This window comes from Festucalex cinctus, chromosome 6 (genome assembly GCF_051991245.1).
Source record: "Festucalex cinctus isolate MCC-2025b chromosome 6, RoL_Fcin_1.0, whole genome shotgun sequence".
In the NCBI taxonomy this organism is placed as follows: domain Eukaryota; kingdom Metazoa; phylum Chordata; class Actinopteri; order Syngnathiformes; family Syngnathidae; genus Festucalex; species Festucalex cinctus.
The window spans coordinates 13322591-13394679 of record NC_135416.1 but is presented as its reverse complement, the minus strand read 5'-3'; the positions used below and the strand labels follow the sequence as shown (position 1 = coordinate 13394679).

Below are 72089 nucleotides of genomic sequence, written 5' to 3'. Positions count from 1 at the left end.
AGGTCACTCGCCGTCTTCACAAGTCTTCTGGGAGCTCGGGGTGCTATTGTATGCCTGCGCACTTTCCAGGTGCTGAAAGCCTTGACGTCTTCGGAACACAGTCGAGAAGCGGCCATTGAAATTCTGGATAATGGCTGTGATGATTGGAATGGCTGGCTGGAGCCTGCTTTGCTCTGAATGCGGCATTTCCAACATTTTTTCTTCACGCTGACAAATATGTGCTGCCTGAGGAGATTGTGGATTGTTAAAATGCAAAATGCCTGACAATAATTTGGTCATTTTAAAGTGGGTTTTACTTTGTTTAATATGTGAGACTTTTGGAATGCATAATGATTCAGAAAGGCATTACTGGTGAATATTAAACCAAAATTCAGTTAGGCCCAAAAGTAGTTGGACAGTGACACAATTTTCATGATTTGGGCTCTTGGATTTAAATAGAAACAACTACAATGAAATTGAAGTGCAGACTTTAAGCTTTAATTCAAGAGGCTGAATAGAAATATATGATTAAGGATGTAGGAATTGTGGCTATTTTTATGCAAATGCTCCTTATACCAGAGAGTCAAAAGTAATTGGACACATAAACATAATGTAACGTGAAATGGCACTTTTCAATATTTTGTTGAAAATCCTTTGTAGGTAATGACTGCCTGAAGTCTGGAACCGAGTCTGGACCCCTGGGACCCCTGAAATCTGGACTGACTTCGTCATGTTTTTTTTTTTTGTTTTGTTTTTTTAGCAAAGTCAATTCTGGCCTTTCTATTTTTGGGGCTGATTAATGGTTTGCGCCTTGTGGTGAATCCTTTGTATTTACTCTCATGATGTCTTCTTTGTATGGTAGACTGATATACTGATACACCTACGGTACTTCTTGGAGAGTGTTCTTCACTTGAGTGGATGTTGTAAAGAGGTTTTTATTCACCATGGAAAGGTTTCTGTGATCATCCACTATACTGTTGTCTTCCATGGATGTCCAGGCTTTTTTGAGTTCATAAGCTCACCAGTGCATTTTGTTTTTCTCACAATGTACCAAACTGCTGATTTGGCCACTCTTAACATTTGTGCTTTCTCATTGTTTTTTTTTTTGTTTTGTTTTTGTCAGCCTCAGGATGGGTTGTTTCACCCCTATTGAGAGCTCCTTTGACAGCATGTTGTGTGTTCACAGCAACAGCCTGTCACGTTTGTGGGGGGGGGGGGGGGGGGGGGGGGGGGGGGGGGTCGGAGGCAGGACCCAAACGCAGGGGGCAACAAAAACAGGGCAAGGCAGGGATGCAAGAAGAAGAGAGGAAAAAAAAAAGTATTTAATTAAGAAAAAGATAAACAAGGTACTATGGCAAAATACAAATGAACAAGGTCAAAAACAAACTAGAGCAACGGAAACACAAGGGCAACAAGGCATGGCATGGCATGGGCAACATGGGATGGCTAGACAGCAACAATGACTCAACAAGACCTGAAACAAAGCATGGTAACTAAATACACATGGTAACGAGATAACAGCAGACACCTGGGCAAGATACTAGCAGCTTGGGTAGCTGATTGGTCAACACACTGGGAAGGGAGACACACTCAGGTGGGCGTGGTTAGACATAACGGGACAAGGGAAGAGACAAGGAATACATGGCAAATAACCAAAAACACCAAAAGAAAACAAAAACAGAACCAAAACATGACACAGCCTCCAAATGCAAACGTCACACCTCGAATCAACTCCAGACCTTTAAACTACGTATTTGATGACAGGTTAATGAGGGAAAGGCCCATGTTTTTATTTATTTTTTTATTTTTTGCAGCCTTTTGAGTCAATTGTCCAATTACCTTTGGTACCCTGGAAACCCCTGCTCCAATTTGGATGTCAATACTCTCAAATTAAAGCAGAGAGTCTGCACTTTAATTCTATATTGATTATATGATTGGATATGTTTTTGTCAAGCTAAAATAACAAAACTTGGGCCCAAATGTATATAAATCAACTAACTCAACCAGGAGAACATTCCAACTGTCAATCCATGTATTTGTTTTTAATAGTTGTAAATTAATCTACAATCAGGTGCAGCTTCAAGAACATTGAGTTGCTCTAATGACTAATGGAATCACTGAGAACACTTTAGGCATCATCAAAACACAATTTATTCAGGTATGATTGCACAAGATGCTACCCAGATGCTGACACTTAGCTGTGTATATTTACACGGTATGAACAGCAAAATAGTTTGCTGTAAAAAGTAATGGCAGAAAATTTCTGTTTTGAACAAAGTCCCATCTGGACGAATAATAGTTTGGGGAGGGAAAACAAAAACTATTCATGCTCACATTCAGACTGATTTCTTGGACATTTGTCGCACACACCAGGAACTTAAAAAGATTGGCGACCGATACTTGTGATCAGTTTTGAGTGCCAGTGACAGCGAGAACAGCGTTCTGAGACATTCTCTATTGCTCCAATGCCGGCCCATCGCGCTTACAGCTAGCTTGGAATCGCCATATGTTAAACATGACAAGTGCATTACACAAGATTTATTTATTGGGCTTTTATTATGTGAGTACTGATTACATTAGTTGGAAGTAGTCTTTCGTGAGCCAAGCAACCTATTTCTCATTCCAAAACTCTCACGTGTAAGCAGCAAACAAAAATTTAGGAAAGAAACAGAAAACAGAAAATTTTGCGAATGTGACAGGCCATGACACTATTGAGGCTAAGTTTAATCTTTATATAGTGGTATACAGTTTAATCATATCATATAGTGGTGACCTTATTTAAAATTTTGCTTTAAGATTGCCTGCACAGTCAATAAAGTATTACAGTAACAAATGTAAAGTAATTGTTTGCAGCGACATTTCTTTTGAAACGCTCATAACTGCAAAAATGATTCAATCATGAAAAAGGTCATATTCAGTTTCAATCAAATCTTATCTGTATTTCATTCTCACTTTGTTGCTGCTAATACGTGAAAATCTAGCTTGTTACTTTACTGACAAGTTCCCTCATTTGAGTTCCTGCTTTGATTGCACTGTAATTGCTTTAAATGCCTCTGCTTTATTGTGAAAGATTGCGAGCTTAATTGTGAAACAGGAGTGAATAATAATATCTAAGTAATCTGGAATGGTGTGCGTGGCAAGGCCATATTGAGCTATAACAAGGCATCATTTTAGTAATTTGATGATGACTTGCTTGGAGTAGCGTACAAATAAACTTTAATTGTGTTCTGGTTGAAACATGATTGCAACACATGTATTGTGATCAGTGTGTTTCAAGGCAGAGGACTACCAGAGGATCATAAAATGTTATGTGTGGACTTTTCCTCTTTTTTAAGATCCCTATTAGATGGATTAATGATTAGCCCAAGAGTAATTTTCTGTCATTACTTGGGAGTGACAGCAAACCATTAACCTGTCTGCTGCCCTGCACTGAATCTGCTACTGGCTAATTGTGTCTTTGAGTGCACTTAAACATCCAAATATTGCCCAACAAAAAGAAAAAGGATAAGAATAAGAAATAAAATAACATTGGAAATGTATACAATATAGTCAAAAGACACTTCTGTTTTTTCCCCCCAGTGGCGCAAACGTGTTACAGTCAGCAATGGATTTTATGACAGATGTGCATGAGAGTGCTGTAATAACACAGCATTGGCCTTTGGATTCGACATATTGGTTTTCTCTTGAGTAGCTGTACATTATTGATGGGAATGTCAGTAGCCAAAATGATCAAAAAGTTGTATTGTTTTACAATATTTCTTTCATTGAGAAATGCCCCCCCCCCCCCCCTCTCTCTCTCTCTCTCGCTCTCTCTCTCTCAACCCAAATATTGCTCACTGTGTGTTCTGTCTGATGATCGAAGTTGGACTGTAATGATTTGCTTCCTGCTGAGCTCCTGGCACTGTGAAGGCTCTCACTGTGTCTCAACAAAAGGCTTGAATGTCAGATAAACACACTGAGACCTCAAATAAACTGAGGATGACATTTCTCTTTGTTTAAGTGTTGGCCACACTAACGGTCCATCTCCACCAGCATCACTTTGGCGGGTTTGTATTTATTTATTCCACTAATCCAGTGGACCAGGGGGAGTGTGAGAGGCATTAGCAGCTGTGTACAGCACTTCCAGGTTGCGTGTGCGCGTGTATAATTTCTGCCAGACATGTCCACACAGATGTTGTGCCAGGCTGCAAATGGTTTAGTACAAGCCTCAACTAAATGGTTACAGGTGGGCAAAGCGTTCATTGCCTACATGTTACTTTTCCCGTTTAAGTGTTGGGAAACATCACATCACACATTTGTATCATTCATGTACATGAGACTCCAAATGATGTTGCCAAATTAACATGAGCATTGATGATTTAATAAACACTACCAGTATGTACCTGCTTTCCTCACTCAAAAACAACACTTCAAGTCAAATTCAAAATGTGGCATGCACTTGGATGTTGTACAGCAGAGCAGTGAGGCAATGAAGCTGATTGGCTTCATTTCGACTTAATTCGTGAAGCATGAAACTACCGCAGTTTGCGGTTCATTTAATCTCTGTGGGAGAACGTTCTCAGATCCAAATGTTCTGAGTCCTGTTTCTCCTTACGCATCAACAGACACAAATTACCAGAGGATACCCTTCATCCCACAACGCAACCGAGCTCATTGATGTCATGGCTCTCGCCAAGGCAGACACTCAGAAAATTATGCTGGAACAAAAAGCCATGCAATCATGAGTCTGGTGAGAATGTCACGATGTGGGGGTGATGGAGGTAGGACCCAAATGCAGGGGGCAACAAAAAACAGGGCAAGGCAGGGATGCAAGTAAAAAAAGGGGATTTAATTAACAAAAAATGTAAACAAGGGACTATGGGAAAAATTAACAAGATCAAAAACAAACACAAGGCATGGCATGGAAAACAGGGACATGAACATGAACAGGCACAATGACTCCACTAGAACCGAACGGAAAACAGGTGACTAAATACACACAGGCTAATTGACAATGACTAGACACAGCTGGGCAAGACACAAGTGGCAAGGGAAGCTGATTGGTGGATACACTGGGAAGGGAAGACACACTCAGGTGGACGTGGTTTGACATAACGGGACAAGGGAAGAGACAAGGAACACATGACAAACAACCAAAAACACCAAAAGAAAACAAAATCCCACCCCCCACAAAACCAAAACATGACAGAGAACTTCTATTCATAAATCTGTCTACAGGAGAGAAAATGGACGTGTCCATAACACAATCTAGGGAGACCATATTTTGATTTCCAAAAAGAAGACACTGGGCCCCGCCTCCAAATGATACCGAAATCTCACTTAAAGATGCCATACATTATAACTATTTTATCGTAAGACCCCCCTTCATGGGTAGAAAATAAAATTTTTATTTTTTTTTAATAAGGGCAAGGAAGACATCAAACCCATATTGTGACCATGTCTCAGTTTTGCAAGCGCAGAGCGCTACCAGTGAGCTAAAATTATTGGCCGCCGATTCAGCTTTGGACCTAATTTTGAACTCTTTAGAAGTATATACATTTTAAATATATAACATTAATAACAGACACACGCAACCTGGCTCCCCCCACATCTCTACCGACTGACTTGGGAGCGGGCTGTGGTCTACCAGTCGTGGTAACAACACGGTGCACTCTTCCTCCCATTTGTCCAGCGATGCAAACAGGACATTTTCATGAATTCGTTCGAGGCAAAAGACCCCAAAATATTACAAAACAAACAAACAAATAAATAAATAAAAAAAAGATGCCCACACAGGGTGTAAAAAAGTGATTTTTCAGAAGTTGCATGTTGTGTTGTGCACTCGTGACCCTTCAGCTTGTCCTCGTTAAGGGTCGCCGCAGTTGGTCACTCTTTTTTTTTTTTTTCTGGCACAGTTTTTACACTTGGATGCCCTTCCTCACACAACCCATCCGTCTTTTACATGGGCAGTGGCTTTTATTGGAGCGCTGAGTTGGAATTTAACATGAGCCGAGTCTACATACAATAAAAGGCAGCGCCTCCAAATATATTCATGAATAAGAGTAAAGAAAATGTTTTAAATTAAATACATTACCGTTATCATATTTGTACTCTGTCACCAGTATGCACTGTAATGTAGATTTCAACTGACAAAAGACTCTGTCTTTTTAAAGTAATACAAAGAATTTATATTTATTATATTAAGGAATACAGATAAACTTCACTTTAATGACAAATGACCGTAATGCGGCAATACCTGCAGACCTGGCATGACATTCAACATCAGGGTTTCCGCTATAAATGTAAAATGAAACAAAAATTATGCTTTTTCAAATTTGCATCATATTTGTCTGTTTTGTTTTGTTTTTCATCCAAATACATTCAAGAAATATTCTCCAACATGACGAGGCTTCTTTTCATCTGATTAATACTACATAGCAACCTTGAGAGCTTCATTTAGTTGATGATTTACATTCATTGTTAATCCATCACACTGATGGAGTGCTGGGAGTCCAAATAGAGGCCATATGACGTTTTATGCACGCACCAAAAAAGTTAGGATGCTCTCATAGGGTGTCATCGTCTGATTAATCATGTAATAAATTCTTGAGACATGAATTAAAGTGTGCTAAGTGAAAGGGCAGCATAGGTAATGGATGACGAGTGGGTTTGGCTGAGTACTCCACAGTCCAAAAATAGGCATGTTAAGTTAATCGTTAATTCTCAGGCACCAGGTTAGTGGTGGAGTAGCTTTTGTTGGCCACCAACTGATAGTCAGTCAGTCAGCTTGGCAGCAAACAGTCGTGCGATGAAAGATTCCTGTGGAAGTCCAACAGGACGCAGCGTGGCGTTGATGCCAGAGAAAGCAGGGTGGAAAACTTGGCAAGATAAGGAGGAGCAATCTCCGTGTTGGCAGTGGTGGAAGTTACGGAAGGCATGTTCAACATAAATACAGTGCGACTTCTAAATCACAGCTACAGTTGTTTGCGGTACGGCAAATCTGGGCTATGCAGTACATATAAAAATTAGAGTGTCTATGTTAGCATCCTTTTTTCTTTCTTTTCTTTTCTTTTTTTTTTTTTTAATGAATGCAGGTTGCATTAGTTGCCCAGGTCGAGCAATAACGGTAGGATAATGGTGTTGTAAAGTTCTGTGTGGGAACTTCCACTGGTTCTTGTATCTTAATGCTCACGATATTATACTAACAGTAATAACCAGACGGCTGCATTTTCTCAGTTGAACTGTTTACTGGATGCCAGAAAGATCGAGTACACAGCTGCGGAGCCCTCTTCTATTAGTATGCGGAAGAGGAACTGATCTATTCAGAATCGTCCCTGCACTTATACTGTCTAGGCCGCCCGCCCACATGGGCGAACGGCTCAGCCTCCCCATGTGAGAATTTGTGGCCTGATGGTCTTAACTGGTTTTTACTGGATACGTATGTCAGAATGCAGACAGATAGAAAGGCGCCAAGCAAGGACAAATAGCAGCGACATAACGGCCTAGCTCAAGTCATCTATCTAGCCATGAAGAGCCCTAATCTAACAGTGTCATTGACCTGTTTAATCAGAATTTATTCTATATTTGATTTTCAGAAAAAAATGGAGTGTCCCGTTAAAAAAAAAGTCACAGTAGCCAGCTATTTTCTCATCGCTTTCTTGTAAAAACAACACCTCTTTGACCCTGAGCTATTTTCTAACATTTTTGACTCAGAAAGTAAATTACATGTCAATAACGTCAAAAAGTAGCTAATAGGAAAAGTTATTCTTATATTTACAAGAAAGCAATTTGAAATTAGCTTGCCACTGTACTTTGCGACCACGATGCACAAAAATTATTTTCACCTGACGCAAACTTACTGTTTTTGTAACACTGATGGCAGACAAACAAACTGCACTGACCTTCTTACTTTCAGATGAGGACACCACTCACAACATTATGTCGTTGTGCTCCAAATATGTAAAAGAGATTAACCTCTTGACTGCCCTCGGCTATGCATGTGGGAAAATTCCTTCCTACATCCCTTGCAGCTTTGGCTTTCAGGCTGCGGGACCAAGAAGGCGGACACGTCTTTCGGTTCAATCAGCCTAAAAATAGGGAGACAACCGCCTGCTGCTTTACCACCCAGGGATGTGTGGGGATTAATGATGTGAACACTCACTGAATGGAGGCTGCTATTTACCAAGCCTGCTGCCAACTTGATCTGACCTGGAGATGACCTCAAGATCCCTCGCTTTCTAATCGCAGCCATTTTGTAATTAGGTGACTTTAAAAGCTTTTCTGATACAACAGTGTTGTTCACAACAGTGTTGTGGGCAGATTAATATGCAAAATGCATTCATAGTGTCTGTTGAATAAATGCAGGTTTATTTTCAGCAGCATTGTCCCCTTAACGTGTGATTAATGGGACAGCATTTTGACTGACCCTCATCATCATAAAACATGATTGCGGACTTGTTTTTAGTAGTAGGATTCATTGATGTCATCCTAAATGAATGTGTGATCTCATTAGAGCAGTACAACCTATTAAGATTTTGTATTTTACACATAAAACTACAATAAGAAATACAATAAGTAGTAAGCTACCTTGTTAAACAGAAACTCTCCCTCCATTTTCTATACCGCCTATCGTCATTATGACGCCAACATTGAACTAGCATTGAGCTCAACTCCATATGAAACAGTTTCAGGCTTCCTTGTTTGCAACAACACAGTCTGCTGCTATTGGACCACATACAACAAGTGCTTCCTGAAATTAGGAAAAACAAACACAATTTTGCACAGGTTACTCAGGGCACGCACAAGCACACAGCTGATCTCATCTGCTGTTAAATGTTAACTAACATGCTTTTGATGCCACCAGTGCTCATGGAAGCACTATTGACTTTTGCCTTGTGGGGAGACTCACACTATGAGACATTTTATCTTTTATTTTATTTCATTTTATTTTGCCTTATGTTGTTCTTAACATTGTAGTTGCATGTTTTTAACTGTTGTTGTAAGGTGAGCTTGAGTGTCCATTATTATTATTATTATTAGGAATGGGCGGGTACCGATACCAGGTATCGGTATCGGGCCGATACCAGCCTTTTTTCAAGTACTCGAGTACTCGTGACGCAGACGAGTACAAGCAACCGATGGCAGAGGGGGAATACGTTAAGTGAGTCCTCCTTGCCTGTAAGTGGCGCTAGCTTGCAGCAGTTTTTCACCAAAACTTCACCGGTTTGGAAATACTTCAAAATTGTGAATCTTAAACTAAAAGAGCATTTTTGTGTTTTATTTTGAGTGTTAAGACTATTGAAGAGTGACTGTGCTGTTTTTTTTTTTTGTCAAAATTAAAGGAAATATCCATCCATCCATCCATTTTCTTGACCGCTTATTCCTCACAAGGGTCGCGGGGGCTGCTGGCGCCTATCTCAGCTGGCTCTGGGCAGTAGGCGGGGGACACCCTGGACTGGTTGCCAACCAATCGCAGGGCATAAAGGAAATATATTTGTTTAAAAATATCTTTTAGTGATTTTTTTTATTTGTCAAAATGTACTACTGGTATCGGCAGTTGGTATCTGTATCGGTGAGTGCTGAGGGTCAGAGTATCGGTATCGGTCTGAAAAAAAGTGGTATCGAACATCCCTAATTATTATTATTATTATTATTATTATTATTATTATTATTATTATTATTATTATTATTATTGTTATTATTATTATTATTATTTATTATTATTATTTATTTGTATTCACCTTCTAACAATAACAAACCTGAGAGTGGCTGACCTATCACTGTATTGTCTCTTCATGATAATCTGCCACCAAGATAACGGTTTCGCATGTTTGTCTGTTTGTGGAAATAGGTCAAGATGTTTTTGCGGAACGCTTTCAACAAACAGTGATTGTTTGAAATCTCTCTATTAAAAACCTGCGTTACTGCAAATTGAAACATTTCAAATCTTTTGAGAACTTTTCACTAGTTTGTCAAACTCGATAAAAGGTTGAAGGGCAAAATATGAAACTCTGCAGAGCAGAGTTTGCAGGTGGCAAACATTTACATAATTTACTGTAGGTTGCACAATATGGGAAAGCCTGAGCATGGATACACGGGGCACCTATAGACTATTTAGAGACACACTGAACAAGATAAACATTGAAAAATTCAAAGCAAAAAGTTATTATACTTATATTTTATTTTGATAGAAAAGTTGTGATAATGTCATGACAAAATCTGATGAGTAAAAAGAACAGTCTTAAAAATGCACATTTTATGGGGAATAACAAATTACATAATTAATTATTGGATGGGTCCCTGCCGCTCATGAATTTGTGTGTACTTGTAATATTTCCCATTCACCATTAAGTACATTGCAACATGTAGACTTAATTCTTGGGCTATTTCGACTTTAAGTCTTATTTTGTTTACAGAGTGTCCATAAAACTGCTTCAAAAGATAGAAATGACTTTGTGATATCATCCCTCTGCTCATGGGAGTTCATCCCCACAATCTTCCACAGCTGTAACGTTGTGCCTGCAGATATTCCTGCAGCTATTCCCCCTGAGGAAACGGATGCTCCATATCAAAAGACAATATGTGTGAGGAAAAAATGTATGGCAAAATAGTCTAAATCACTCGGTCACTTGCCACAATGTTGGGTATACTTGTACAGAAGCTAAATGTATTAAAAAAAGAAAAAAGTGATTGATTTTCATGTTGTTATTATTGAATTGTTTTTGATATTACTAAATATTGCCGTGTTTTCAAACACTGTGTTACTTTAAAATATAATTAGGATTCAATAATACAGTTTCGGTACACTATAGGACCAATTACACTGCATATCATTAGGTTAAAAATAAAAAATAAACAACTGCAGTGTACTTATATGTCTGTCATTATTCCTCCTGGATTATTTTCAGACACAATAGAGCAAGATGAAAAAGTCACAAAAGTCTGCTCACGATTGAGTTCCTGTCTTTATAGCACAGCGAAACCCACACATCTAATGGTGGACCATTGCACAGCGCTGAATGCAGTATGCTTGCCTTTTGCTTTTCTTCTGTACAATGTCACTTGAAAGTCAGTCTCTTGCTCATCATTCTTCTCTATGGACAACCGAAGGCCGTTCCATACTGTCAACACAAATTGCGCATAACTGGCAGTTTCCGAGGTAATAACACTTTGCTCTCATTACCTATGCAGGAGTTCATTTTAGCTGAAGGAGACCGTGTGATTGACAACACCTTCAGAAGTTCTTCAAGAAGGTATTGCCTTATTGAAGCACAGGGAGAGACGTTCACAATGATGCCTTCTTCAAGGATACGTTGACAAGTACGAGGCGAATGCAACCTGTGCCATGAAAAGTTTTGTTTGCATACTTTCCTTAAGTTAGTGTTTAAGATCAAGATCAAGATAACCCAAGTACTTTTTCCACAAAGGACCATGTAGAGTTGAATAATTGTTCTTTCCTTGAATAAAATCACCATTTAAAAAAAAGAAACTGCATTATATGTTTCCTTATAGGTGATCTTTGTCACATATTTACATTTGTTGGATTAGGAAACTATGCAAAAATAAAAATACATTGAGAGGAGGGCATTTTTTTTTTAATGGCACTGTACAAGATAAAGTGGCACATTTGAAACAAATGAACTCTGCAGTTATATTTAAGAAAAAAAATCTGAGACACGGGATCTGACTTGTGTGCACAAATAGATATTAAAAACGTAATGCATCAAAACAACAAGAAGCTCATTAGTGCACAACAAATCAGACCTTGTTTGGTTGATGAAACAGATGAAAAAAAAAAGACTAATGAAGTATTTCTGGATATGACGCTAAACATCGTGACCTTGCATGTGAAAGATTGTTGACAGCAGCTGCTCATCGGCGTGATTTGCTCCTTGATATTCATTCGTGATACCCAACTGAAGGTGATAGTCTAAAAATACATTTTGATTTGCAACACATCCACAGATCTCATACAAAAATCCTTTCAGATTTCATACAAAAGCTTTTGTGTTTTGCTCAGATTGTGGGGAGCAGCAGTTTCTGCGGTCATCAGCGTACACTTTGAAAAGATCGAGGTCACCGATGGCATACAATAAAATGGCCTTCATTGTGAAGCCACACACAAAGAGAAAAACAGGAATCTGTATCTAGAAAACTGTTGACAACGTAAAATCAATGGACTGAATCATAGCACGTTGATGACCTATGGTGAATATATCATATTTGTTATTCAAGAGTGTTTGCGTGTGTGTTGGGGGCGTGATAGTCCCATTTCTTTTTTTTTCCCTAATCTAAGGTTAGATATATCTTCCATGTTCTGAATGCACTGACTACACAGTAATAAAAATAAATTCACCCATTCACATCTTTATTCAGATATTTTGGGGATATACTATTTGAATAAAACAAAACTGTACAGCTTGCCCTTGAGAAAAGACAATAATAAAGTCATTGTTGTTGAAAACATCCTTCTGACTTATCATTTTTGTAAAGGAAAGGTATCAGATGTGATTATTTTGTGCAGGTGTGCCTAATGTTGTGACCAGTAGTGTAGATAAAAAGGAAGAGCCAGATTCTCTTTCACTTATATGGATATGAGGTGGATGCATTTTATGCCCCCGCAGCATAGATCTTTCTGGAATATCAATCAATTCCTGCCCATCACTTATTTAAACTTCACCTGCAGCATCAGGCATGCCGCAGAAAGGCAATGCGCTGCCAAAACACAAGGTTAGTGTTACAGAATAAGATACGCATAGTTGGAATCATTACACCTCCAGAGGGCTGAAAAATATTGAACAATGAGAAGTGCTCAGGGGGAAAACCCAAAATTGAGTTCTATGCGCAGATTGAGAGAGTTGCCATTGTCAAGGTCAATGTTAAAACAAAAGTTAGTTTCAGCTCTTATTAAGTTTGAACACTGACTCCAGAAAGGTGTCAATTCTAGTCTTATTGGATCTCAGTGCAGCATTTGATACTGTTGATCATAATATCCCATTGAACAGGGTGGAAACTTGGGTTAAATGGCTAAGTGGTCCAGGGTCTAACTTGGAATAAAGGAGTTGAGTTTTGAATCTGATTGAAAGCCCATGGCATGCGGGGTCCCTCAAGGGTCAATCCTTGGACTCCTTTTGTTCAGCCTTTACTGCATATGCTAGCCTTACACTCTACAAAGAGAATTGCATTGTTGCTGACCAAATCCAGAAAACAGGTGAGCCATGATTGGTCGTTATCTACTTCCTCAGCACAGGTGATGTCATATTCATTCGACAGCAACTACAAAAATTACTTTTTTAAGGTATTAACTTATTTGCTCATATTTTAAAAGTTTTAAATGTCCCAATGACGCAATTATACGTTTTTTGTTGTTGTTTTGTATTATGCTAGAGCATACTGAAGGCAGCCTCTAAACTGCAGAGAACAGGTGAAGCAATAGGAGTAATTACAAAAACGGCCACCAGTTGGCAGCAGAGTATAAGAGATCAACCATGTTGAAACAAGCTGATTTCCCCACAGTTCTAAACAGGTTTGTAAATAATGATGAAACTTAGCTATATTCTAATGCTAATTGCTGCAAAACGGAAATAGTTCGAAATATATTTTCTTTTCTAATGAAAGAAGGAACTCTAATCTTTCATTCGGTCGGTTACATGTTTTTATAGCAATACAACACAATATTCTGAGGGCCTTGCAAAACCCAGTAAAATAGCCGGGAGCGAAGGGGGTTGCTTCAGTGAAAATGGTTGGGAATGAATTAGTTAATTGTACATTTAAAAAAAATAAAAAATCAAATCAATCGCTAATTCAGCCCAGAGTGAAGGGTTTGAATGCTCCAAGCAGACCAGAAGCTTATTGATACTTTTATCCCAGTAGACTTATTATAAAGTTCTTTTGACTGGACTCTCTCAAAAGAGCATCAAACAGCTTCAGCTTGGATTCTGAGCAGAATAAATAAATCAAAACATATCACAGTATTCTAGTCCAAATTGCGTTAGCCGGCTCACAGTCAACTGTAGCATAGACTTCTGCAACTGGTCTATCAATTATTGAATGGATTCATTAAGGTGTGAATGCCTTCAAGAAATACTAATTGAATATAAACCCAGTAGGGTGCTGAGGTCTGCAGACACCGGTCAAATAGTTGAGTCAAAGTTCAAAGCAGCATTTAGCTGTTATGTCCGTCTGAGTCATAAAATCTGTTTACGCAGACATGGAAATCTCTTGCGGAAATGTTAAATTCTGATCTATTTACATGGGATGCTCGAGAAGAAAAAAAATGTTGTGGCATTTTAAATGGTTCAATGCATCAAGGTATGAACACGCAACACTTCCTCGGAACATCTCATTATTCAGAGGGAGCACTGCGGAAATTGAAAGTTTATTATTTTCAGTGTGACTGTTTTGCTCCACCGGGTATATGTAATTATACAAAGTGCTATTTCATTAACATTTCTGGTGAATAAATGAAATGGACTCCTCCACGTGTCCATTGAGGCTGGAACCGTGCCTGCTGGAATTTCAATGAATGACCTGCTGTATTCTATTTTTAGCACCACTCTCTTGGGTAGCTTCGTCATTGCTGCTTAAGTGTAACGGGCACGCATGCAACACTCACACAGTCACGCATACATCAAAGGAGGAGACGTGCGGCTGTGAAAGAAAGGAAATGAACCGCTGAAGTATCATGAAGCACAACATTAGGGTTATGTAAATTGACCTGGGGCCACAAATTTCCTTGTGGGGGGTGGTGGGGGGCATTCCATAATAGTTTGGAATGCTGCATTATTTTCAAATTAAGTAAGAAACATCATGTTTACAAAGTCATCTAATACCATATATTCAGGAACATTTAGAAATAAATTAAGAGCTGCTTGTAAATAAATAAAGATTGTCATGATCTGCATTTGGATTGTTGTATTGTTTTGAATACATTTAGTTTTGTTTCACGTTCTGCTTTTTCAATAAGTACGTTTTGTCCCTTTTTGTTGAGTCTGTGGGCTGGCACATGTATTTTATTTTCTGCAAAGCGTGGCTGACTGTTCCCTTTTTCAGTTCTCTGACAATTTTGAGGTAATTACCGATTATGATTTCCCTCCTGATATATTTAAGTGAAAAAAGACACAGATTGGAAGCGCATCTGACATCTGAAATACACCCATTAGCTGCCAAAGAAGAACAGCAGAATAAAAATAAAAGATTTTGCTTTACTTAGCTTCAGTTATCACTTAAGATGAGCAAACATGTTCCACCACTGGCTTTAGGGTGGACTTTCACTACATAAACTACAGGTGACCAGTAACAAATGCAAAGTCCATTGCATACCAAAGATGAGCAGAAAGCTTGCATTAGGCAAACTGAGGGGAAGGAAAAAGCAGTGATTGGACCACACTTAAGACCCACGCAGTTGGGGAGTGTGATTTTTTTTTTCTCCCTCAAGCGGGCTAATGGCAGCCATTGATTGTGACCATTGAGTTGACATTTCATTTTCTCTTGTCTCTCATCTCTGACATAACAGTACTGTAATTTTCCATCGAGGCCCATGGAGATAGCAGAGAGTGGCTACAATAATGCCATAATGGTTGTCAGACAAGGAGTAAAACTTTTTGGGAGTGAAATAAATGGATTGAAATACAGACTAGTAGTCAAAATGTTATCTAGAACTTAATTCTTTCTTTGTCATAAAGAATTTAACCAGACTGGACCAAAATTCATACAAACAAATCAACTGTAGTTGTGATGGAAATAGCGATGATGCAGTACACGTTTTACACTTAAATTCCTGAAAACAATACCAACCTCCCTCGTATGAACTTTGATGCAACCTCACAATATTTGTATTTAACCTGCAAACACTGTTTTCAATAATATCCAAATCAGTAACTGTTTGAACCTTCTGTTCAACATCAAAACAAGCTGACATACTGTAGACGTGTGAAAGGAATTTATCATTTTCCTCACTTCTATTTACTGAATGCTGTACACGGAGCACTTGTTGTCTGGTGTTGTGAGCCACACACAAACATACAACAAAGCGTATGTGGCGTGAGAAAGGCAACACAGGGTCCCAGTGTTTCGGAGAGGACACCCGGAGTACACAGAGCATGTCTCTCGAGACTTGCCTCAGTAAACTCAGCCGGTGGCGCATAATTACTGCAAGTGAGATTCACACAGTGTCAAGCATAGGCCAACACATGGATCATGTGGAGCCTTCTTGGGTAAATCCAGCTTTGGGTCATTTTTACCATTACTTGGGTCTAGTGCTGTCACTATCAAACATTTTTAGAATCGATTAATCTATCAATTACTCAGTCGATTAATCGACTAATCAGATTCATTTTAAATTTGCATTAAACTGTATTATAACAAACCCCCCACCCCATCCCCAGTGATTCATGTTTATTTCGTACTTAATTTTCGTATAAATATTTTTAAAAATGGGGGGGTTGATGTACTATGTTACTGGTTTCCAAAGTAAAGACAGATGTAAGCAAATGTCTTATTTTGATTAAACACAGAATATCATCAGTCTTCTTTCATGAAGAACTACAGAAATCAATGAACAGTTACTGTTGATATGCTGAAGTCAGAGCATTTTTACAATTTTAAATAAAAAAAAAGTCTCTATATGAAAATAGTTGTTGATTAACTCATTCAAACCCAAAAACATATAAATACGTTTGTTTTTTTTTGTTTTTTAAATACTTTGTCCTTCACTCCCCAAAAAATATTTATCTGTTTTTTTTTGTTTTTTGTTTTTAATGTTTTTCTTTTAGTGCTAGAGCATACAGAGGCTTTGATGCAGCTTCTGACCTGAAAAGGTCCCTTAAAGCAATGGTAGTTACTACAAAAACGGCCAGCAGGTGGCAACAGAGTATAAGAGATCAGTCAGGGCCATGTTGCAACAAGCTCTTTTCTTTTTCCCAGGCAACAGGTTTGTGAAAAATGATGAAATTATATTCTAATGCTAATTGCTGCAAAATGGAAACTGATACAAATATACTTTTTTTTCCTGATGAAAGAAGAGACTCAAATCTTTCTTTTGGTAGGTTCCATGATTTTACAGCATTTGAACACAATATTCTGTGGGACTTGCAAAATCAGTCAAAATCCAGTAAAACAGCCAAGAGCGAAGGGGTAATTGCTTCAGTGAAAATGGCTTGGAATGAATGAGTTAATTTGATAATAGATTACTTGTCGATTAATTGAGTAATTTTGATAGCTCTACTTGGGTCCACGTGTGGAGAACGGGCACTATCTGTGAACGCATGAATACTCTGCACTCGAGAATTTTATTTTATTTCAAATTTTGCATTTACTTACCCCGGGTCATATTCTAAAAATGGCTGACCTGCCTCAGCACTCTCAGGCCCCTCAGGACAGCTAATCAAAAACTGTCAGTCATTCCAAAGTCAGAGTTTGCAATAACATCAGGAATATATTTCTTTCTCTTGTTTGACAGCTCCGAGGCTGTCATCTGTCATTTCCCGAAAACGACATTGAGGTCATTTTGACTTCAATCAGCCTGCCTGTAGATACATTTGTAGCTCACGTAGTGTTGCAGGGGATGTAATAGCAATATGAACATACTGCATACAGCATGATGGCATGATATACTGCATGGAAGTCGGCGTAGGAGAATACTGTTTGGTTGTTTACAACCTTAACTTTTCTTCCAAGTTTCTTTCTTTTTTCTTTTCTTATTTAGTGACCTGTTTCTGGGGGGTAGCCTGTTTCCACCTTAAACAAGTTGGGATTCACTCAATCCCTGCTGCAGTGTGTTATAGAAAATTACATAGCCAATTTTTGTGCACCAGGCATGGGATCAATTCTCTCTCAATGCCCTGTTCAGAATTGCCTGTGAGTGCAGGATGTAGTCTGCTTTTCAGTCAATTGAGAAAGATTCCAGCTCTCAAAAAACCCTGAGCAGGACAAGGGGTAAGAAATCTATGGTTTGTTTGAAGGTACAATTCTAGGATTATAACTTTTGAACAAAAAATATTACATTCTCCCTTTTGATCCGTTAAATCTTCAGTCCAACTGTTTTTCTATTAAACATCATATAAAGCATTCACTAATATGTTGTGAGAAAAATAGAAAGTATGTGCTCTAAACATGTGGTGGTTATTTTAACAAATTTGATTTAAAACGGAACTGCACCCTGTGCAAAGTGAGCGGCATAAGCCAAAGATAACAGGCAGCTTTAATCCTGTGTAAATAGTGTCTAAACCTCCCAACCTCAATTTGTTTGTCTGTAAGCCGCTCTTTTCAACAGCCACAATGTGCCTTTTGCACCGTCATGATACTAATCTCGCCTAAAGCCATGCTTCATTCAAACATTTCTCGCTCACACTGGGAAATTGTACAACCAAATCAAATCAAAACAAACCTTATTTATAGGAAGACCAAAGAGCAGGGCATGCTAACCTGAGAGAGAACCTCTGTTTTGACCCGCTTGAACTGGAGGAAATTCTTTGCCATCGATGATTTAATATAAAAAAATACGGTTAATAGGGGTATGAATGGGACACGTGGGAGCTTCGTATCATCTGTGAAACTGTGGAAGCTGATGTTGTGCCTCATGGCGACGTCCCCAAGGGGAAGCTATAGAGATGAAATAAGTACTAACCGTAAAATTGAACCTTGGAAAACCCCACATTGGAGAAGTGTCAATTTAGGAGAGTGAAGACTACTGCTAATGGTAAAAAAAAAAAAAAAAAAACACAATGTATGTTATTCTTTAAAGACGGTAATAAATGACCATTGTAAGGTTCAACTCCAGTCCTTCAGTGAACGGTAGATGACATTACAAATAGACAAATAAAGAAACAGTCATGCTATTGATGAATGAAATAAATTGAAGAAACACCACTAAATTAAATCAAGTTAATTCCACCTATAAACTATTAAAGGTGGTGGGCAGAGCTTTTTAATATCCATAGTTTAGACATAAAATACAATATAAATGTTAGTTATACTTATCACTCAACGGAAAGTCATAAATCTAAGGCTTCAAGCATAATAATAATAATAATAATAATAATAATAATAACAATAATAATAATAGTAATAATAATAATAACTAGACTAAATGCAATTTCTGGAGAAATTGCGTGGGAATGCTGAAAGCTCAATGCTAAGATTTAAATGCATGTGGAATGCTTATGAAGTAAATGGAGAGATAAATTATGAAATTCTAACCTCCTGGTTACTGGACAATACCAACTGTGCCACCGAGCAGTATCGGACACCTGGTAATGATAAGTTATATGTATGGAAGTGGGCGTGGAAAGTGATACTTAGAAAAAGTTCAATGTCTGTCCCATTGAAAATGAATGGGGAAAAATTGATACGCAATGTTAAATTGTGCAAATACTGTACGCAATGTGGAATCAGACAATATATTCCCCGGGAGGCGTAACTTTTTGAAGCTAGTTGAAATTTGAACAGCGTAAATTGGAAGTATTATGTGGGAGTTGTTACGTGGCAAAAAAGTGTGGAGAATAAAAATCACAATAACATATGTGGGAATGCTTCAGCATTCCCACAATAATAATGCATTTTCTTCAATAAAAAAATCGAGTCCTGACAGTCGATTGGGTGTAAAACTTGCATATTCCCTTAAATGAAATATCGTGTACTGTAGACATTCTCTGTGTTTCCCAATATAAATTTCAAGGTACATCTCACCTGTGAAGCTGTTGGCACTGTTGTGATCAGCGAGGCAAATCTCAGCCCACGTCTTGATAACCGAGAACCTCCTTTTGTGCGAGTTCTATTTTTACACTGCAGGTCTGTGAGTTGAAATTTATCAGATTCCCATGTGGCTCAGGATAAGTAAATAGAATCAAGTCAGGTCTCTTTCAAAGACTGCACCCACCATGCAACAATAGGTCAGTTTTTTTAAACTTTGGTTAACTTCAAAATTTGTTGTGGAAATATATATTATTATCCCCACTTTGCATTCCATAAAAAAAAAAATAAGATGACATGTTTTAGCTGAAAAATAACATATATATAACCTACCATCCATCTTTCTTGTCCTTTCTCCACTCTTTTGGGCATCAGGGGAAATTGCAAAGGAAAGAGGAAAGGGATTATGACTAAGATGGCATTATTTACTGGAAGCAAAAATGGTAATGGTGCACACAAATTGCCAAGAAATAAATGGCAATGCAATGACCCTAAGAAATAATCCAAGCTATTTCTTTGATTTACGTTACGGCACCGAAAATACTGAAATAGTCATTTTCCTGAGTGTTGCCCCAGATAAAAATAAAAATAAAAATATGCTGTTGATTGAGCCACAGACAAGTAGTTTCCACAGACACAAACCTCGGAATGTCAGAGTTACATCTTAGAGGACCGAAGCAAGTCTCTTCAATAATGTAACAATTTTCTGAAGAGACTTTTGTGCCAGTCTTTCTTTACCTGGAGAGAGACAACAAAATACAGTTTAAGCCTTAGTGCAACAATTTCCACGCTGATACATATAGCAGTGTACACAGCATTCAACGTCGCATTTCGAAAAGAGGTGAAAAGGTACAAGCTGTAAATACTTGACTATGTAAAGAGGGCAATTAACCTGTGAGCAAAACTTTCATCTCATAGTAAAGAGGCGTACATTCACAGTCGACATAAAAAGACTGCACACCCTTTTCAAATGCGAGGGTTTTGTGAAAAAAAAAAAAATCTCATTATTGTGACTTGTAACATGTACAATTTAATTGAGATTATTGTTTTATTCTTCCCGAGAGAGGACAAAACGAGATGAATATATAATGTTGTTGCACAAGTGTACACACCCCCTAGCAACAGGTATCTAGCTGTGTTTGTGATTGACCAATTACATTCAAACTCATGTTAATTTGGAGTCAGCACACACCTGCCACCAATTTAAGTGCATCTGATTAACCATAAATAAATGTCAGCTGCTGCAGAGGGCTTTTTTTTTTCTTTTTTGCTTTCTAGTCAAAGCTTGTAGGTTATTTTTGAAAGAAAAAACACCTTTTAGAATTCTGTCTAAAATGTTCATCCTCAGTTTCATCATATACTGTAGACTTTTTATGTCCAATGTGGTCCTGAGAGAGAAAGGAATACAATAACTGCAAAGAAAACCTGTTTTTCTTTGAACACATTGTTGCTTCATAAAAAGAAGAAAAAAATCTTTAAATATTCAACACTATCGGAAGCGAGCAGCGAGACCATTTGACCTTTCGAAACAACCGAGCCTTTTTTAAGGTTCAGGTATGAAGTAATATCAAAGTACAATATGACCGGTGGCAAACAGAATCCCAGTCTCTCTGCTAAGGCGTGATAAGTAGGCACAGTCACAGTCTATATTAAAGATTACCATATTGAGAGAGTGCGAAGAGGAAAAAAAAAAAGAAGAATTGGAGTGTGTGCTTCTGCACTTTAGGGTAAGGTGGGCAAAGGCTACTGGAATTGAATTTAAATCAAGCGCCGACTACAAAAATAGAAAGAAACAGACCTCAAACATTGACTGAACTTGATGTGTCTTTTAAGACCGCCGCACATACGTGGCTGAAACAGACTGAACTATCACGCAGTGTGCAGGGTGTGGCAACTAGTTGCCGAGTGTCGGCCACTAGTTTTGCTGCGATTCACAATATCAATCAAAAATGCACATGAGCTTTCACCAAAATAACAAATCAATCTTTTTTTCAGCGTTATGATTGTGCGTGAGGCCCTTTTGTTCCTCAAATTGGGAAATGACTACATTTAGTATAATTTCCTCAGGCATGTAACTAGTGAAGTATAAATTGTTCATTCAGAAATATGATTAAAAATTATCTTACTCTTTCACATATTGTTCACAGCACAATGTGACAGAAAATTCCAGGCATCTTTTTTATAGAGGTCAAAAGCCTCTCAGCTAAGTAGAAAGCAGCGAAAGACAAACTTGTGTATCATCCACACTTTGCTTTAATAATCATTCATAGGTGGCATTAAAGACTTCACAATGCAGGATGTTTGAAATGGTGCTATAGTGCATGATCATGATGAATCCTTAAAATAAATATGTTATTGCTTTCAGTTTTTTTTTTTGGTCCATTGGCAGGCCTGATACTGTATTAAATATCCATCCACAGCAGTACGTGTGAGCAATTCCTCTGCCATTGGTGACCAATTACAGTAAATGCGGCATAGATATCTAAGACAGCGATGCAATCAGTGATTATGGCACATTAAGGAGTGAGGAGTGATAGCCGGAAAATCAGCATTCTGTAACAGTTGGCTGACTGACTTAATTATGAGTCATTCATAGTCACTACAGATGTGATCACAATTGGATGACTGGAACACATGTACTGCGGTTAGCTTACCATTTTTCGATTCTTTTTTTTATTTTTTTTATTTTATTTATTTTTTTTTTAACTGGGCCTAGCTTGGTAATACACTGACCACTGTGTTCTTAAAAAAAAAAAAAAAAAAGCAAGCAGTAATTTGTTTGTACCTGGGGTGCCCACACATGACGGCAGAAAAACTCATTTCCAGGAATAACCACCACTGATTTTTTTTTTTTTGGTATCCTTTTATTGGTGGGAAGTGTTAAATAAATAAATAAATAAATAAATAAATAAATAAATAAATAAATAAATATGTCCATCAGCGGCATGCAGAGATCTTTGGAGGGTCAGGTGCTCAAATATGAGAAGTAGGCACATGGATTTTTAATTACACTATATTATTATGGAAACAATATAAATATAAAGTGCTCATTTGTGGCCATTCAATACAAGTTTTACAGCTCTCTACTGAATAGTTGGGTAAGCAAATCCAGTGCTTCTTTTATGGAAATGGTTAGGTAGAGGTAGAGGCCGGCGCCGAAGACAGTTGGACAGGGATATCGTAGTCAGACTGCATTTTTGTTTGGCCTGGGAATGGGCTCGAAAGACATGTTCAAAAACCTTACAGTACATTGTAGATTAATGATGAGAACAGAATGCTAAATGCCACTTGCCATTAAGGACACCGGTTAGTACTGTTTCTAGTAAAGATGGATGCCATTTGCTTACCTAGATGTCAAATGAAACACACATTTGAAAATCTTGATGAGAAGTTGGTCCACCTCACTACAGTAAGTATTAAAATTAATATACTTAGAACTAGGGATGTCACGATAAGGGCAATATCGTGATATCGTGATATTAAAACTGCCACAATATCGCCGTCGTCATGGTCACTATATTTAAAAGGAACACATCTGTTAAAAAAAAGTCAGGTTAATTTCCATTTATGTAATTTTAGCACCCTGTAGTGGCTAGTTTATTAGTGTAATTTGATTTTATTAGGGATGTTTTGGCCTTCTATGTTTAAAATCTATGCTAATTGTCAGATGAAGGGGAACCCAATTTGCTTGTGAAGCGATCAATGTGTGCTTGCATTAGCAAGTATGTGCCTGAATATTGTTATTAGAGATTGGAGGTGGTTTATATGCATTGCTGTTATGTAAAAAACACAATATTTTTGTTTTTGTTTTTTTTGTTGTTTTTTTTAGTAGGAGCTCTCTTATTTACAATATTACGATCTTTTTTGAATATCGCCAAAGCCCCCGCAATATTGTAATAATTATCGTATCGTGACCTTCATATCGTGATAGTATCGTATCGTGATGCTTGGATATCGTTACATTCGTACTTATAACACTCCTGATCTCTACTTACTCTATTTAGCCATTCTCTTATAAGGGAACATGAATTTCTTAAGTGCCCAACCTCCACCGAGTAAAACACAATGACAGTGAAGCAAATCAAGATAATGTAATGCCGAGTGGAAAAAAAGAAAAGCAAATTAGTGAAACATTGTTGCCAGCAAAATTAGGGAACACCTGATCAACATTTTAGCCCTTTTTTCATTCAGTCATTCCTCAACTTAAAGAGCTACTTTACTTATTTAGCTATTTTTGGCAGTCAAACATTAATATTTTGCCTATAATAAATATGATATTTTCATTATTTTTATGTACCATTAGTACCTTTAAAAATACATTTTGCAACTTGCTGTCGACTGAAAATGACATCACAAGTGCTCAGGTAACCAATCACAGCTCAGCTTGTGAATGTCACATGACCAAACCTAGAAAACAGCTGAGCTGTGATTGGCTACCTGAGCCCTTGTGATGTCATTTTCAGTCGACAGCAAGTTGCAAAATGTGTTTTTAAAGGTACGAATTGTACGTGAAAAATAATGAACGTATCAAATTAATTATGGATAAAATATTAACCTTTTTTTGCTATAATGGACTAAATAAGTAGTAGTATCCCTTTAAAGAGTCCAGAACATGGGGCCTGCATCAATAATTCCCAAATATGGAACTGTGTTCCATACATATTGTATTTACAAAGCAGTAAGCACAAATTGTGAGTAGAAAATAAAGAAAGCTTTGTTTTGATTTTTTCCAACAATAACTAATTAGGTAGGTAAGTAATAATATCAGCCTGAGTTTAGCGCCCTGAATTTGACTTTATGATAGAGTTTATAAGCTATATGAGCTAAACTTTTGATCTGAAAGGCTGGATCACAAAGTCAGTCGTCTCACTGTGGTTGTCAGTGTTGCTTTTTGCAATAATGAAATAAGCTGAAACTGTCCTATTGCTGTTATGATTTAGAACACAGTGGCCAGCACTGCTGATCCTGGACTGATTAAATTGACTCGGCAAAAGTTAGCGGCTGAAATATGTTTGTACAAAAACTATTGCCTCAAACCCTAGAAGTGATAAATCAATATAATTGTTGGATATAAATCAATATAATTTCCGCGGACAAATTTTTTAAATTTAGATTGAAAATGTAGGTCAGTGCTATTGATGGTGTTTAGGCGTGCAGAGAAGGCCTGGACGGCCCCTGATATCATTGGAATGAATAATGACAACACATAACTGGACTGAGAACTTTAATGTGTTTTCTTTTCTTACAGTTCTTATCTTGAAGAGAAACACTTGTGTATTCACACGCCACTGAAAAGGTCGTCCAATGGCATGAAAAAGTCAATGGAATACATTGACTAGATTCCAGACCACCATATGACTATTTGTAATGCATCACTTTTGAATGTCTGAATCATAATACATTAACAGAACCATTCATTCACATAAAACCTCCCCTTGAGATTGGTTACCTTCTTTTGCTTATACTAATGGCTGCTTAATCTCACTCCTGTAATTACATCACATTTATGTAGCCAGCAAAGACCACTTGTAAAAAAAATCCAATTATGGAGCAACATTTGCATAAAATATACAACAAAACTGTAGCTCGTTGGGTACAGTAAATCTACCGCAAAGCTCATTGACCTACATTTGGTCAGCAGTCAGTTTTTCAAATACTCACCGGCAGCCACATTAGATAAACATGCACAGTCTAATGAGATTCAATAAAAGAGAACAGCTCGTGTCCTCATGAGGGTCACGGGCAAGCTGGAGCCTATCCGATTTGATTCTCGTCTAGAAGTGAAGCACACCCTGGAGTCATCCACAGCCAATCGCTAATGGAAAATTAAAAATTTGCATCAATGAACAAATAAACAACACTATGAATTCTTAAGGCCCAGGACAGATTAGATTGACATTAATGCACATAATGGTGAGACAGAAATCGGATTCAAGTAAAAATCAAACATACTGGAAGTAGTGCAATAGGAGGAATGCAACCAAATGAAGAGATTAGCGTTCCCAGCTGTACTGTCCCAAGTTGTATGGGCACATCACTCAAACTCAAAATCCCCTTTTTAAATGCATAATACAAACAGTATGTGTGTTATTGTAGGACTTTTCAAAATATTGGAAAACTATGACCATAATGGCTGGCAACCAGTTCAGGGTGTCCCCCGCCGACTGCCCCGAGCCAGCTGAGATAGGCGCCAGCAACACCCCCCTGCGACCCTTGTGAGGAATAAGCGGTCAAGAAAATGGATGGATGGCTGGATGGATGGATGGCTGGATGGATGGATGGATGGATGGATGGATGGATGGATGGATGGGTGGATGGATGGATGGATGGATGGATGGATGGATGGATGGATGGATGGATGGATGGATGGATGGATGGATGGATGGATGGATAGATGGATGGGTGGATGGAAAGATGGATGGATGGATGGATGGATGGATGGATGGATGGATGGATGGAAAGATGGATGGATGGATGGATGGATGGATGGATGGATGGATGGATGGATGGAAAGATGGATGGATGGATGGATGGATGGATGGATGGATGGATGGATGGATGGATGGATGGGTGGAGGGATGGATGGATGGATGGATGGATGGATGGGTGGATGGAAAGATGGATGGATGGATGGATGGATGGATGGATGGATGGATGGATGGATGGATGGATGGAAAGATGGATGGATGGATGGATGGATGGATGGATGGATGGATGGATGGATGGATGGATATTACCATAATGGTCCAAGTTTTGTTTTTTTTTTTGTTTTTTTTTCACGAGCCTGCCCATCCGCTTGCACACTATGCACAGTTTGCCTTTGGGCATGTTCTCTAAATTTAAGTGAAATATTCAGCTTTCACTTGCAGCAACTTCTACAACTGGCCAAATGATCCAATATGCTTATATATAGGAAGCAAATGTATAGAAAACTTGCCGCATTTAATAAAAGTCCTTGTTTAACATAATACACAAATATAACGAATATTAGGTGCCGTTGTGCACCATCCACACCAGCAAGGCAAAAAGCTTTCAATTTGCATTTTCAATTAGTCATTGAGGCAGCCTTGACGTGAGGAGATTTTGAGCGGTGTGAAATAATTTCTGAGTGCGCGCGTGCGTGTGCGTGAGTGCGTGTGACGTGGGTGGAGCTGCAGGTTCGGACCTGCTCTGGCTGACTCCGGGAGCCAGTTTGATGGTCCGAATGATGCCACCAGTGCACGCCGCTGCACAGCCAAGAAGACATGCGCAGATTTGGAGGCTCTTGTATTTATTTGTGTTGCCTCTTGAACTCGAACCTCGCTCCTGAGCGTGTTCCCTATGCGGACCTGCATGTCGCTGATGCATTTTACGCACGATTTAACTGCCGCAGATGACGACTAACTGACTTGAAAGTTATATTTACGTGTCTTCAGTATGACAGATTCAAAGTTAAGGAACGACAGCATCCGGGGGATCTATTTCACGGAAGCTCTCAATGGCTCTGCATTGGATCTATTGTTTCTAAACGACAGCACCGCGGCATGTTGGAACTTTACATTGGAGTCCGGATCCGTGTGGCTCGGGCTTTTTCTCGCCTTATTTATTGTGGTGGCGATCGCGGGCAACATTTTGGTCATCCTGTCCGTGCTGTGCAACAGCCACTTGCAGACGGTGACCAACTTCTTTATAGTCAACTTGGCCATGGCGGACCTGCTGCTGAGCATCGTGGTGCTGCCCTTCTCCGCCTCTCTGGAGGTTCTGGGCTGCTGGGTGTTCGGCCGGGTGTTTTGCAACATCTGGGCGGCGGTGGACGTGCTGTGCTGCACCGCCTCCATCCTCAGCTTGTGCATCATCTCCGTGGACCGCTACATCGGCGTCAAACACTGCCTCAAGTACCCGAGCATCATGACCGAGAGGAGGGCGGGCGTCATCCTGGTTCTGGTGTGGGTGTCGTCCATCATCATCTCCGTTGGGCCGCTGCTGGGTTGGAAAGAACCGCCGCCGGTGGACGAGAGCGTTTGCATGATCACCGAGGAGCCCGGATACGCGCTCTTCTCCTCCCTCTTCTCCTTCTACCTGCCGCTCTTGGTCATCCTCATCATGTACTTTCGGGTCTACGTGGTGGCCCGCAGGACTACCAGAAGCCTGGAGGCGGGCGTCAAGCGGGAACGGGACAAGTCGGTGGAGGTGGTGCTGAGGATCCACTGCCGCAGCGTGCTGGAGGATGCGCGCACGGTCAGCTCCAAGAGCAACAAGCTGCACCCGTTCAGGAGCTCGCTCTCCGTGCGCCTCATGAAGTTCTCCAGGGAGAAAAAGGCGGCCAAAACACTCGCCATCGTCGTGGGCATGTTTATCCTGTGTTGGCTGCCTTTTTTCTTCTTTTTGCCTATCGGTAAGTAGGCTTAATATAACGTAAAGTGCATAATGTGTTTTCGTCCTAAAGTGTTAAAACGAAAGAAATACTCAACAGGCTATTTGGATTCTCTTTGGGTTTCTTTAGCTCGTATAATTCAGCAAAAAAAATATAAAAAAAATTAAATAACTTTTTTTTTATCCAAAAGCAACATTAACACACACAAAAACAGCAATAGCATGTTTTTTTCTTCAATGTATCTGTCTAAGTATTCAAAAAGTGCAATTAATACCTTATATAAAAGTACTTTTTTATAATACAATAACTTGTGAAAATACTTGAAAATACAAAATAGGCTATTCATTATATTTACACTACAGTGTATATTTCAAACAAATCAAACCCCTCAAAAAATGTTTTTTTTCTCCAGAATTTAGGTTGAATGTGCATAAAAATAAAATAAATAAAACAAAAACAAAAACAGCAATAGCATGTTTTTTCTTCAATGTATCTGTCTAAGTATTAAAAAAGTTCTATTAATACCTTACATAAAAGTACTTTTTATAATACAATAACTTGTGAAAATACTTGAAAACAGGCTATTCATTATATTTACACTACAGTAGACATTTCAAACAAATCAAACCCCTCAAAAAATGTTTTTTTTTCTCCAGAATTTAGGTTGAATGTGCATAAAAATAAAATAAATAAAACAAAAACAAAAACAGCAATAGCATGTTTTTTCTTCAATGTATCTGTCTAAGTATTAAAAAAGTTCAATTAATACCTTACATAAAAGTACTTTTTATAATACAATAACTTGTGAAAATACTTGAAAACAGGCTATTCATTATATTTACACTACAGTGTATATTTCAAACAAATCAAACCCGTCAAAAAATGTTTTTTTTTCTCCAGAATTTAGGTTGAATGTGCATAAAAATAAAATAAATAAAACAAAAACAAAAACAGCAATAGCATGTTTTTTCTTCAATGTATCTGTCTAAGTATTAAAAAAGTTCAATTAATACCTTACATAAAAGTACTTTTTATAATACAATAACTTGTGAAAATACTTGAAAACAGGCTATTCATTATATTTACACTACAGTAGACATTTCAAACAAATCAAACCCCTCAAAAAATGTTTTTCCAGAATTTAGGTTGAATGTGCATAAAAATAAAAAGTACAAATCGGCCATGTGAAGAAAATAACGTGAAAAAGATTAAATGCAAAATAAATTATATAAAATAGGCCTACAAATACAGGCAAAGTTTGGCACACAAATACAAAACAAACAGAACAAAACATAGTTAAATAACAGAAATGCTCAACACAAACATATGTAATAAATTGCCTACACTTACCAGATCATTTACATGTTGAAAATTTCTATGACAACTGAATTATTTGGCTTATACGTCACAACTCAAAATGGCGGTCAACTCAGTGAAAGGAAGCTTTAGAATTCAAATCAGATATTCCAGTTTGCAATGCGTGACACGTTCTTGTCACTATTATATTTAAATACAAATGTGTAGTTGTCATTAATAATCTATTAACATTAGCTTTTTGACTGACATATTATTATAGTTTCTATGGTTTATGAAAGAATACATCTTAATACCTAATTTTCCCGTAACAGTGAACTGTTCTGTTAGCATTATATCATCTTAGCAACAACATAATATGTAGACAATACTACTACTACTACTACTACTAATAATAATAATAATAATAATAATAATAATAATAATAATGATAATATATGGTTCAAGTAAAACGCTTTCCACAAAAGTTGAATTAAAATTCAACCTTCATGTTTAAAAAAAAAAAATATTTAAAATTGAATGCAAATCGAATGAAAGTTAAATACAACTGAACTGTACGCAGGCAGCTTTGGTGCACGACTAGAGAGAGCTCTCATATCACTACCACATGTTGAGAACCACTGAACTATAAAGATATAGTGGGAACTGTCAATGAAAGCACCTTCACGGATATGTTGGCTTTTCAGTCTCGGAGTTATTTTGTACCCATGACGACGTATATATTGCCACTTGTTACAAGTTTAATTCATTCTGTGATTATGCTTTTAATTCACTTTGTCTGTGTATCATATGCCAATATATATATATATATATATATATATATAAAGCGCACGGTTAGTGTGCATGTGAGTGCCTGGGTGTGAGTTGTGGCCGACAGCAGCTTCTTGCAAATGTTTTCATTTTGTATATGAAATCACTGAATTGCTCCAATGTTTTCAGTGAAAAAATATGGAGTAATGACTTGGAAAACTTGCAGCAGGTGTGAGCCTACAGTATGTACTGTAAGTCTACTGCATTTGCACCCCCTTAACCAATTTCAGTCACCCAGTATGAGCTTTATTGACACTTTACGGACACCATACTTTAGCTTGTTCTCGACCAAATTAAAGTGAGTCATAAGTGGGGTGATGTAATATGTCACACCCCGTTTGCTCGTGGCATCATAAAAATATAAATAGTTTGAGGAGGAAAAGAATGACTGGTCCAGACCTCAAAGACGGAATCATGATGGACTTTTTATTAAAGAGAATAATCCAAAGATACAGTACATAGAGTGGGAGTATAGTAGTTTAGTGATCCTGATACTGGATGTGAAAAGATATGAATTTTAGAATTGTGGCTACATCTTGACTATTGACTCATTATACCTTCTCCTCTACTGACCTCCCTCCCCTCGACTTGATGTTTATGTGGACTCCTTCCAGTCTGTTTCTCAAACCATGTTTGTTAGTTTCTCTCTCCAAATGGGCTGTAGTTGTGAATGTGGCTGTGAATTGTGGTGGGTCTTGAAAAGTCAGTCTGTAAATGAATGGAAAAGGATGTGAGGGATATTATAGTTTGTGCTTGGAATGACAGAAATGGAAGACTGCTCCCTTATTGTACAATCTTGACTAGTGCCAGAAAAAAAAAAAAAAAATCTTTTTCTGACCTTCAAGGTACAATCCGCACTAATACATCACAAGGCTTGGCATGAATACTCATTTTTTTTTTTTATATATATACTTCCAGGGTCAAAAATGTGCCGGAATGTTTGCAGGCTGTAAAAGTTAAAAGAGTAAAAACAGCATGACTTGTTGGAGATGCAGTACATATTTTTGTGCACAAAAAAATAAAATAAAATAGAAAAGATCATCAGTGTTTTTACTGCTTTATATTGGGAAGAAGAACCACAGCATTGCTATCTGTTGATTGGTCCACAGAAAATCACTTCCTTACTGAAACAACAGGAGTGGGTAGGAAATATTCTATTTATTAAGTTATGTGATTTATTTGTCATATAAGAGGCTATTCAAAGACAATTTTTGTTTATGGATGCCATGATATTTACAGGTGTTACATTTACAGTTGACACTACAATCATGCATTAATTTTCACTGGTGAGTTGGAGCCTCTTCCATCTAATTTTGGGCAAAAGGAGCATATAATAACCCTCTTAAAATAATTGCCACAGTCTTTTTTTTTTTTTTTCCAAAAAATTATTATTTGCAGAAATAATCTCCACATGATGCAAATATTTCATTGTTTTGTGTTTTCTGAAAAATCTGAAAAACCCACTTATAGGCGATCATTTTAAGAAGATGTCGATATATAGACAAATAACCCTCCACACTCACATCGTCACTGAGTGGGAGCTGAACCCACGTGTTCTGCACCGAAGTCAGCCAAGTGTACCGCTACACTATCAGTGGCAACAACCACCACAACGATGATAAATAACCTTTTTGACAGTGCCAAACAAAACCCCTTGTACTGGATATCATCAAATCACTTTATTGCACAGAAAAGTTTGAAAAGTACTGCAAAGTAGTATTAGAACACCTCATGAGAGGTGTCCTGGCTGGTCGATATAAGTAATTCATAGAAGTTATCAGCGATTCCCAACTATTGTGAGCTCATTGTGTGTGCTGTGGGAAATGATCTACTTAATTGGTCCAGTGTATCGTGCCAGGCAGAACAATTAAATACTCTTCCACTAGATGGCAAATGGCACATAGAGTAATTAACGTGTATCCACTTTGTGTGACATATTAGTTTGGTGGTGTGCCTTGAGATTTTCCCAATGTCTTATATGCAATGTTAATTAATGGATGCAAACATTTTGAATGCGATCATTTTTATTTATATCAAGAAACAACATAGATGATTGAGGATTCGCATGTATTGCATCATATTATTTTTGATGTAGGTAACCTGTAGTGACCTGTGTTGTGTTAAAATGGTCAACGCTGATTAATTTGCGTTTGGAAATGTTTTAATCAAGACTAATAGTGTTTGCAGTCAATGCAAGCACTATTAGTCTTGATTAAATGCCATTTTGTGTTAGGGTTTTTTTTTTTTTGGTAAGTTTGATCTTAAAGTACTTCCCCCACACCAATTCTCACAGCTGCTGAATTCTTGTGAAAGTCAGCATGCTTTGTAAGTTGAGCCGAACTTCTGGTTTTAAAGATCAGGTTCACACAGGTTCAGGTAAGTTTAGGGAAATTAATTCCAAAGGGAATTGCACTTGCACTTGAAACACCTGTTTCTGTCAATCAGGCTCCTTATTTGGGAAGATGCAGACAGAGTGCTTTGACCAATCAAAAATTTGAAAAGCATTTGCCTATTATTCAGTATTTCTTTGTTGCAGACATCATGAAAAATAGCCATTCATTTCATAGAAAATGAAAGATTGTGTGGAAAATGTGATGCATGGCTCTGGCTCAGGAGGTGAGTGTATGTAAAATAGTCTGGATGTGACTTTCATCAAAGCATAATGCTGGTTTCTCATCAGCGGTCACATCGGGGGTTCTCAGAAACAAACACAAAACACGGCTTACGGCTTCTCAAGCCATCGACTGACAATGTTGAAGTGGCTTGCTTTTGTCTCATCTGAGGTGCACTTGGATTAGATCATTTTTGTCAAAAAATGTTTGATTCAGTTGTTGAAGTTCAATAATGAACCAGGTTATTGAGTTGATGCCTCCATTAAGCAATGGTAAATAATTCATATATAATGATTTTAAATATTAATTGCAAATTATAGTTGACGTTTTACTGTTGTATTTAGTGTTTATGAATTCAACTGTACAATGCTGACTCCTAATATATTCAAGCATTGACTTTATTTAACATTGAATTGACTTCATTGCCAGGACCGTTTCGAGCTTCATGGGGGCCCTATTCTGTTTGGGGGGCCCCTAGTTTGCCAAACTACAATGAAGAGACTCCTAACCCTTTAGATGGCCTCCTAAGATACTTTATGAGCAAAACGGACTACAGTTAAAATTAAACATCTTAAATTGAGAGTCCTCTTTCCAGAATATTATTTAAAAATTAATCTGTTTTTATATTAAAAAATGTGATGTACGGTGATTGCACCCAATTACAAATTTGTCACTTTTAAGCATTTTAAACAATAATTTACATATTATACTAGTTGAACTAGTAAGAGGCTAGCGAGTTGGCTAGCAAAACAAATAAACAAACTTGCAAAAAAAATAACATAAAATGGAGTTTCACCTCGAACTATCCATCACCAACAAGTTCCTTAGCTTTCTCCTTTGACCATTTTTTATCTTCAGTTTTCTTTTTCTTCCGTTTTTCCGCACCTTTTTGATGACATTACGGTGTCTGTTTTATTTAGTCGTACTCTCGCGAACGGTAAGGATCGATGGGTAGCTGTCAATCATTCTCACACAACGACATTACTGATGTAGCGTCACAAACTGACCCAAAAACACCAGCCACTGCTTAACATCACAGTTTATTTTATTTTTGCCCTATGTTTGTTTTTTTAATCAAAAATGGGATGTAATAAACAAATATTACAGACAGAATAAAAACAGGACATTTTAAATCTTCCTCAGACTACACATAGAGCTTGGGGGCCCCCTGGTGGCTTGGGGGCCCTAGGCAGCCGCCTACTTCGCCTATAGCCAAAAATGGCTATGTTCATTGCACTTGACATAAATTCTCTTAAAAAAAATAAATAAATCATAAAATGCAAAATATAATAACTTAATATTCTATAATAATATTGATGCTTGCTGTTTGCACATTTATGAATGAAATACATTTGACATCCACCACCTGTGTCCATGTAGCTCGGTGTTTGTCTACCTGAGCCCCAATCATGTTCACTAAAACTGCGTTAGACACGTTGTCTACCCTGCGCCGGCACTTTAAGCATTATCTAAACAGGCAAAGCTTTAAATCGACATTCTGCCACCTAATTGTCACTCAGACACAACCTATTCTGTGTCAGCCAGCTTGGCAGAGACGGGTCTGAAATATTGGCAAACACGTCTAGGGCGCCTTGTGCTCAACATGAAAATCAGGATCCACTGGCATCTGTGCCCCACCGCAGATTCGCTTGTCTCCAAAAATAGATCGAGCTTCCACTATCAATTTTCCATTGACATACATGTTTCTCTTCTACCCAGGCTCCTTCTTTCCAGCGATGAAGCCATCAGAGACCGTATTCAAGGTGGTCTTTTGGCTGGGCTACTTCAACAGCTGCATCAACCCCATGATCTACCCCTGCTCCAGCAAAGAGTTCCAGCGGGCTTTCACCCGCCTCCTCAGGTGTCGCTGTCGCCACAGGCGACGGGCTCTGCGTCGCTTCTATGACCAGAAGTGGCGCTCGGCCGTCAGGGGAATGGCGCTGGAACAAAGAGGAGAGCACGAGTCTGGCTACACCACGCACAGCTCTTGTGGCAGCTCTTTGTTAAGTAAGCCTGGTGGGAGTTTCAAGAGATGGAACTTGTTCCCACCGCTGCAGAAGTCCTCCTTTCAGCTCAAAGAAACAGTGAACAACCTGTCAAATAAAATCAAGGGAGGCGCGGGGCGAGGCAGCGCACCTGCAGTGGTCGATGCAGTTTCGATGGGGATTTACAACGTCTGTGAACAAAGCAGTTACCACATCTATGACTTGGCTGAGTGTTACGGCCTGAAGGAGACGGACATTTAATGGACCACAAGAGGACTCTGTTCTCAAGAACAACACCATTTGATCATTCCAATTCAGAACCGACATTATAAACAACACAGAATAAGATTCAATACAACAGTTGTATGATAAATCTGGCTTTACAGAAACAATTCTTGTTGTGCAAGCGGTGCAAATGACAGATGGAACTGTTGATGGTTTTAGAAATGACGACATGATCCCAGCACAAAATACAACCCAAAACGTTATTTATTTCCATCCTTCACAACCATGATAGATTCAACACATTGTTTCAGTTTCTCTTGGTTTACACATGTTTCAATTTCACATTTTTATCATCATCTTGATGTTGGTTTATGTTGACAATGCATAGTAAGCTAGGGCAGTTGCTGGGAATTAAATGCTGCAAAATATTTCTTACAACTGTTGGAGTAACTGCAAGTTACACAATTACTTGGCCATTATAAATGTAAATTCTAGTCCACAGTGCTCCTGTGAAAGGAAATGAAACTGCATATTTTTCCCAATGCTGTTTGTTGTTTTTTGTGAAGATTAAATGGAAAACAAATAATAATGTTGTTGTTGATTTTTCCCGTTTCCCTGTTACCAAATTTAACGTGGTATCCATGCAGTATGTCATATTACTTATAAGTCTTTGTTGAAATGTCAATTGCAGACTTGCACCATCCAGCAGATGACACTATTGTTCCACTTCATTTCACATCACAGCAACAATGTGAAAGTCATCAAGAATTATTTTTGATTGGGTGTAATTAAGGTAACACATACACACACCGCACCCAATAGAGCGTATCAAACCAAAAACGTCGACCCTTGTCAAACTTATTTGAGGAAATGAGTGGTTGCTTTTTCTGTTTCACTGCTATTTTCATGCCGACACAGTGATGGCCGTGCATATTTTATAGAGCTGTTTTGGAGTCACTTTCTTGTCTATGTTTGTCTACAAAAAAAAGTTAAGGCAAAAACACATGCCATAAGTAAGGAAAACATATCTAAGTACTGGTAATTCCATTTATCTACATTCCTTGCAGCGAAATTATAGCAAGCTGTAAATGCATCAATTCACCAAATTGGTGCTCTCAGAAATAAACTTAAACGTCTGTCTTTTTTTCCACCTAAAATTTAAATTAACTACTCAAAATGTGTAACGGTCCACCTCAGGCAACTTTATTTTGTCATTGTACTGAAATATCATTTAAATAACAGAACTGAAAGAAACATGACTAAGTTTTTAAGCATAGAATTCGTAAATACATGAAATACAGCCGTATGGCATTTATGCTAAAAGAATGCACACTAAATCCATTACAGTGATACAATTTTGATAACAACAGAAATTAAACAATAGCAAATTAATTGCAGGTCTCTGGATTTGTTTCTTGTTTTTGCATAACCATTAATAGAAAAATTAGATTTAAAAAAAAAAAAAAAAGCCTACCAGACAGTAAAATATAGTTTTCCCCAGTTTGGAGTTAAAAAGTGGTTTTCCTTTCAATTGAATTCAATTCAAAATTGTTATTTCATTCTTTAAAAAAGAAATGAAAGGAGTCAGAAAGAAGTCAAACTTATGATATCTGCCCCTGATCAAAATAAATAAATAATCCATCCATCCATCCATTTTCTTGACCGCTTATTATAAATAAATAAATAATAATAATAATAATAATAATAATAATAATAATAATAATAATACGAATAATAATAATAATAATAATAATAATAATAATAATAATAATAATAATAATAATAAATGACAGTAAGCAGTCAAGATGTTTTCATGGTAACAATTAAACAAAATGATTCAACAGCATGACCTTGTGCTATATATATATATATATATATATATATATATATATATATATATATATATATATATATATATTTCCAGTAATTGAGCTTTAATAAATTTTTTTAAAATACAAATGGACTGAGATTATTTAGTTTTATAATCCAGATTGCTCCACAAATTGACACCTTGAGTTGAAATACATCTTTCTTTTTGTTTTGTTCTGTATTTAGGTTTGGAAAAAATAACTGTTCCTCTTAATTTGTACTCACTTTCCATTTTTTATTTTATTTTGATTTACATGTTGATTGGTAAAATTCGATGATGGGTTTTACACATTATTGTAAGGCGGTTAAACTCAATCAATTCATAGATTTTGATTTTTAAAAATGCCACAAGAGTACATACAGCAAGTGATCAAGACTTTGTTAAGGTCGGTACACCCAAGTTCAGTCATGAAAACTCAAATGGCTCCGCTCTCATTCATCGGCTCTAACGCACTACAAAAATCATTTTATGATTTATCTGCGCAGTCATTTATTTCCTTCCTGGTGTGTGATAGCTCCATCCCAGGTGATATTCCAGGTCGGCATACCTTACAGCCCATGAACATGAGGAATGCCTTACGAAAGGAGCGATTAAAGAAACCATACAGGAATGGATTTAGTGCTGAGTTGATATATCCCAGCCATAAAAAGATGTCCCAGATGACCACTTCTGTGCTGTAATCAATAAAAGGGTCCACGATGTTGACAGTAAAAAATGGCATCCAGAAGATGAGGAAGACTCCCATGATGATGCCCAAGATTTTTGCTGCCTTTCGCTCTCTCTTCATGGCGTTGCGGTGCTTTTTCTTTTTGCTGGAGTCTTTTCCCACCCCGGCGGCCATCTGGCTTTCCATGGCGCTGATCTGCCTTGCCTGCCGTCTGGCTGCTTTGAAAATCTTCCAGTAGGCGATCAGCATGATAGCCATGGGCAGGTAGAAGGCTATCAAGGAAGCCATGACGGCGTAGACGCGATTGACTAAGAACACACATACGTCTTGAGGGAGCAGGACGTCAACACCGGCGATATGGAGGCCTAACATGATTGGACCGAAGGAAATGAGCATGGGAACGGCCCAGCAGATGACAATGAGGAAAGCCACTCGACTGTGAGACATTTTCAAAGAATAAACGAGCGGGTTGCAGACGGCATAGTAGCGGTCAAAGGCGATGCAACTCAGATGGAATATGGAAGCAGTGCAGAGCATGACATCGAGGCTGGAGTGAAGTTGACAAAAGAGCGAGCCAAAGTACCAGCACCCTTCGACAGTCCGAATCATACTGTAAGGCATTACGACCAGGCCCACCAGGCTGTCGGCCACAGCGAGGGACATGACGAAGGAGTTTGTGGGCGACTGCAGCTGTTTAAAGTAGGAAATGGACAAGACCACCAAAAGGTTGCCCACCACTGTGCAGATGATGCCAATGAAGAAGAAACTGTAGAGGATAAAACGAAACGTTTGGCTCCTCAAGATGGCGCAGGAGTCCTGATCCATCTCTAGTGTTGTGTTAGCTGCGTCTTCAAAGTTACTCTTGTTCATCTTCTTGTTCAACCTGCCAAAACATGCAGACTATCATTGACATGGATGGATGGATGGATGGATGGATGGGTGGGTGGGTGGATGGATGGATGGATGGATGGATGGATGGATGGATGGATGGATGGATGGATGGATGGATGGATGGATGGATGGATGGATGGATGGATGCATGGATGGATGGATGGATGGATGGATGGATGGATGGATGGATGGATGGATGGATGGATGGATGGATGGATGGACCAAAAGTGCCCAAGAAGTCACCTTTACTTTATCGTTTCCATGATATTGATGTGACTGATACACAAGTCAATTGGGTGTCACCTATGCACATAAAGTACTGAGGCTAGTTTAAAAAATGAAGAATGTGTATGCGTCACTTATTACATATACTGTAGTAATTTTATGACTAATCTTAATATGCTGTCGTAACACCATTCACGCATTGTTGAAGTATTTACGTGAATAATTATTTGCCTTAGTTGTTGTAGACTGAAGACATTTGGGCTTCAGATTGAAAGATGAATATGAGACAAAAGTTCAGAATTCACACTTGTATTTCTGTCAGGGTTTGTGGGAGATTGTGGACCCAAGTGGAGGGAGGCAAAGAAACGCGTGGCAGGGGTGCTCTTAAACATATGTTAATTTAACGCATAAACAAACAAAGTACAACAAAACACAAACCAAGGCTGGGAACTAAACTTACTAGTTTCAAACTAAACAGGCAGACCTCAGAATTGCAGGGGAACAAGGTGTGACGCGACAACAACAAAGACTCTACAAAAGCAGGGAACTAAATACACATACTAACGAGATAACAAGAGACACCTGGACAGGACACAAGTGGCTTGGGGAGCTGATTGGACAAACACAAGGGAACGGGAAAACGAGCACAGGTGGACATAAGACATTGACAGAACTAGAGACACAAGGAAAACATTACTAAGAAAAACCCAAACTTAAAACCCAGACCCAAACAATTTCATGGGATTCACTTAAACAACTCAGGACAGACTATACAGTAAATTATGTCAAGTACATTTTAATCTAAACTGAGTCTATTTGGTCGCACTCTAAATAGACTAAAATTTGCACTGGAAGAGAGTAAAATAAATAAATGAATTAAAAAAAAGTTACCCAAGGGTTGAGGAACAAATTCACGACCTTCTTCTTGGGAAACTGCCACTCTACCACCTGAGCTATGCCACTCCTACTGTTTGCTTATATCCAAGAGAGTTTACTCTACAGAATTTACTGCGTAGTTTTTGTTTGAAGCCACCAACTTCTCAAGTGAGCAAAAGTATTGGAACAGACATACTAAATTAACTTAAAATGAAAAACATGTAATATTTGGTGGTGTATCTTGTATCAAGATGTAAATCCCATGAAATTAAAGCTGGAATGTTGAACTTTTGTCTCATATTCATCTTTTGATCTGAACCCCGGATGTGTTCAGTATACAAAAAAAAAAAAAAAGACATTGAAATTCCAATACGTTTTGAGTAGGACTGTATATCACCATCAAGAATTCTGTGAGGAGCCAGGACATACACAATTTAGTTGAAATGAAGAAATGAATTGGAGATGAAATTCCCCAATATGAAGAATTTCAGTTTCTTTCCCCTTTCACAGCAATCCATGCATTCAAAGTGTGTTGCACGGCAGATCACACATGACAGAACTGTTTAATTACTGTGCCAATGATGTGACGTTTCAGCTGACTTGAAAGTGACTTTAATGAACACCATAGGGACAATGCAGTGATGGCAAAGTGACACTTGAGAGAACACAACCACAGGAAACTTCCTTTTACAACAAAAAAAATAAAATAAAAAATCTGTTTATACAAGTCGATTATTATACAGCATGTCATTGTTTCTAATCATTAAGGATTATGGCACAAACCTCTTATGCCCCACTTCAGAGAAGAAGACACTTCATTAAACATCTTGCACCCTCTCGTCGCTTCAACAATTATTTTGGTTCTTTCTGTAGTTTTAAAATTTCTGTTTTTGTTATTTTGGAAGTTAAAAAAAATCTATATAGTTAAAATAATATCACATATATATATATATATATATATATATATATATATATATATATATATATATATATATATATATATATATATATATATATATTTGTATAAAAAGCTGGTCTTGTGAAAATGAAAAATGTGTAACAAAAAAAAAAAAAAAAGACTCACTTGCACTGATGAAAGAAGATGGTGTGTCCTCATGGCGCGAGAAAAAGCAAGTGCTTCCAGCCAGATTGAGATGGAAGAGATGTGAGAGGTGGGTCTAATGAATACATGCCACAATAATCACAGGAAGCGACCAATACAGGCTTGCTTGCATAGATGAGCTCAATACATGAGAAATTTCTCCTGAAAATCTACTAAATTATTTGTTATATTGCTGAGTGGATGGATATTGTCATGAGTCTCGTATTTAGGTTTAGGATTTTATTTAATGATTGGCTGGCAACCAGTTCAGGGTGTACCCCGCCTGCTGCCCATAGCCAGCTGGGATAGGCTCCAGCACCCCCCGAGACCCTTGTGAGCCACAAGCGGTTCAGAAAATGGATGGATGGATGGATGAAAAAAAGTCAACTACAGGGTAGATTGTTTAAAAAAATACCTTTTTAGAAAATTGCTTGAAATATTTTCATTTCAGATTTTTGTCAAATGGAACACAATCAATGTGGCCAGTTTTATAAGTCGCACAATAGAAAATACCCACATGAGGATAAGTGGTTCAGCTAATGGATGAATGGCTAAATAAATAAAAAATAAAAAAACACACAACACAACCTTTGAAAAAGCCTGAGAAGACAGAGGAATAATCCGACAGAACACACACTTCTCAGTTAGGCTTATATTAGATAGGGAAACGATCTGATTGGTTGTGGCTCGACATGTGGGTTAACAGGACTGACATGGAATTATCTCATTGGCTGTTGACTAGATAAAGAGATTAAAGATTCTTGACATCACATAGCTCCTGACATCACATAGCTTAAGACCAGTTGAAACTAGATGCCGGTTACATCAGTTCAAAACAGACACCTGACCACACGGTCATGACCCAAACATAACCCTGGCCCCAAATAACACACTGGAAAAACACGGTCATGACAAAATCAATTGAGTGCTTAGGTCCAGATGTGCCAGACTTTGGTATTCTTTCAGGGTAAAAAAGGATTTTGGCCAAAGAGCCCATTGTACTTGTAACATTTGAATGTGTAACAAGTTAGTGAGTATAATCAACATTTTTTCTTCCACTTTTAGGCACATTAGAAGTTTACAATTAATCATTATTTTAGAAGTCAATCACATAATCAATTGTGGAAAGCAAATTTATTCAACATAAACAGTATTGCTTCAAGCAGAATTTATTATCAACATGCTAAATATCACAAGTTTAGCGTTTATTGTCAACGCCACCACTTTTGTCCAATCTGTGTAGTATAATTGATTCGAACCGAATGGATGGATGGGTGGGTGTCGTCCAAAGATTCATGAATTAATTTTAGACTCACAATAGACCAAAATGACTTCCATCCATTTTCTACACCTGAACCTGTACTGTATTGTGTACAGGTTCCAAAACTTTTGAATCAGTGTCAAACTGCCCTCTCACGTGTCCCAATGCGGAATTAAGCACACTCCGTCTGGCCCCATGTGAATGCCCGAGGCTTCAGACAATGACAGGTATACCTGAAGTGAGGGGGATGTGCTCTAATTAAACATGGGGGATTGTTAATGAAGGCTGTAATAAAAGGCACATTGGCTCAGCTTTCGAGTGTATTTTTTTGCAGACCAGCTATTCATATGTATAATACAAGTGTGCTTTAAAGGCTCAATAGGCTGGCTGCGCATCTGCTTTATTGTTATTTAAAAAAAAAAAAAAAAAAAAAAAGGACAGAGTAGAGTTTGATTCTAGGCCTTGTTTATTCTCCAGGGCTCAAATAAAGTGCTCTGTCAAATGTGATTACACATTTCATTAGAAGCAGTTTGATACAACAATAACAAAAATGCTTCAACGTAAGAACATTAATTTGGATAAACAAAAAAAATGAAAGAAAGAAAAAGTAAAAAATGAATTGTAAATGTATTTGTAAATACATCACCTTGGCTGTGAACAATACTCACATTGCAACATGCTGAATCACTTCAAGGTTGTCACTGGTAATGAATACTTTTCATTACATTATTGCAGTTCTAGCATTTTTTTCCAAAGGAATCGAGGAGCAAGAGGTAGTGATATATATCATATATATATCATATGTCATATATCAGTTTTGTTTAAATTAGCAGGAAAAGACAAAGGTGAGTCAGGAAAATCTCAAGTTGAACTGTTGATTCATCGTGTGTCATCGACCCAAGCACAGAGAAGCAGGCAGTAAAGGGATGTCTCCAAAAATTTATTCACAGATTGTCCAAAAAAAAAGAAGTCATAGGATTAAAATCATAATTACACATACCAAAAAAAAAAAAAAAAAAAAAAACATGGCATGTTCTATGAACACTTTATGGCTGACAAGACAAGGCACACACGGGACACACAAACAAGAAACTCCAGATAACTAAAAAACTAAAACTAAATCCGAACAAAACAAAAGACCGACACTCTCAACACAGATCATTAGTACACATCTTTTGCCACCTTTGACTCTCTGGTGACAATATTCATCATGTACTCGATAAGTTACTTGATCGGTCGTAAGTTAATATAGGTAACGTTTATGTGTATCATGATCATGAATATAAATTATAAGTCTTGGCGCATCAGTGCCAATGCCAACAACGTCAGGGATATGGTTGCCAGTGAGAACACGACAGGCCGAGATGCATCTGGAAGAATTCAGAACAGTACGTATCAATAAAAACGACAATGCATGAAAGGAAGCTTCCACATATGAACCAAATAGTTATCAGACATTGTGTTCATGATATACTAATACAGTATTGGCTTCAGTCAACATTTTTATACTGTACCTGCAGAAAGAGTCCCTGGCACAATGTTTAGGGAGGAGTTGGCAAGTTGAGCGGTTAGTCCAGCTGTTGCGCTGCTCGCCGAGGGAACCACCGATTGATTGTCAAACACGAGAATCATGTTGGTAACGATTGAGCCGTTCCTTTATTGAAAAGGACACAAGAGCATTATTGAAAGCAAGCCATATTGAACATACATATCTTTACAAAAGGAAGAAATTTTGTCTTACGTAAACGTGTTAACTAAAGATCGACTGAAAGATGAACCAAAGAGGCTTGTACAGGCTGCGTTCACCTGTAATGAACAAAAAGAAAAAAAAATGCAATGAAAAATACAATTCATACAACAGCTTCTGCATCTTAAATGCAAACACAAACAAATAATGCAAGACCTCAAATCAATCAATGTAAACTGAAAGCTTTACTAATAATAATAATAAAAAAAGACACTCTGAAATGTGTACACGTTTTACCTCTGATACTACTGCTGAAGCCAAAGATTGAAATGTTGGTGAAAACGTGTTGGTGAGCGCTGGTGTAAAAACTTCGTCAAGACTAAACACAAGACCGAGGGTTCCCTCAGTGGATGAAGGAGGGTTTGTATTTGCAACAGGAGTAGCAGTTGTAGTCCCAGTAGGTGCCGTTGTTGTGGTCCCAGGTGCAGTTGTTGTGGTCCCAGGTGCAGTTGTTGTGGTCCCAGGTGCAGTTGTTGTGGTCCCAGGTGCAGTTGTTGTGGTCCCGGATGATGCAGTTGTTGTAGTCCCAGAAGGTGCCATTGTTGTTGTTGGAACTACAACTATAAGGATACATTGACGGAAGAAACTGTTAACAGGATTTTGCTAACTTTTCAATTCATCCATCAATCCATTCATCCATTTCCGTAACCGTTTACACCTCACAAGGGTCGCGGGGGTGCTGGAGCCTATCCCAGCTGGCTTCGGGCAAACAACCATCTACACACACAAGCACATCGAGGGACAATTCGGAGCGCTCAGTTAACCTGCCATGCATGTCTTTGGAATGTGGGAGGAGACTGGAGTACCCGGAGAAGACCCACGCGGGCACGGGGAGAACATGCAAAGTCGACCCAGGAAGGCCGGAGCCTGGACTAGAACCCGAGTCGTCAGTATTGGGAGGCGGATGTGCTCACCAGTTATTCACCGTGCCACCTCAATTCATCGAGTCATGTCTTTTTTTTTTCTTTTTTTTTTTAAGATTAAAGAAAGTGCTGTATTTTTTATTCTCTCGCAATCACGTGATGCAAACCTGTGAAAACTAACTCTCATAAGGAACATACATTAAAATGGTTTGGCAGGCGAATAACATGATTGTTAAATGTAATCTGCACATTTTAATTCGGGATGAGGACAAAATCTTACCAGATGCGACAATGGTTGACACATTCAGAGGGAGGGAAAAGTTGGAGTTGGAGTTGTTGCTTGCTGCCTCTACTAGAGTGTTTTCCACAGAAGTATCGTTTGGCACTGTGGCAGAGCTGTTGAATAGCAACTCGGAGTCGACCACAACAGAACCTCGACTGAAAAACAAACAATATTTTCACATTGTCAATACACTGGGTGTATATGTTGCTGCTTAGCCAAAACAAACATTCATGAACAAGTTTGAGATAAAAAAGGAAGACTGAAAATAGAGTATATGGAATACTGCTTTGTGTATTTCAATAAATATTGTAACATACCGTAAAGAACGGACTCGAGATCCGATGAATGTTCTTGGAAAACGTCTCCTATATATTTCATTGAGCTGTGGAGAGGAAATACCAATCAAAATATTATCAATTTTGTGATTTGTGTGATTTGCACAAGTGTCCAACTCCGGTCCCCGAGGTCCACACCTCTGCATGTTTTCGAGGATTTCCTCTTCAAACACAGCTGAATCAAATAATCAGGATCACTATCAGGTTTCTAGAGAGCTTGCTGATGAACCAGGTGTGTTTGAGGAGTGAAACCTCTAAAATATGCAAAATTGCGTCCCTCGAAGATCGGAGTTGGACACCTGTGTTTTAAAGTAAGGGTATAAGGAATTAGTCTCTATGCATATACATTCATGAACATACAAGGGCGTCCCATACGTATTTTACTTTTCAAAATTCAGATACATTCAAATAAAGCACAGTTTATTGTTTATTCCCTTTAGCACAGCACCATCTAATGGATGCATAACGTAACCCCAGCCTCTACTGTAGCGCCTTATATATGGAAAAAGTTTTAAAATATGTCATTCATTGAAGGTGTGCCTTGTAATGCCTTATAGTGCGGAAAATACGGTACATTCTGCATCTGCATTTTGATCTGTACTATGGCACCTCGCCACATGGCACATGCCTCTTTGTTTTTGCAAAGCTAATGCAACATTTTTTCGTTTTGCCTTCGTCCTTCAGTGTATTTTATGCCACGGACCTGAGCAGTCGAGTACATAAATTTATGCTTATTCGTAACACGACCGTTTATCATCATCTCACATCTTATATGGGCTTTGAATAATTTCAGTTTTGTCGCCAAAACATATATTCTGCTTCTCTGTAAGCGTTTTCCGTCCTTCGGCCGTAATAGTGCTTAAATAGGGGCGATTTCGTCCGCTAAGTTTATTGTTGTACGTTGCATCTATGAAGCGTGCTATTTCCTGCCAGCCAGCCAACCGCACATGTGCCAAAATAGGTCAACAAAGGATCCTCCAATAGACCCTTCCAGCTGATGTCGCTCAGAATGCTTAGCGACCGCTTACCCTCTTGGTGGTCAAACAATGTATAGGAAGACATGGAGGGAGCACCGTTTTCGTTGAACGATTCGTCTAAACATAACAAATAGTTGTGGTGATTAGAGTTAATTTAGATAATTACAGCTACACCACTAGGGGGCTGTCTCTACTAAGATTACATTGAGAGAAGAGAGTAAGCATTGCGTCGTAGTTTCAGGCTAGCCGCCGTGCTAGTCTTTTACGCTTCACTGTCTTTTGCGGGGTTTCGAATCGCTGCCGGCAGCCGAAGGAATGCTCTCATCTCTCTTTGAGCCATGAGAGCATCCATTGACTGCGCACAAGTTCACGTTGGTCGCTGATTTATCAACTGACCTATTTTCTAGCTCACACTGATTGTTTTCTAATTCACTCGCATTGACGCGCTGACCCCCACCGCTAGGGGCGCACTTCAAAGTGATGTCACACTGGAAGGGTCTATATGTAGGTAAAAAAAAAATAAAAAAAAATGAAGTCCTCCAGTTGGCAATATACTGGACCAGTTAGTTGGGCGAATTTTCGTCTTTGTCAGAAAGAAAGACTTTGTTAACAATGGTTGTCATTGTGTTAAATGAAATTTTAGATGTCACAACCACTAGAGGTACCGGTACTCTATCGGTGAGTATTTGTACTGGTATCAGTATGAAAAAAGTGGAATTGAACATCCCGACTAAGAATAAATGATATTTTTACGAATAAATACAATAATTGAGGAAACACTTCTGTAAATATCAATATATAATACTAAATTATTTTTCTATAAATCTCTGCAAGTATTAACATTTACAAATGATTACTTGTGAGCTATTTTTAGAACAGGCCCGCATGCGACACATGATGAAGTCCTTGGGGGATACTTGGTGTTGAGGAAATTAATATACAGTAAATCTAAACAAATTAATATCAATGAAAAACATTTAAAAAAACAAACAAACTTTGTTTGTTTTGAAACAACCTGTACACTATGGGGTAGATTCACTAAGAATGTGCTGCATACGCGAAGAGCGCGAAATATTGCTCCACAACTGCACCAGCAGTCTGCTGCCAGTTAACCACCTATTCACTAAGGATATTGGTCTAATCATATACCGGCGCAAACACGGCCACAAATTCTGACTGCTGGGAGCAAATTTGCGCCTGATTTACCACACATGGCAGTCGAGTTGCGCCAAGAAGAACATGGTAGTAACGGTTGCGAGAAAGACGACATTATCAATTAGAGAGGTTGGACCAAGAGGTGCATGGGCGTTTTCCTCATTACGTCAGCTGTATAGCGCAGAAGACGACAGCGGCGTCATTCATTCATAAAGTATAAATTATTGGTGCAATCGTTTTTTAAAAATATATTTATAGAGGTTGACGTGGGCATACAGTATGCATCTGGCACGTAAAAAATTATCATAAAATGTCCCCCCCACCCGCCGTTGCCGATTAGCACGGGTTACGTCATGTGTTGTAAACAAACATAGAAATATGTCCCCCTCCCTCTCTCTCTCTCTCTCTCTCTCTCTCTCTCCTCTCTGCGTGAACAGCATGGGGAAGTTACGTTACGTTATTCAAACTGCGTGTGGCTATTAGCGCTGCCGTTAGTGAATTACACACTGTATATCAATGAGTCTCATTTGCATTAGGGTGGCATATTTTGCGCCAAATGTATGCAAATTACCTAATTTACATTTACATTTACGCAATCTGGTTGGCAGCGCACTTAGTGACACATTTCCACATCTGCGCATGTTTAGTGAATTAGGCGCTCCCGGAATGCTCCATTTTTACCGGTTAGCGCCACGCAAAGGCTACTCAAACCTTTAGTGAATCTGCCCCTATATGTATTGTACATAAAGTATGCATTTCATTTTAAAAACAAACATTACTGGAAAAATTACCTGGTTTACTATTCTGGCCGCCAAAGTTTGAAACTCAGAAGAAGATTGATTGGAAAGTTGTGGCGTGAAAGTCTGGTTCAAACTAAATCTCATGTTCACCCTTGGTTGCGCTGGTGCTGTTGTTGCTATGATCCCAGAAGGTGCAGTTGTAGCTGATGGCGTGGTCAGAATTGAAGCAGGCGTCACATTTGTGGCAGGAGTGGTAACATTTGCGGAAGGCGTGGTCACATTTGCGGCAGGCATGGTCACATTTGCAGCAGGTGTGGTCACATTTGCGGCAGGCGTGGTCACATTTGCGGCAGGCGTTGTCACATTTGCAGTAGGCGTTGTCACATTTGGGGCAGGCGTGGTCACATTTGCAGGTGTGGTCACATTTGCGGCAGGCGTGGTAACATTTGGGGCAGGCGTGGTCACATTTGCAGTAGGCGTTGTCACATTTGGGGCAGGAGTGGTCATATTTGGGACAGGCGAGGTCACATTAGCAGGTGTGGTCACATTTGCGGCAGGCGTGGTCACATTTGGGGCAGGCGTGGTCACATTTGCTGCAGGCATGGTCACATTTGCGGCAGGCGTGGTCACATTCGGGGCAGGCGTGGTCACATTAGCTGCAGGTGTGGTCACAGTTACTGAAGGTGTGGTCACATTAGCTGCAGGCGTGGTCACATTTGCAACAGGCGTTGTCACATTTGTGGCAGGCGTGGTCACATTTGCGGCAGGCGTGGTCACATTTGCAGCAGGCGTGGTAACATTTGCGGCAGGCGTGGTCACATTTGGGGCAGGCATGGTCCCATTTGCAGCAGGCGTGGTCCCATTAGCTGCAGGCGTGGTCACATTTGGGGAAGGCGTGGTCCCATTTGCAGCAGGCGTGGTCCCATTAGCTGCAGCTGTGGTCCCATTTGGGGCAGGCGTGGTCCCATTTGCAGCAGGTGTGGTCCCATTAGCTGCAGGTGTGGTCCCATTTGCAGCAGGCGTGGTCCCATTTGCAGCAGGCGTGGTCCCATTTGCAGCAGGTGTGGTCCCATTAGCTGCAGGTGTGGTCCCATTTGCAGCAGGCGTGGTCCCATTAGCTGCAGGTGTGGTCCCATTAGCTGCAGGCGTGGTCACATTTGGGGCAGGTGTGGTCCCATTTGCAGCAGGCGTGGTCCCATTAGCTCCAGGTGTGGTCCCATTTGCAGCAGGCGTGGTCCCATTAGCTGCAGGTGTGGTCCCATTAGCTGCAGGTGTGGTCCCATTAGCTGCAGGTGTGGTCCCATTTGCAGCAGGCGTGGTCCCATTAGCTGCAGGTGTGGTCCCATTTGCAGCAGGCGTGGTCCCATTAGCTGCAGGCGTGGTCCCATTTGGGGCAGGTGTGGTCCCATTTGCAGCAGGCGTGGTCCCATTAGCTGCAGGTGTGGTCCCATTAGCTGCAGGCGTGGTCACATTTTGGGCAGGCGTGGTCACATTTGGGGCAGGCGTGGTCCCATTTGCAGCAGGCGTGGTCCCATTAGCTGCAGGCGTGGTCACATTTGGGGCAGGTGTGGTCCCATTTGCAGCAGGCGTGGTCCCATTAGCTGCAGGTGTGGTCCCATTAGCTGCAGGCGTGGTCACATTTTGGGCAGGCGTGGTCACATTTGGGGCAGGCGTGGTCCCATTTGCAGCAGGCGTGGTCCCATTAGCTGCAGTCGTGGTCCCATTAGCTGCAGGTGTGGTCCCATTTGCAGCAGGCGTGGTCCCATTAGCTGCAGGCGTGGTCACATTTGGGGAAGGCGTGGTCCCATTTGCAGCAGGCGTGGTCCCATTAGCTGCAGCTGTGGTCCCATTTGGGGCAGGCGTGGTCCCATTTGCAGCAGGTGTGGTCCCATTAGCTGCAGGTGTGGTCCCATTTGCAGCAGGCGTGGTCCCATTTGCAGCAGGCGTGGTCCCATTTGCAGCAGGTGTGGTCCCATTAGCTGCAGGTGTGGTCCCATTTGCAGCAGGCGTGGTCCCATTAGCTGCAGGTGTGGTCCCATTAGCTGCAGGCGTGGTCACATTTGGGGCAGGTGTGGTCCCATTTGCAGCAGGCGTGGTCCCATTAGCTCCAGGTGTGGTCCCATTTGCAGCAGGCGTGGTCCCATTAGCTGCAGGTGTGGTCCCATTTGCAGCAGGCGTGGTCCCATTTGCAGCAGGCGTGGTCCCATTTGCAGCAGGCGTGGTCCCATTAGCTGCAGGTGTGGTCCCATTAGCTGCAGGTGTGGTCCCATTTGCAGCAGGCGTGGTCCCATTAGCTGCAGGTGTGGTCCCATTTGCAGCAGGCGTGGTCCCATTAGCTGCAGGTGTGGTCCCATTTGCAGCAGGCGTGGTCCCATTAGCTGCAGGTGTGGTCCCATTTGCAGCAGGCGTGGTCCCATTAGCTGCAGGTGTGGTCCCATTAGCTGCAGGTGTGGTCCCATTTGCAGCAGGCGTGGTCCCATTAGCTGCAGGTGTGGTCCCATTTGAAGCAGGCGTGGTCCCATTTGCAGCAGGCGTGGTCCCATTTGCAGCAGGTGTGGTCCCATTAGCTGCAGGTGTGGTCCCATTAGCTGCAGGTGTGGTCCCATTTGCAGCAGGCGTGGTCCCATTAGCTGCAGGTGTGGTCCCATTTGCAGCAGGCGTGGTCCCATTAGCTGCAGGTGTGGTCCCATTAGCTGCAGGCGTGGTCACATTTGGGGCAGGCGTGGTCCCATTTGCAGCAGGCGTGGTCACATTAGCTGCAGGCGTGGTCACATTTGGGGCAGGTGTGGTCCCATTTGCAGCAGGCGTGGTCCCATTAGCTGCAGGTGTGGTCCCATTAGCTGCAGGTGTGGTCCCATTTGCAGCAGGCGTGGTCCCATTTGCAGCAGGCGTGGTCCCATTTGCAGCAGGTGTGGTCCCATTAGCTGCAGGTGTGGTCCCATTTGCAGCAGGCGTGGTCCCATTAGCTGCAGGCGTGGTCCCATTTGGGGCAGGTGTGGTCCCATTTGCAGCAGGCGTGGTCCCATTAGCTGCAGGTGTGGTCCCATTAGCTGCAGGCGTGGTCACATTTTGGGCAGGCGTGGTCACATTTGGGGCAGGCGTGGTCCCATTTGCAGCAGGCGTGGTCCCATTAGCTGCAGGCGTGGTCACATTTGGGGCAGGTGTGGTCCCATTTGCAGCAGGCGTGGTCCCATTAGCTGCAGGTGTGGTCCCATTAGCTGCAGGCGTGGTCACATTTTGGGCAGGCGTGGTCACATTTGGGGCAGGCGTGGTCCCATTTGCAGCAGGCGTGGTCCCATTAGCTGCAGTCGTGGTCCCATTAGCTGCAGGTGTGGTCCCATTTGCAGCAGGCGTGGTCCCATTAGCTGCAGGCGTGGTCACATTTGGGGAAGGCGTGGTCCCATTTGCAGCAGGCGTGGTCCCATTAGCTGCAGCTGTGGTCCCATTTGGGGCAGGCGTGGTCCCATTTGCAGCAGGTGTGGTCCCATTAGCTGCAGGTGTGGTCCCATTTGCAGCAGGCGTGGTCCCATTTGCAGCAGGCGTGGTCCCATTTGCAGCAGGTGTGGTCCCATTAGCTGCAGGTGTGGTCCCATTTGCAGCAGGCGTGGTCCCATTAGCTGCAGGTGTGGTCCCATTAGCTGCAGGCGTGGTCACATTTGGGGCAGGTGTGGTCCCATTTGCAGCAGGCGTGGTCCCATTAGCTCCAGGTGTGGTCCCATTTGCAGCAGGCGTGGTCCCATTAGCTGCAGGTGTGGTCCCATTTGCAGCAGGCGTGGTCCCATTTGCAGCAGGCGTGGTCCCATTAGCTGCAGGTGTGGTCCCATTAGCTGCAGGTGTGGTCCCATTTGCAGCAGGCGTGGTCCCATTAGCTGCAGGTGTGGTCCCATTTGCAGCAGGCGTGGTCCCATTAGCTGCAGGTGTGGTCCCATTTGCAGCAGGCGTGGTCCCATTAGCTGCAGGTGTGGTCCCATTTGCAGCAGGCGTGGTCCCATTAGCTGCAGGTGTGGTCCCATTAGCTGCAGGCGTGGTCCCATTTGCAGCAGGCGTGGTCCCATTAGCTGCAGGTGTGGTCCCATTTGAAGCAGGCGTGGTCCCATTTGCAGCAGGCGTGGTCCCATTTGCAGCAGGTGTGGTCCCATTAGCTGCAGGTGTGGTCCCATTAGCTGCAGGTGTGGTCCCATTTGCAGCAGGCGTGGTCCCATTAGCTGCAGGTGTGGTCCCATTTGCAGCAGGCGTGGTCCCATTAGCTGCAGGTGTGGTCCCATTAGCTGCAGGCGTGGTCACATTTGGGGCAGGCGTGGTCCCATTTGCAGCAGGCGTGGTCACATTAGCTGCAGGCGTGGTCACATTTGGGGCAGGTGTGGTCCCATTTGCAGCAGGCGTGGTCCCATTAGCTGCAGGTGTGGTCCCATTTGCAGCAGGCGTGGTCCCATTAGCTGCAGGTGTGGTCCCATTAGCTGCAGGTGTGGTCCCATTTGCAGCAGGCGTGGTCCCATTAGCTGCAGGTGTGCTCCCATTAGCTGCAGGTGTGGTCCCATTTGCAGCAGGCGTGGTCCCATTTGCAACAGGCGTGGTCCCATTTGCAGCAGGTGTGGTCCCATTAGCTGCAGGTGTGGTCCCATTTGCAGCAGGCGTGGTCCCATTAGCTGCAGGTGTGGTCCCATTAGCTGCAGGTGTGGTCCCATTTGCAGCAGGCGTGGTCCCATTTGCAGCAGGCGTGGTCCCATTTGCAGCAGGTGTGGTCCCATTAGCTGCAGGTGTGGTCCCATTTGCAGCAGGCGTGGTCCCATTAGCTGCAGGTGTGGTCCCATTTGCAGCAGGCGTGGTTCCATTAGCTGCAGGTGTGGTCCCATTAGCTGCAGACGTGGTCACATTTGGGGCAGGTGTGGTCCCATTTGCAGCAGGCGTGGTCCCATTAGCTGCAGGTGTGGTCCCATTTGCAGCAGGCGTGGTCCCATTAGCTGCAGGTGTGGTCCCATTTGCAGCAGGCGTGGTCCCATTAGCTGCAGGTGTGGTCCCATTTGCAGCAGGCGTGGTCCCATTAGCTGCAGGTGTGGTCCCATTTGCAGCAGGCGTGGTCCCATTAGCTGCAGGCGTGGTCACATTTGGGGCAGGTGTGGTCCCATTAGCTGCAGGTGTGGTCACATTTGGGGCAGGCGTGGTCACATTTGCGGCAGGCGTGGTCCCATTAGCTGCAGGTGTGGTCCCATTTGCAGCAGGCGTGGTCCCATTAGCTGCAGGTGTGGTCCCATTAGCTGCAGGTGTGGTCCCATTTGCAGCAGGCGTGGTCCCATTAGCTGCAGGTGTGCTCCCATTAGCTGCAGGTGTGGTCCCATTTGCAGCAGGCGTGGTCCCATTAGCTGCAGGTGTGGTCCCATTTGCAGCAGGCGTGGTCCCATTTGCAGCAGGCGTGGTCCCATTTGCAGCAGGTGTGGTCCCATTAGCTGCAGGTGTGGTCCCATTTGCAGCAGGCGTGGTCCCATTAGCTGCAGGTGTGGTCCCATTAGCTGCAGGTGTGGTCCCATTTGCAGCAGGCGTGGTCCCATTTGCAGCAGGCGTGGTCCCATTTGCAGCAGGTGTGGTCCCATTAGCTGCAGGTGTGGTCCCATTTGCAGCAGGCGTGGTCCCATTAGCTGCAGGTGTGGTCCCATTAGCTGCAGGCGTGGTCACATTTGGGGCAGGTGTGGTCCCATTTGCAGCAGGCGTGGTCCCATTAGCTGCAGGTGTGGTCCCATTTGCAGCAGGCGTGGTCCCATTAGCTGCAGGTGTGGTCCCATTTGCAGCAGGCGTGGTCCCATTAGCTGCAGGCGTGGTCACATTTGGGGCAGGTGTGGTCCCATTAGCTGCAGGTGTGGTCCCATTTGCAGCAGGCGTGGTCCCATTAGCTGCAGGCGTGGCCACATTTGGGGCAGGTGTGGTCCCATTAGCTGCAGGCGTGGTCACATTTGGGGCAGGTGTGGTCCCATTAGCTGCAGGCGTGGTCACATTTGGGGCAGGCGTGGTCACATTAGCTGCAGGTGTGGTCCCATTTGCAGCAGGCGTGGTCCCATTAGCTGCAGGCGTGGTCACATTTGCGGCAAGCGTGGTCACATTTGGGGCAGGCGTGGTTACAATAGTTGTGCCATTTTCTGGAATTGTGAAATTAAGAAAAACAAATAACATCTGGAATATATATTGTTGTTTTATGATTACATTTTGGCTGTAACAGGAATTATTTGGCCAATCGGACAAATGTTGCAATCGTTAACTTTCACATACGATACCTTGTGATCTCGTTCTCACAATCCCTGCAGAGTACATAATATGTTATTTTCATAACACATAGATATAATTCTTTAAAGTGTCTTGCTCAGAAGCACATGCAAAGAAGGATTTTGCTTGAGAGAGCACAGATCACTATATCAGTTACATACGGTATATATAGTTTTGTTATTTCGACTTAAAGCCAAAAATGTTTGCACATGCACATCAAAATACCTGCGATGAGCAGAAGGAATGTGACAGCTTCTATCCTTCCCATTTCTTCTCCCTCTGAAGAACAAATTAAATTATAAGTCAGATCATCAATATCTTGTGTTTCACGCATCACAAATTTTATTGGGTATGCATCCACAAGTTCTTAAGAAGTTAAATAAGTGCTGCAACCAATATTAGAGTATGATATTTAGATCAAATTGGTTAAGTTGAATTGGAGTGAGAGAATGGAGGGTGTCCGGGCTCTTTCTTAAGAGATAGGGTGAGAAGCTCGGTCATCCGGGAGGGATTCGGGGTCGATCCGCTACTTCTCCGCGTTGAGAGGAGCCAGTTGAGGTGGCTCGGGCATCAGGTTCGGATGCCTCCTGGACGCCTCCCAGGAGAGATGTTCCGGGCACGTGCCACCAGCGGGCGGCCCCGGGGACGACCCAGGACACACTTGAGAGACTGTCTCTCGGCTGGCCTGGGAATGCTTTGGGATCCCTCTGGATGAGCTGGTTGAAGTGGCTGGGGAGAGCGAAGTCTGGGCTTCCCTCCTAAAGTTGCTGCCCCCGCGACCCGACCCCGGATATGCGGTAGTAAATGGATGGATGGATGGATGGATGGATGGATGGATGGATGGATGGATGGATGGATGGATGGATGGATTGGAGTCATTGAGTAACTCAAGCCTCCTCAAACAAACAGGAATCAAACCAGCAATTTTACTGATTGCTCAATAGCCACCTCAATCATACAACTTCCCAACGAATCCTGTCCGTCTGTCTACAGTGCGGTTACGTCTATAGCATGGCTGCAGAGGCAAGGCTAGGCACAGAGCAAACTGACATAACGCCATCAGCCCCCCAACCCCAGTGAGGAAACACTGAAGTATAAAAACAACATTAAAATACTAAAATAAAATAAAAGCATATGCTAAAAACAGCATCTAAATAAGTAAATGAAAACAAAGAGTCGGCTACTAGAAAAAGATAAGATTTAGAAACATTGTAATAAATAAATTTAACAAATAACAGCAAGCTATAACAATAAAATAGAATAGAGTAAAATAAAGGACAGGTTAACAAATAAAGTATAAAAGGCTAAAAATAGAATGTTATATCGGTTAAATGACAATAAAAGACATACAGATTAAAATAAATAAATAAAAAATAGTAAAATATAAGAATAATTGGTGATACCTGAGCACTTTTTTGTCCTTCTCAATTGCCATGTTTCATCACATGAACCCTTACAATTCTCTTTCACATCAGTTTTGCGATATTCTGACAAATAAACATTAAAACTAACGAGAATCTGACAAATAAACATTCATGATTTTAAAAAAAATTAAACAAAAAATTAAACTAATTAATTTGCTTTGTATAACAAAATTTTTGCATTCTTACCTTACAAATAGGAGAATGTTTTCTTCACTTCTGTTAAGTGAATGCACCCGTTTTGTGATCTTCTTTTTTTTTTGCGAATAAAATGCCACTTGCTATCATTTGTGGTTATATATTGTATGGGATGTGTTTTTTTTTTTTTTTTAGAGGAGTGACCAAAACAAGCATAACTTGTTTACCCGTGCCTACTCTACTGCATCATAATGACACACTTTGTGGTACAAAAATAGGCATTAGACGTCAATAGTTGAGAGTATGGTTAAACGTGGGATTGATTGTCAATGTTTCATGTCTTGAAGAAATATATCCAAAATTGAGCGTGCTACTTTTTGATTTAGTCTCAACTACTTTATGGTCCACCTAAGATCATGACATCCACTATGGCATAACATGGCACAACATTTCGGGGTAAAAAAAAAGAAAGTTTTCTTCTGTACTTAAGAACATCTCAACTGGAATGAGTTATAGAATGAGGATCACCTACAGTAGACAAGACAGCTCAATTGCTATTTAGCATAATTATAGTGACAATTATGAGAGTGCAGTAATTATGCAGTCTTTAGAAAACATTTAATTCCTATTGTTAATGCTTGTTTGTTGTTAGAATTAAACAAGCCCTTCTTTCAGATATTATTGTTATTTTTACATCATTATTATTATAACAAAAACAAAACAAAACATTGTAAGTGCTTTCAAATTTGGCCAAATGAGGTTTAAAAATAAATATAGTCACACACTTGAGGACAATGGAGCTTATATTATTTCCATGTGTTTGTGACAGTAAATGCATTTCTAATATTTTTGGAATGACACTTTTTCCAACATAGAGATATAAGCATATATTTTAAATTTGAGACAATGTGACTTTCACAAATATACATAATTTTATGAATTTTCGTCTTTTTTTTTTTTTTTTTTTTATCAATTTTGGGGCTTTGGAGTATGTGTTATCTTTTCATTAGTGTTTTGTTTTTGTTGTAAGATTTCTTCATATTGGTAAAGTTGGGCTCATTTCTACAGAAATGTCAAGCGACATTCCAAAGTTTAACCTCGTTTGAGGTTGAAATAGATGTGCCTCCTTACAGCAATCGTGACATCATTTGAGCCACTGTTGTTGTGCGAATGGCTGAATGTGAGGCTGTGTGAAGTGCTTTCAGCACTTAGCTAAAATAATCTTTATAAATAGCAGTCTATTCCATTCCATTGTTCTTAATACCGGTACTTGAAAGAATCTTTGCCAGGCAGCGACACAGATAAAATATGAGAGGAGGAACAGTATCTGTGTGGAATGCTGCAGACCGTTTTGGCAAATATGATTCACATCTCTTGAATTTTTGTGTTGAAAACAATGGTATTGTGTGGCGGTCCTGGCTCAAGACTCAAAAGGAAGAACCGGTCGCCCAGTAACCGGAAAGTCCACTGTTCGAAACCCGCTCTCCCCGAATTTCCTCATGATGTGGGGAGTCAAATGAGATCTGCAACCAGGGACGGGATGGTACGGGCAACGGCTGTAGTCGACCTGCAGGTGGCTATGCAGGGATGCTTGCCACAAGCCCACGCACTACATGCGTTGACGTAGTCCGTGACGTCCTTCCTGAGTGTCTGCCACCAGAACCGCTGAGCAACACCTTCATCATCTTTTCTCAGATAATAAGTTTATATACACAATTATAATAAGTTTGTATACACAAACTTGGTCCAAAAATATGAAATAAAAAACGGAAATTTCTTACATTATCTGCAAGTTAAAAATATGGTTAAGAAACAAATCCCAACACTTCAGGATACGCTCCAACTGCCTGTCTTAGCTAAAGATATTATAAAGCTTTCTCCAACAACAATAAAGAAAATATCCAAAATATCTAAGTTATTTTTATACACAAATAAAACGTATTTACCAACTTTAAAATGGGAAAAAGACTTGTCTATAGTTCCGGAACCAGACTTTTGGACCCAAATCTGTGAAAATGTATTTAAAATGACCAAACATACAAATTTGCAACTTATCCAATATAAGATACTTCATAGAACATATATTATCAATATCAATATATATCATATATCAATATATGATGAAAAAAATGGGACTCTCTGACTCCGACATTTGTCTCCAGTGCTCACAAAACACTGCCGATACTCATCTTCATGCTTTATGGTCATGTACTCCAGTGCTGTATTTCTGGACTAAAATCTTGGAAAAGCTCGCTGATATATTAAACTGTAGGCTTCCTTTATCTCCAAGATTGTGTTTACTAGGTGACTTAACAATAACTGAGCTACCATGTAAACAATCTCAATCTATATTTATAGCCCTTACTATTGCTAAAAAAAAATAATCCTTGTCAATTGGAAAAATAAACAATCTCTAAATATCGACCACTGGTTAAACTTACTAATAAATTATATCTCAATGGAAAAAAATCTCTGCCTTAAATAAAAATCAAGTATCAAGATTTAAACAAATATGGTCTATGTACATAGAATATTTTAATCTTAATTTGGCAACTTAATCCTGCCTAGATTCTGCCTGTTAACGAGAGCCACCACATCGTTACAACTTCTGATTTCTCTGCTTCTGTATTTGGTATTTTGTATCTGATTGTTTTTATTTTTGTATAGTCAGGAACCTAGTTGCTGCTAGTGGGCTCGAGCACACCACACTATACGACACTATACTCACTAACTCCTTAAGATTTATTTGTAGTGGGCACTAAGCATCAACACTTGGTGTTACTGCATGCTAGTTAGTCAATTTTCTTGACGCCGTCCCCCGTGGTCGGGCGGGGGTAGCTCTGCCACCCCCCCCCCCCCCCCCCCGTTGTTTGCTCTGTAAAGGTTGCGTCTTGGCCGCTCCCTGGGCCCCCTGTGGGGTGCGGTGTTGGGGTGCTTTTCCTGGTGCCCGGGGCGGTGCCGTCCCGGCGGCGGTCCGCTGCTCCGTGCCTGGCGGCGCGGTTCGGAGCGGGTGGGAGTCTGGTGTGCCCCGTGGTTCCCTCTCCCCTCCCCCTTCCTCCCCCCCGTCGCCTCTCCCTCCTCACCTCCCCCCGCCCATCCTCCTCTGCCTCCCGGTCCCTTCTCCCTTGTCGCCCTCCCTCCCCCCCCTCCTGCCCTGCAGCCGCCCTTTCGCCTTCTTGTTGTCTCCTCCCCGCTTCCCCCTCCCCCCTTCCCTGTCTGCCCCCCGCCCCCTCCCCCTCTCTCTCCCTGGGCCTGGGGCTCCCTCCCCGGCCCGGGCCTCGGGCTCCGGGTGCCGGGCTGGGGTTTGAGGCCTGCCCCACTCCGTTAGAACTCCTGGCGCCCCGGGCGGGCTCCAGTGGCCGGTGGGCTGTCCAGTAGCCCTGCTGCGCTGGCCCTGTCCGCCTATCGTGGTGCCAGATGGGTGGGGTGGGGTGCGGGTGGGGGGGGGGGGTGGGGGGGCTGGGGGGCGGGCGTGCCACCTACACCCGCCGGGTTGGGTGAGGCCCCGCTGGTCGCTCCTCTTACTCACTTCACTAGTTTTGCACTATACACTTTGTAAATATACACATAGGGCACACAACACATTTCTTGGTGGGGTGGGGTAGGGTGGAAACACCGTCTTCACCCTTCAACTCCCCTCCAATTTTAATGCACTTCATGTCCAAGGGGAGGGGTGAGTTGGGGCGGGGAGCCATCAGGGGGGGATGGACTGCAGTGCCTGGCAGCGCTGTGGTCCCCCCCATCTGTGTCCCTGCCCCACCACTTTGTCCCTCCATTTCCTTTTTTAATGCACCACACAAATACATATTCATTTTTTGGGGGGGATGCGGGTGTATCGGAGTAGGGGAATTTTTTTCCCTCTGCTCCGACTCACCTGCTCCCAATTTTAATGCACCACACGCACACACTTGTATATACACTGGGTGGGGCCACATTCACGGTGTAAGGGTAGAGCTCGCCAGTCGGCGAGCTGGCGGACTCAGTAACAGGGTTAGGTGTCACTAGTACGCTGGCGTGACGACCGGGGCCTCTTCCCACCGGGCTCGGTGTTCTGGTGTTCCGCCTCTCCCCCAGTGCTTCTTCCTCTGCTTCCCCCCTCCCGCCGCTGTGTTCCTTTCGCACGGCTGGAGGTGGGGTGGGCACGTCTTCCCTCTCTGCGCTGCTGCCCGGTGCCGGTTTCCGGGGGGGGGGGGGGGGGGGGGGGTGTTGCTCGGGGGGGGGCGGGGTTCGCGGGGGGGTTGGCGGTGGTCGTGGGGGGTGGGGGGGGGGGGTGGCGTCTTGTTTGGGGGGGGTGGAGGTATGGGTGGGTGGGGGGTTGGGTGTTGGGGGTCGGGGTGTGTTCGGGGGTTTGGGGGCCGGGGGTGGCGGGGCCTGGGTCGTGGCGGGTGGCGGGTTTGGGTGGGGTGCGGGGGGGTCGTGGGGGGATGGGGGCTGGGGACTGGTGGGGCGCTGTGGGGACCCGCCGGGCCTCGTTCTGCGGCCTTGGGCTCAGGGGTGTGGGCCGGGGCTGGGGCGGGGGTGTTCCGGGCGTCTGGGTCGGCTCGCCGACCGGTGTCCGCTCGGGTGGCGTGGGGGTGGCCTTGGTGCTGCCGCGGCCTGGGGATTCCAGGGGGGTGGGGGCGGTGCTCGCTTTGCTGGACCGCGGTTGACGTCTTCTTTCTTTGGTGGTGGTCCTTATGCATGCCAGATCTATCGCACCAGCATCTACTGAAACTCAAACAGAATTTGCCTCTCTCTCCCACAGCCCCTTGAATCAGTTGGTGCTGGTGTCTGTGGATCTCACTTTGCTTTATCTATCCTTCCCTCCTTCCTCTCTTTAGTTTTTCCTCTGGTCACTTGAGATATCAATTTATTGGAAGTTTGAGGTTTCTGGGGTTGGCATAAGACTCTGGTTTTGTAACCACGCAGGAGGGGTTTGGTTGGTGCTGGATTTCACTTTGATGGATTGGATGTACTGGCTTCTATGGATCTCACTCTGCCTCATCGATCCTTCCCTCCTTCCTCTCTTTAGTTTTTCCTCTGGTCTCTTGGGATGCCGTTAATTTGTTGGAATTTTGAGGCTTTCGGGGTTGCCGTAAGACTTTGATTTTGTAACCATGGGGAAGGCAGGAAGTGTTTGGTCGGTGCTGGATTTCACTTTGATTTATCTTTCTTTTCTCTTTATTTTTCTGACCTTTTCTCTGGTCTCCTGACCATTTGAACCTCACGACTCTGGCAAGACTCTGAAGTACCTGGTTAAGGTGAAGGGTAATGGGATATTTATAAGGTTTTAGGTGAATTAATGAGTATAAATTTATACGTATTTGCACGCACACGCACGCGCACGCACGCACGCGCACGCACGCACGCAAACGCACGCACACAAACACACACAAAAAAAAAAGAGCAATGATGATAAGACGTTGAATCGGTAAGACTACGGAATGAACAATTCTGAGCTCTTAGAGAAAAATAAATAAATAAATATGAGCAATGGCAGTGAGTGTTCGGTTAAACCCGGGGTGGCACGTGACTTTTAGTAAACATCTGTTTAAGTGCAGCAAATGTGGTCTCAGCTTCAATAGACCATTTAAACGGGATCTTACAGGACATAAGGCATTTAAGGTGTGCTGCTTTTTGACTATAGTTTTGCATAAATTGTCTATAGAAGTTGTCAAACCCCAGGAACCTCTGTAACTGCGTCCTAGTGTTCGGGGTATTTGTAATTCATGTTTAAAATGTAATTTTTGTGTGTGATTCCATGTGGACCCACAGAGGTGTCGATGAAAATTGTGACTCCCACCATTAGTTGCCCATCCCTGATGCAGAAGAGCACCTCAGGTGTAATTTTTTTTTTTTTTTTTTTTTTTTTTCCCCTGAATTGAGATTAAGGGCAGCAAGAAAACAGATTGCTTCATCCAGGTTGAGGCCGTGGAGTATATTAAAAATAAGAAGTGTAAGCTGATACTAGTATGAGTGTTAAACTGTCTTTTACGCAAGGGGAGTACAGGAATGCTTCCAACTTAAATATGTTCTGAAGTAAAAAAGGATCATTTTAATCTCACAAACAATAATGCTATATAAAAGGAAGACAAGTTCAATACAAAGTTTGATCTGCAGGTTTCAGAGGCCTTTTTTTTCTTTCATTCTTTTTCTTTTCCTGATCAGCCTTTTTATCTTCTCATTGTTTGTGAGCCTTCTCCAACTCCATCTTCTCAGGCGTGTCAGTCACAATTCTTGTTTTTTTTTTGTTTTTTTTTAAGCAGTTCTTTCTTTCTGTGCATTTTGGCAAGGGAAAAATCACTTCTGAAGACACGTAACCCAAGTGAGCAGAACAACCAGATTTGTCACTTGATGAGTGTTTGGAAAGCCTGAACCATTTTTTTTTCTTATTCCTATATTTTTTTATGGTCATTTTTTAATCTCTTTCCAACCTAATATTATGGTCTTTACCTCGTTCACTGCTCTTTCCAAATCCTCAAGAGGAGTTGAAACCCTGTCTGTCTTCCTTTTGTATCTGATGACGTGATGAATTTTAGTCAAAAATTAAGAATGGCTTTTAATGATCAAATGTAAGAATACAGTTTCCAACAACAATAAAATACAATAAAGTAATACAGAGGAAATAATCATGATTTAGGCGAAGTTGTGCAATTGGCACAACTTAACCCAGGCCCTTTGGCAAAAATTACCCCAAGGCCACCATTTTGAAAAAAAGTGTTTTAAGCCAGCATCATGCTAACCATACAGACTCATGATGTAGCTTACTAAAGCACTAAAACGTGCAAACTTTTTTCGAAGTTGTCTATAATCCTATAATCCTATAAATTTGACCTTATTATTATTATTATTATTATTATTATTATTATTATCATTATTATTATTATTATTCTTATTTATTATTACTATTATTAATTTATTAATTTAAACTTATATGTGCTTACCTCTCGAGCCATGTGTCTCGCTTTTTTTTTTACCGGATGAGCGAAATGGATGTCCTTTCAAAAATATGTGGTCACATGACCAACTTCTATGGTTTTCTAAATAACAGGGGTGGAACTTCCCTTGGCTCAAATGACCCCACTCTCCCCTACCTGTCTTGCCAGTGAGTTTCCCAAAATTTTTGGCTTAATTCCTAATGACATGACAAAATGTTTGAGAATTCTGCGAAAGCTAAATTTTGTGGAAAAGAGAATTAAGATTTGAAAGAAGGAGGCCTGACCGAAACAGGCCTGCCCTGAACTGTAGCAATATTATTGTACAGCACTGGGATGGGAAAAAAAAGGTGACATCAATAAAAGATAAACCAGTCGGAGGATGAAAACTTTTATTTTTCTTCTCCATTAATAAATACACCACAGTGACTGTGAATAATACTCAATTTTCCCTGCAACGTGCTGAATCGCTTGAAGGTTTTCATTGGCAATAAATATTTTTCATTAGAATATTACAGTTCTGTTAAGTTTTTCCAAAATTACTGAGCAGCAATAATAAGTATTTATTTTGTTTAAATTAGTAGCAAAGGAGAGAGTCAGTAAAATCAAGGACTGTCATATGTAGGATTAATCGTGTTTCATCCTAACAACAGAATCGATAAAATATATTGTTTTTACAAAAAAAAGCAAACAAAAGTACAGTGGAGTAGAACAAAAATATAATTACAAACACCAAAAAAAAATGGCATAATGAAAGAACAGATACGCCACCACAGGCGACATAACATAGGACAATCAACCAAGACACTGTAAGTGGAAACAGTGAACTAAATACACACAATAGAGTGATGAAACATCAAGGCACGCAAGTGGTTGGAGAAATCTGACTGGTAGACACGAGGAGGGTGGCTGGCAAAACCTGGTGGAAAACAAGGAACTACAGATAATGTGAAAAAAAATCAGAACAAAAAAGACAGACACGCTCAACAAAGATCATTAGTACACATCTTTTAACCACCTTTGACACTCAGGTGACAATATTCATCATGTACTTGATAATTTACTTTATCGGTCATAAGTTAATGGCTAGGTAAAGTCTGTGTCTGCCATGGTCATCAACTTTATAAGTCTTGGAGCATCAGTGCCAATGACAGCAACGTCAGGGATATGGTTGCCAGTGAGAACACGACAGGCCGAGATGCATCTGGAAGAATTCAGAACAGTACGTATCAATAAAAACGACAATGCATGAAAGGAAGCTTCCACATATGAACCAAATAGTTATCAGACATTGTGTTCATGATATACTAATACAGTATTGGCTTCAGTCAACATTTTTATACTGTACCTGCAGAAAGAGTCCCTGGCACAATGTTTAGGGAGGAGTTGGCAAGTTGAGCGGTTAGTCCAGCTGTTGCGCTGCTAGCCGAGGGAACCACCGATTGATTGTCAAACACGAGAATCATGTTGGTAACGATTGAGCCGTTCCTTGAGTGAAAAGGACACAAGAGCATTATTGAAAGCAAGCCATATTGAACATACATAACTTAACAAAAGGAAGAAATTTTGTCTTACGTAAACGCGTTAACTAAAGATCGACTGAAAGATGAACCAAAGAGGCTTGTACAGGCTGCGTTCACCTGTAATGAACAAAAAGAAAAAAAAAATGCAATGAAAAATACAATTCATACAACAGCTTCTGCATCTTAAATGCAAACACAAACAAATGCAAGACCTCAAATCAATCAATGTCAACTGAAAGCTTTAGTAATAAAAAAAAAAAATGAAACTCTGAAATGTGTACACATTTTACCTCTGATACTACTGCTGAAGCCAAAGATTGAAATGTTGGTGAAAACGTGTTGGTGAGCGCTGGTGTAAAAACTTCGTCAAGACTAAACACAAGACCGAGGGTTCCCTCAGTGGGTGAAGGAGAGTTTGTATTTGCAACAGGGGCAGCAGTTGTAGTCCCAGTAGGTGCCGTTGTTGTGGTCCCAGTTGCAGTTGTTGTGTTCCCAGGTGCAGTTGTCGTGTTCCCAGGTGCAGTTGTCGTGTTCCCAGGTGCAGTTGTTGTTGTCCCCGAAGGTGCCATTGTTGTTGTTGGAACTACAACTATAAGGATACATTGACGGAAGAAACTGTTAACAACAGGATTTTGCTAACTTTTCAATTCATCCATCAATCCATTCATCCATTTTCGTAACCGTTTACACCTCACAAGGGTCGCGGGGGTGCTGGAGCCTATCCCAGCTGGCTTCGGGCAAACAACCATCTACACACACAAGCACATCGAGGGACAATTCGGAGCGCTCAGTTAACCTGCCATGCATGTCTTTGGAAAGTGGGAGGAGACTGGAGTACCCGGAGAAGACCCACGCGGGCACGGGGAGAACATGCAAAGTCGACCCAGCAAGGCCGGAGCCTGGACTCTAACCCGAGTCGTCAGTATTGGGAGGCGGATGTGCTCACCAGTTATTCACCGTGCCACCTCAATTCATCGAGTCATGTCTTTGTTTTTTTTTTTTTTTTGTTTTTTTAAGATTAAAGAAAGTGCTGTATTTTTTATTCTCTCGCAATCACGTGATGCAAACCTGTGAAAACTAACTCTCATAAGGAACATACATTAAAATGGTTTGGCAGGCGAATAACATGATTGTTAAATGTAATCTGCACATTTTAATTCGGGATGAGGACAAAATCTTACCAGATGCGACAATGGTTGACACATTCAGAGGGAGGGAAAAGTTGGAGTTGGAGTTGTTGCTTGCTGCCTCTACTAGAGTGTTTTCCACAGAAGTATCGTTTGGCACTGTGGCAGAACTGTTGAATAGCAACTCGGAGTCGACCACAACAGAACCTCGACTGAAAAACAAACAAACAATATTTTGACATTGTCAATACACTGGGTGTATATGTTGCTGCTTAGCCAAAACAAACATTCATGAACAAATTTGAGATAAAAAGGGAAGACTGAAAATAGAGTATATGGAATACTGCTTTGTGTATTTCCATAAATATTGTAACATACCGTAAAGAACGGACTCGAGATCCGATAAATGTTCTTGGGAAACGTCTCCTATATATTTCATCGAGCTGTGAAGAGGAAATACCAATCAAAATATGATAAATTCCTGTGTGATTTGCATAAGTGTCCAACTCCGGTCCCCGAGGTCCACACCTCTGCTTGTTTTCGAGGATTTCCTTTTCAAACACAGCTGAATCAAATAATCAGGATCACAATCAGGTTTCTAGTGAGCTTGCTGATGAATCAGGTGTGTTTGAGGAGTGAAACCTCTAAAATATGCAAAATTGCGGCCCTCGAAGATCGGAGTTGGACACCTGTGTTTTAAAGTAAGGGTATAAGGAATTAGTCTCAATGCATATACATTCATGAACATAGACGGGCGTCCCATACGTATATATATATACAAGCATAACTCCAGCCGTGCAACAAATATGTGTTCGTCAGTTGTGGATGCATTGACATGCGATTTCAAAAGAATGGTAGCATGAGTCACCAATCATTTTGAAAGTTAGAGCTACTTTTTGGGAACGGATTAATGCTAACGGCTATCAGTTTCATAAACCTTCGTGAAATAAACTTGCTAACATTACTTTGAAGTATATGGTAATAATTAGGGATGGGCAAGTGCCGGTACTGCGCCAGGAGCAGCCTTATTTCTAAGGATTGGGTACTTTTTGGAGGCTGCCGATACCAGCCACCAATACACTCATTCAAGCGTTCCAAAGCACGAACGACAGCCACCCTGACTTGTTCCTCTCCTTCAAATTAGGAACCTGAAGGCTAAAGAAAAAGCCGTCCAGCTTTACGCAAGGAGAATAAAAAGGTAACAAGTATCAGAATTGTGTTGTGAATTCCTTTAATGAGACAAAATGTCTTTTTTGTGCACAAGTTATACATGTGTTGTGTCCACATGTTATCCAAATAAATATTACATTCTGCATTTGTTTTGATCTGTAGTATGGTACAGTGACAGCGTGGTGACCACTCTGTTTTTTAATGCTAATGCTACACTTTTTTGTTTTGCCTTCATCCTTCAGTCTATTTTATGCCAAGGACTGGAGCGGTCGTGTACATATTTGTATGCTGATTCGTAATACGACCAACTTTTATCATCATCCCACATCTCATATAGGCTTTGAATAATTTCAATAATTTTGTCACCAATACATATATTATGATTCTCTGTAAACGTCCTCCGTCCTTCGACCATTAAAGTGCTTAAATATGGGCAATTTCGACCAGTATATTTATTGTTATACATCGCAACTATGCAGCATGCTATTATTTACTGCCACCCAACTAACCGCGCATGCGCCAAAATATATCAACAAATGATCATTCTATACAGAGGTTAAAAAATATATATATATGGCACGAAGTAAATCCTCCTCTGCAGTAGATGGCACTATATTGGAGCAGTTAGTTGAGCGAGTCATCGTCTTTGGCAGAAACGTTTTGTTCACAATGACTTGTCATTGTCTTAAATGAAATTTTATATATCAAAAGCGCTAGAGGTACCGGTAATCTGTATCGGTGAGTACCTGTACCGGTATTAGTCTGAAAAAAGTGGTATTGAACATTCCTACTAAGACTGAGTAATGTTTTTTCCAAATAAATACCAACAATAATTGAGGAAACGGATACTGCAAATGTCAATATACAACACTAAATTATTTTCGATAAATCTCTGCAATTATTCACATTTAAAAATGATTACTTGTGAGCTATTTTTAGAACACAATGAGTGAGTGGACTACCTTGTGTTGAGAAACGTAATATAAATAAAAATAGATTAATATAAATAAAAACAATTATCAAAATGAACCTTATTTTTGGAAACCACCTGTATACTATATGAATTGTAAATAAAGTATGCATTTCATTTTAAAAACAAAATTTACTGGAAAAATTACCTGGTTTTCTATTTGGGTCGCAAAAACTTGAAACTCAGGAGAAGATGAATTGGAAAGCTGTGGCGTGAAAGTCTGGTTCAGACTAAATCCCAGGTTCACCCTTGATGGCGCGGGTGCTGGGGACCCGGTAGGTGCCGTTGTTGTGGACATGGAAGTTGTTGTGGCCCCAGAAGGTGCAGTTGTTGTGGCCCCAGAAGGTGCAGTTGTTGTGGACATGGAAGTTGTTGTGGCCCCAGAAGGTGCAGTTGTTGTGGACCCGGAAGTTGTTGTCGACATGGAAGGGGCAGCTGTTGTCGACCCAGAAGTTGTTGTGGCCCCAGAAGGTGCAGTTGTTGTGGACATGGAAGGTGCAGTTGTTGTGGACCCGGAAGTTGTTGTTGACATGGAAGGGGCAGCTGTTGTCGACCCGGAAGTTGTTGTGGACATGGAAGGTGCAGTTGTTGTGGACCCGGAAGTTGTTGTGGACATGGAAGGTGCATTTGTTGTGGACCCGGAAGTTGTTGTGGACATGGAAGGTGCAGTTGTTGTGGACCCGGAAGTTGTTGTGAACATGGAAGGTGCAGTTGTTGTGGACCCGGAAGTTGTTGTCGACATGGAAGGGGCAGCTGTTGTCGACCCGGAAGTTGTTGTGGACATGGAAGGTGAAGTTGTTGTGGACATGGAAGTTGTTGTGGCCCCAGAAGGTGCAGTTGTTGTGGACCCGGAAGTTGTTGTGGACATGGAAGGTGCAGTTGTTGTGGACCCGGAAGTTGTTGTGGACATGGAAGGGGCAGCTGTTGTCGACCCGGAAGTTGTTGTGGCCCCAGAAGGTGCAGTTGTTGTGGCCCCAGAAGGTGCAGTTGTTGTGGACCCGGAAGTTGTTGTGGACATGGAAGGTGCAGTTGTTGTGGACCCGGAAGTTGTTGTCGACATGGAAGGGGCAGCTGTTGTCGACCCGGAAGTTGTTGTGGCCCCAGAAGGTGCAGTTGTTGTGGCCCCAGAAGGTGCAGCTGTTGTCGACCCGGAAGTTGTTGTGGCCCCAGAAGGTGCAGTTGTTGTGGACCCGGAAGTTGTTGTCGACATGGAAGCGGCAGCTGTTGTCGACCCGGAAGTTGTTGTGGACATGGAAGGTGCAGTTGTTGTGGACATGGAAGTTGTTGTGGCCCCAGAAGGTGCAGTTGTTGTGGACCCGGAAGTTGTTGTCGACATGGAAGGGGCAGCTGTTGTCGACCCGGAAGTTGTTGTGGACCCAGAAGGTACTGTTGTTGTGGACCCGGAAGTTGTTGTGGACATGGAAGTTGCAGTTGTTGTGGACCCGGAAGTTGTTGTCGACATGGAAGGGGCAGCTGTTGTCGACCCGGAAGTTGTTGTGGACCCAGAAGGTGTAGTTGTTGTGGCCCCTGGTAGAGTTGTGACAACAACAAAAAAATCAATAATAGTATCCAGAATATATCTCGTGGTTTTCGTATTAAATTCAACATTGACATCAAGCATTATATGGCTAATCTGACAAATATTGCAGCAATTCTTAGCTTTCATGTACAATACCTTGTGATCTGGTTCTCACAATCCCTGTAGAGTACAGAATAATATGTTACTTTCATAACCTGCAGACATTATTCTGTAAAGTTTCTTGCTCACAATTTACACACTGAACTCAAAACAAGTACTGCACACGCACACCCACGCACGCACACACCCATGCACACCCCTACACACACGCACACGGATATATAGAAACATATGTAGAGATATTTTACTTATCGACATTGACATATACCAGAGACTTAGACATTGACATTGGATCTATTGCAAATTCAGTAAAGCAAACATGCACATCAAAATACCTGTGATGAGCAGAAGGAATACGACAGCTTCTATCCTTCCCATTTCTCCGTCCTGTTAAAAACAAATTTAATGATGGATAATCAAGATCTTGGATGGATGGCTGGATGGATGGATGGATGGATGGATGGATGGTATATGTTGAAATGGTTGTAACATTGCAACAATTTCTGTAAATACTGAAGGCAAAAGTTAATTCAAATAAAACTCAAGGCACAGCAGTGCACCATCTTAAGTGATTTGTCTCCTTTTTGTTGCTGTTGAAGGCACTTGCCTTAAATTGCAGCCTCAAATAGTCAGCTTGAAAGTACAAAACTTGGATCCAAAATGATATTTCAACTGTGATTAGTATTAGAAAAACTGAAACTGCAATCCTTCTTTATCATTCTCATTTACAATGTTCCAACACATAGCCTAAATTGTAAACCTTATAATCGTCCTTCATATCAATTTTGTGATATTCTCACAAAGCCACATTAAAACGAATGGAATCTGCCAAAGTAACCTTGTTGATTTTTTTTTTCTGTTTAACACATTATTTTAAAAAAGTTCAGCTCTGTATAATTTCAGCGTGTCCTTACCTTTCAGATGAGTACGATGATGTTGTTTTCACTGCTGTTAACTGAATGCACCTGTGTTGTGATTTCATGCCTTTTATATGCCACATTCTACGATTTTTTTTAAAGGGATGTGAAACTTGTAAAACTTGTTCTACCGACGTGCCATTGTTTCCATGTCGAAATGATGCAGTCAGACTAGTTAGGAATCGGGTCGCCTCTCATCCTTGCTGCTTGGAAACGTTCCAGGTTATATTGATAAACTCTATTTCCGATCACATCTACTGGGTAGCTATGAATTACTGTACATAAAGGACTAAAAATAAAAAAATAAAAAAAATAAAAAATGTGGTTGTAGCCTACCACACTGCATCACAGTGACATTGTTTGAGTAGAGCTAGTCATTAATTTATACCTGATTAATCAATAATTGACTGTCAATGTCATGTCTTGAAGAAGTATACCCAAAATTGACTGCGGCTATTTTACTACTTTGTGGTCCAACTAACACCATGACTGTGTCACAACTGTCCTCTTGATATCACCAGTTGAGATGTAATTAAAACAAATAAATACCTTACATTTGGTTAAAACCAATATTAATACAACATTTAATTGTGGGAATGCTTAAGCATTCCCACATATGTTATTGTGATTTTTATTCTCCACACTTTTTTGCCGCCGAACAACTCCCACATAATACTTCCAATTTACATTGTTCAAATGTCAACTAGCTTAAAAAATTCACACCTCCCGGGGTATATATTGTCTGATTCCACATTACTTACAATATTTGCACAATTTAACATTTAATATCAACTTTTCCCCATTCATTTTCAATGGGATAATCATAGAACTTTTTCCAAGTATCACTTTCCACGCCCACTTCCATATATATAACTTATCATAATTACCAGGCACCATTGGTAAAACGCATTGTCCAGTAACCAGGAGATTATAATTTCATAATTTATCTCTCAATGCGCTCTCAGCATTCTCACGCAATTTCTCCAGAAATTCCACTTAGTCTAGTTCCTATTGTTAGTGCTTGTTTTTGTAGTTAAAATTAAATACACCATTACTGAGACATGTAAAACCTGATTAATATTACTAATAATACACCAAAATCATCACACAATTCGTGGAAAATAAACAATAGAAAACTCTATCTTAGAACATGCGTACACATACCTTGACGCGAGTCAATGTGTCCACCACAGACAGTGCGGACAACATCAAGGTTATTTGAGAATTCCTCCCACATGTGGTTCAGGATGTCGTGATCCACCTTGCACTCGATCTTTCGTGCCATCGATATTTGCTGGAACTGGCGGAATATAAACTTTGTGTTTAAAATAGCCCCACACGGAAGGTCACATACAGTGAGGTCGGGGAGATTTGACAGGCCAAGTGCAGAGGTGAGCGAGGTCTGTAGCACCTATCCTACCAAATGAATGGCATTGAAGGATTACGACATGGCAGAGGAGATATTGACAACCAATCAAACTTGGACAACTCGTCTATCAAATGACCAGAGATTCAGTCCGTTACTTTATTGATGACATGAAAAATCGTATAACGGCTGCAATCCCGAAGCGTGTTTGGGAAGAATTCTCATCTCTGCTTGATGTTGTCTGCGCTGCCAGTGGTTGAGCCTTGAAACAAAAACATGAAGGTGTGTACAACACATGTCCAAGATCACGAAAGAGTTTTCTATTGCTTTTTGAAATGTCGCGTGATGGTTTTGGAGTATTTTTAGTGAATTTTAATTTTATACTTGGGCGAATGTACAGTCATGAAACACACATTTTTAATTTAATTTTAGAATTTTTACAGGGAGAAAAAAAATGCTGAATGAGCTAAAGTCTCACATGATTTGCGTATAGATTTTGGTTGGATTTTAATAGTTTGAGGCTTTGGAGTTTTCATTGGTGCTTTATTTTGTCTAATGTCAGATTTCATTTGGGTAAAGTTAGGCTACACTGACTTGCTCAGAAATTTCAAGGGACATTCCAAAGTTTCCTGGTTTGAGGTCAGAAATAAAATGTGCTTCTGTAATTGTGACATCATTTGTTTGCAACCATTGTTCTTGATTCTTGAAAGAACC

General features: G+C 40.8%; 3 protein-coding genes across 4 annotated transcripts; 1 reads left to right on the top strand and 2 right to left on the bottom strand.

Moving 5' to 3' along the window:
- Nucleotides 1–26827: 26827 nt before the first annotated feature.
- On the top strand, nt 26828–35519 carry adra1d (adrenoceptor alpha 1D). The gene is made up of 2 exons (XM_077525311.1): nt 26828–28021; nt 34456–35519. The coding sequence occupies exons 1-2, from the start codon at nt 27064–27066 to the stop codon at nt 34980–34982; spliced, it is 1485 nt and encodes a 494-aa protein (XP_077381437.1). The 5' UTR covers nt 26828–27063; the 3' UTR covers nt 34983–35519.
- A 1378-nt stretch (nt 35520–36897) lies between these two features.
- On the bottom strand, nt 36898–41189 carry LOC144021209 (trace amine-associated receptor 3). Of its 2 annotated transcripts, XM_077525312.1 has the most exons (3): nt 41095–41189; nt 40560–40653; nt 36898–38366 (listed from the first exon to the last, which is right to left on the bottom strand). In XM_077525312.1, exon 3 carries the CDS (start codon nt 38351–38353, stop codon nt 37283–37285), a length of 1071 nt encoding a protein of 356 aa, XP_077381438.1. In that variant the 5' UTR covers nt 38354–38366; nt 40560–40653; nt 41095–41189; the 3' UTR covers nt 36898–37282. The 2 variants fall into 2 exon arrangements, with proteins under 2 accessions (XP_077381438.1, XP_077381439.1); XM_077525313.1 differs by lacking the exons at nt 40560–40653; nt 41095–41189 and adding an exon at nt 39060–39109.
- Nucleotides 41190–43125: 1936 nt separating this feature from the next.
- Nucleotides 43126–48232, bottom strand: LOC144020326 (uncharacterized). Its single transcript, XM_077523702.1, has 8 exons — nt 47990–48232; nt 45049–45113; nt 44749–44886; nt 43961–44145; nt 43823–43881; nt 43580–43644; nt 43353–43492; nt 43126–43208 (listed from the first exon to the last, which is right to left on the bottom strand). The coding sequence occupies exons 1-8, from the start codon at nt 48230–48232 to the stop codon at nt 43126–43128; spliced, it is 978 nt and encodes a 325-aa protein (XP_077379828.1).
- Between the last annotated feature and the right edge of the window lie 23857 nt (nt 48233–72089).

Bases quoted from the DNA above. Each gene is read 5' to 3' on its own strand.
- adra1d (XM_077525311.1), top strand. From the start codon at position 27,064: ATGACAGATTCAAAGTTAAGGAACGACAGCATCCGGGGGATCTATTTC. The intron at 28,022-34,455 runs GTAAGTAGGCTT...TCTTCTACCCAG, and splicing joins TTTCTTCTTTTTGCCTATCG to GCTCCTTCTTTCCAGCGATG.
- LOC144020326 (XM_077523702.1), bottom strand. From the start codon at position 48,232: ATGCCTGCCGCAAATGTGACCACGCCTTCCGCAAATGTTACCACTCCT. The intron at 45,114-47,989 runs GTAATTTTTCCA...TCCTCTCCACAG, and splicing joins CGGCCAGAATAGTAAACCAG to CTCAATGAAATATATAGGAG. The intron at 44,146-44,748 runs GTCAACCATTGT...GTATCCTTATAG, and splicing joins TTTTCCCTCCCTCTGAATGT to TTGTAGTTCCAACAACAACA.
- LOC144021209 (XM_077525312.1), bottom strand. From the start codon at position 38,353: ATGAACAAGAGTAACTTTGAAGACGCAGCTAACACAACACTAGAGATG.